We start from the raw sequence: 72,089 nt of genomic DNA, 5'->3' as shown, positions 1-72,089 counted from the left end.
AGACTGACTTCAACACACTCGTCCTGACTCTAGCCTGTACCAGCACTTTATATTAAATATCATCATTTTTTATATATTATGTTAATATCATTTATGTCGTAAAACCAATATACATAATATGATTTTAATGCTAGAAATAAACTACAAGAGCAAGACTTTTAATCACTATTGTAGACATCTATGTTATACACATACAATGTTGTCATTTTTATTGTTTACAAATATATTCTGTTCGGTTCCACTATGATTTTTTTGAAAACACTTAAACAATTCTCAATATTGACTAACTGCTTATTAGCATGCATATTACTAGCATATTGACTGTTTATTAGTACTTATAAAGCAGATATTAATGCCTTATGCTACATGATCATATTTTAGATCCCATAACCCGACCCAATACCTACACTTAACAACTACTTTACTAATAATTAATCTGCTGTAATTAGGAGTTTGTTGAAACAAAGGTCATAGTTAATAGTGAGAAATGGACCTTGAAATATAGTGTGACCAAATTTTTTAAACGAAAAATGCAAATGTTTGATATCAAACAGAGCCACAATTTAAAATACCTTCTTGAAGTCTTTTCCCTAAATACTTAACTGTATTGTAAAAAAACTACTCCCTAAATACTTCACTGCACTGTAAAAAAAAAAAAAAAAAAAAAACTACTTGCTCTCTAGAAATAAAATTAACCCCTCCAGCATGGCACAAGGCAGTGGTCTTTCTGAGGGGCTTCTGTTGCTAAGCTTGTCTCAGCAAACATAAATTTCCCTGAGTGTGCTTACCTAAAATGTCAGGGTTAAACAATGATTGAGCGATGAAGTCGAACAGGGGGGATTCAGGAGTGTGGGGACTGATGGGACGTGAACCGGCCTGTACCCCCCATGCTACTCCGGCCTGATCCCAAACCCCAAGTTTGCAAAGGAGGGGGTCCAGAAACCTCCAGTACATTAGTTGGCACAAGCGAGAAGTCAGGAAGTGTAGGAGACGCCTCCTGCCTGTCCTGAGAGTGTAACCCAAAACCAGTGACACAGCCAATACATGTCATATTCCCTGAGTACACATGAAGAGTTTATTTTTCAACCTAAAACCTGTCTCTCATAATTACTCTGATTTGTTTAAAACCAAACTGAACGGTCCTCGACAAGAGACCACTGTTGAAGCCGAGGGGAAAAACAGATAGGACTACATCCCAAACCAAATTACAGAAATTTTCCTTAATTGATAAAACAATGCCTCAGACTATTAATGCTTCTGACGCCATTAATATGTTAAGTACGGCCAATACAATCAAGTGTTCAGGTAGGTACAAACACATTTAAGATGGTGGATGAAGAATTCCCGTAAAGCAGCAAGCCCCATAATCCCGACCACAGCGAGAGCGAGATTCCTTCTCGGAGCCGGAGGCTGTTTGGAGCTCATCCAGGTGTGGTTCCTGGCCTAAATAACCCAAGTCAGTGGATGAGCGCTGTTAAATCCCAAATACTGCCAGCTCTGAGTAAATATCTCAGCAAGCTCTGAGCAGTTCAGCGAAGGAACCACAAATATTACTTCCATTCTTAAAACTGGGTAATGTCCCAGTGCTGTGGTGAACCGTATTGTAGGAAACATTTTTAAACTGGTACAACTGCAAGGTTTAAATTGGCTATAAAAGATCATTCACTTTCTCTCTCTCTCTCTCTCTCTCTCTGGAACAACACCAAATTCAGTTTTCTGCTAAAGTGTAATCTAGCAAAATACAGTGATGCTATGGTCAAAAAGGAACTTAAAGTGCCCCCGTCATGGATTTTGGAAAATTAATTTCCATGCAGTGTGTAACACAGTTCTAAAAGAATGAAAAAATACTGTAAAGTTTTAAATCTGAAAGTGCTCCATGTGTATAGTTATTGTCTCTCAAAAGAAAGAGTAGACTCATCATTGATATAAACAGCTTGAAAGGAGTTGTTTTAAAATGAATCCCAAGCATTTCATGTTGATGTCAACATGAAACATTAGCATACTGCCCACACACTTGTTGATCTTTTAACATTGGTCTGAATGAAAATGCTAATTAACTCTTTCACTAGGTGCCGCTTTTGGAGCAGTAAAATAGCGTTTTCCCTGTTAACGCTGTAAACAAAGCAGCACTGTGCTCACAAACACTGCTTTATCAGGCATTACAGGCTCATGATGAAACGACAATGAGACCAATCACCGCAGATTAACGTCACGCAAAGGAGGGGTTTAGAAATATGAATCGTTTAGTCTTTGAACAAGTAAGGTAAAAATAAATTCATATTATAAGACAATGAAAGTGTTTTTGACCTTACATGCATGTCAACCTGTTGTTGGGGACTCCCAAAAAATCCCAAAACCAAAATATGAAATGTTCATTTCCCATCATAGGGACACTGTGATAGGTAATTATCAACAGTAACAGCTGCTCAGCTTCAGTTTTTACCACATTTGAGGAAACGCTTGCTGTATAAATGATCGCCGTGATTTTGCCAAGACATCTTTTGATGATCCTGGATCAACATTATTATCCAAAAGTATAGATTTAACCCAATCCCTACCCCTAAACCTAAGCCTACCCATCATTTATTCCTAAAATCAGAGGAAATGATAGCTGATTAACAAGGGTGTAGATGCACCTAACCCTAATTGTAAGCCTAAAACACATATTTCCTGAAAAGTGATTGGTTGATTCGGAATGTTGTTCCAGGATCAACAAGGATGTGGATCCAGGAATATGTTGTACTTGGTGAAATCACACTCACCATATATAAACATATCAGACAGATTCAAATCCATCGCTTGAGTCCAAGCCAACAATAGCGACACTTATGAATGAATAAACTGTGATAAAGAGTCCGACGTTATAATAACAATAACATACACGTGTGTGTAGAGCTTCTCATGCTCAACCGCACAGAACAGAATGAAAATACGATGTCTGTGCCTTTAAAGTTTTGAAAGCATCGCTAACAGCAACTTGGTGGGGGGGGGGGGGGGGGGGGCAAACATTTTTCAGTGTTTGTTCTGTGTAAAAACCCTGCGGTATTAGGGTGCACTAATCTTTAAAAGGTTAATTTATTCATAGAGATTTTGACAGAGATGTATGGGCCAGCCAACATCTCAGGCACCTCTTCCCACAGGGAGACGTCTAACATGAGGACTGGGGGAGGGAGGAAGAGAAAGAGAGAGAAAGAGAGATGGATATAGAAAGCGGGAGGCAAAGGGAAAGTGGGCAGGGAACATACTCTAAACACACAGACATAATTACCTCATCGGTGAAGGCAATGACTTTTAACCTCACAAACCTTCTCCCATTTCATCGTAAGAAAATATAGTGTGCATTTACAGTAAGTAAAATTTGAGCATATTTATCCCAAGCAAAAGCTGTTTCCTGACAAATTTATCTTAAATAAATCTCACTGGTATTTAGACTTCATCCAAGTACATGCGCTGATTTAAGGGTTATGAAAAAAATATGGTGCATGTCACGTCTCGACTCAAATTTCAATCCGCTAAACACACTGAGCGGGTTATGGCGTGCATATCTCCATATAAAGCACTCAGTTTAAACTAAATGATGCAGAAAGGATATAGCAAACAGGAGGTCCCTGGATTTTTTATTGATTTTCTGAAATGATTTTCTGAAAATAAACAAAGCTGTGCATTGCTGGTCCAAGTAAAAATGAAAAGAAAACTCTGGTAACAGTGTGCATAAAGCTGCTCGAGAGATGATGGAGGGTGCATGAAATAAACATTTGTGGCACTTCGTATACAACTGTCACCGGAGGGTTTCACATTCAGTATATAAATTGTAGCCGTCAGACATTTAGGCTAGAATTCACAAATGCTTGACCAACATGTTAACTGTCTGACTGAACATACTTACACTCTTTCATTTATTTACCTGGCTGCTCACTAACTTCAGTGGTAATTACTTACTTTCAAATTTATCAAAAAAGTAAGCTTGCCATAAACATGTTGGCAGTTTTAGGCCAGAATCTGAATATGCATACTTCCCTAGTACTATATAGTATGTGGAAAGCATTATGTGAAATTGTTAGTATGTCCATTCACGAACCGCTATTGGAAAAATACCTGGTTGATCTGCTTCTTCGAAACTCGGAAAGTGTCAGAAAGTGACACAAATTATTCCAATAATTCTTGTGAAAAGGAAGCGTGCTTAATTGTTATTGACTGTACACTTGTACATGTACTTTTAAGTTTTTTTTTTTTTTTTTTTTAACTGCATAATATAATATAATTTAACAGATAATATTTCTGAAAAATAAATATTTATGTTTCTTAGCACACTTTAAGTACACCTTTAAAAAAAGTGCACACTGTAATAATGTCAAATAAATGTTGTCATATTTCAATATTCCACTAACAAAACTAACAAAAAAAAAATGATGTGTTTACTAACATACTAAATCACATGTAAAGTATTTGATTATAATTTTAACTGTATGTGTTATTCAATATTACAATTATTATATTATATTATAAATATAATATATTTAAAAAATATTACATTGCAACTTCATCATTACAAATGTGTAATTACAAAACAATTTAACTGCATGACACATTTAATTGGAAAATACATTAATGCATATCTTATTTACTATATTTTAAAACTACATATAATTAAGTTTACATTAATTATGAAATTACAAATAAAGTTGTATGTAAGCCCTACTTAAGTGTACCAAAAACCACTCTAAAGTTCAACCAATTGAATTAAATATACATTTAATCTACAAGACCACTGCCACTGAATTTAAAATAAAACGCAATTAAGTGTCTGAATCAATTACATTCGAAAATTTTAAGTTTACTTTTAAGTTTAATTACTATAGAAAATCTCAAGATAGCATGGTGGTTGTAGAATATTCATAAATCATAAAAATGTATTTATAAATCACACATGAACACTACAAATATACTATAGGCCGATATACTGTACTACATATACTACACTCTAATAATACAAAGCTGGTTAAAACCAGCAAACTTCTTTAAGAGTGCAAAATTGTATCAAACACTTGCAATGTGTTACTAAGCATTCTTGTCTGTGTTTGCCTACTTGGATAGAGTGTGTTTGGCAAGTACACTTAACATTCTCTGTATTGATATGGCTGTGTTAGTAAACTGCCATGTATCTCCACAGAACAACTTTGTGAAGTCAAATCTTTGGTGAAGACTTGAGTCTTGAAATGTCAAAATTCCCCCATGTTCTTCAGTCCTACGAAATGTATTTAAGAAGTAAGACCATTAAAGTGGAGGGCTCATTCAGTGAACCTTTTCAACGTGCCTCCTAAATTTTTAATTACCAATGAAGCATCATAATGGGTTCTTAGATTTTTCCATTTGCAGAAGTCATAACTGGCTCGCCAATGGGGACTCACTAAGCCCACCTGTTGGGCCAATGCCAGGATGTGTGGGTAATAACCGAGTCATTAGCAAAACAGAGCTACTTGCAGCCATCTGTGCCCAAGTGGAGCCAGATAGAAGAAGAAACCTAATGTACACCCATTCAGAACCCATTGAATGGAAGCATATCTACTCAATGTCAGTGACACAGCTCTGATTAAGTCATAGCTAATGTTGTAGAAATAACATTAGCATGTGGTCTCTGGCAAGCCATTTTATTCATCATGTGTGACAAAATGCATTTCTTACAGACTGCTCTATGACGTTACATAAACATGTAAGCCACCTTGCTTTTCACTGGGTTTTAAGTAATGACTTGAGGCAACTTGGCAGGATTATTGGTTCAGACACTGGATGATTGGTACTGAATGTCTGGTCTGGAAAATACATGTTGAATCCATTTTAGTTTTTGAAAGTCTGCTTTGACTGATAAGATTGGCATGGAAAGTTTGAAATCATGCTAGTGCCATCTTCTATTACAGCTAAGCCTTAACAGTTGAAGTTACCTCTACCCAGTAGAGTATCTGGGCTGCCATTGTTCCATCCCCTCATTGAGGCTATTTATGTTGCATCAGTTGAAATCCAAATCCCCAAAAATACATCCAGCCTAGCTTGGTGCATGAATGTAGTACATTATCTTCTATTAGCATCAGTGCTGGGAAATATTATTTTTAAAAGTAATGCATTACAATATAGTTAATTTACTTTTCCTTTGCTTATATATATATATATATATATATATATATATATATATATATATATATATATATATATATATATATATATTATGGCAAGCCGTTCAGGAAATAATTGTATTTATAATATGAAGTCTGAATATATGGAATGAAAGTCTGAATATATGGAATGAAAGTCTGAATATATATGGAATGAAAGTCTGAATATATAAAACGAATGTCTGAATATATGGAATGAATGTCTGAAAATATATATAGAATGAAAGTCTAAATATATATAAAATGAATTTCTGAATATATATGGAATGAAAGTCTGAATATATAGAATGAAAATCTGAAAGTCTGAATACAAATAGAATTAATGTCTGAATATATAAAACGAATTTCTGAATATATATGCAATAAAAGTCTGAATATATCAAACAAATGTCTGAATATATAGAATGAAAGTTTGAATGAAAGTCTGAATATATAGAATGAAAGTTTGAATATATATAGAATTAAATTCTGAATATATAGAATGAAAGTTTGAATATATATAGAATGAAAGTCTGAATATATAGAATGAAAGTCTGGATATATATATAGAATGAAAGTCTGAATATATAAAACAAATGTCTGAATATATGGAAAGTCTGAATATATATAATGAAAGATTGAACATATATAGAATGAAAGTCTGAATTTATGGAATGAAAGTCTGAATATACATAGAATGAAAGTCTGAATATATAAAACAAATTTCTTAATATATATAGAATGAAAGTCAGAAAATATATAAAACAAATGTCTGAATATAAGGAAAGTCTGAATATATATAGAATGAAAGTTGGAATATATATAGAATGAAAGTCTGAATATATGATATTCTGAAAATCATTGCAAAAGCGAAAGCAATGAGCGAGTCCGCACAAAATTTAGTAGTAGCAATTTTAAGTAGCTATCATCTAATTAACACCCTAGCGAACGCTTGTACAGGCCACAATACTGGCAACCGTACTCAACATCGTTCTACTGATAAAGAAATGTATTCGCTATTTCAGGGGCGAAGATTGTAGATAAATTTATTCCTCTGTAGAACGATGTTGAGTACGGTTGCCAGTATTTTGGCCTGTACACGCATTGGCCAGGGTGTTAATTAGATGATCGTTACTTAAAATTGCTGCTACTAAATTTCATGTGGACTCAATCATTGCTTTTGCTTTTGCATTGATTTTCAGACATTCGTTTTATATATTCAGACTTTCATGCTATATATATTCAGACTTTCATTCCATATATTCAGACTTTCATTCAATATATTCAGACTTTCATTCAATATATTCAGACTTTCATTCCATATATTCAGACTTTCATTCCATATATTCAGACTTTCATTCCATATATTCAGACTTTCATTCTATATATTCAGACTTTCATTCCATATATAAAGACTTTCATTCCATATATATTCAGATATTTGTTTTATATATTCAGACTTTCATTCTACATATTCAGACTTCATATTATAAATATAATTATTTCCTGAGTGGCTTGCCATAATATATATATATATATATATATATATATATATATATATATATATATATATATATATATATATATATATATATATAGTACAGACCAAAAGTTTGGACACACCTTCTCATTCAAAGAGTTTTCTTTATTTTGTCACGCTGTCTAGTCTCCCTGGGTGTCCACTAGTGGGCTCACTTCCCCTTAGGCACTTCACCATAGGCACTAGAATTCCTCTAGTCTGGGCTGTCTTCACAGTAATTGCACTCATGGTAATTAACAGGTGCATTCACTTTATTGTCATTAGCCTCCCTATAAATACTAGTCTTTCCCTGTTGTTTGTATGGAGTCCTTACCCTTCGTGTGTCCAGCCAAGATTCTCCCTGTCTGCTCGTCCTCCGAGTCATCTCGCATTCCGAGTTCCCTTTTCCTGTCCCTTGCTTTGTTTGTTTTGTTTGGACTGTCTTTTTGGTTTTGACCTTGGCTGTATTCGACTACGATTTGGATTACCATATATTAAAATACCTGCAATTGGATCTCTCGCTCTCCCTGTGTCTCTCTGGGTACACAAATCGTCACAAAAGGACTTCATCCAAACAGACATCCAGCGGTATGTCTATTCATATTTCCTCCCCAGTCACCGAGCGGGTGAGGAATGGGTTCGAGGGTACTCGCCTGGTCGTGTTTCGTGGGACCGGGAAGGTCACTCAGGAGTGAATGGTCGAGAGGAGGTCTGGCATCACTCTCCGATATGACCCCCCGTCGACCCTGAGTTCGGAGGGGAGCCGCCGTCTCTCCATTGTGGACGGAGAGGGGAAAGGAGGCGCAAGGCTGCCGAGCCAGCGCCGCTGCACAAAATGGCCACCAGTCCAATGCCGCTGCACCAGATAGCCACCAGCCCAGCGCCGCTGCGCAGAATAACCGCCAACCCAGCACCATTACACAGGATGGCCACCAACCCACCTCCATGGGGCAAGATGGATGCCAGCCCAGCGCCACAGCACAAGATGACCGCTAGCCACAGAATGGCCGTTGGCCCAGCACCACTGCCCATGATGGCTGCAGGTCCAGCGACACTGCACAAGATGGCCGTCAGCCCAGCACTACGAGGCAAGATTGACGCCAGCACAGCACCACAGCACAAAGTGGTCACCAGTTCAGCGCCATGGTGCAAGATGGCCGCCAGCTCAGCGCCAATGCCTAAGACGTTTTTGGATTATTTCTCCATGCTGTCAAAGATCCTAGAGATTCCCAGGAGTGTTCACGTGACGTCTGCTGAGCCAGAGACTGTTCACATCACATTTGCTGAACCAGCACCACAGTACAAGATGGCCACCAACCCAGCGCCACTCCACAAGATGGCCGCCAGCCCAGGGCCACTGCAGAGGATGGCAGCTACAGTGGGCTACAGACCCTCCAGAGTCGAGTCATGTTCCAGTTGATACTCCAGAATCAAGTCAGATTCCTGTTGACCTTCCAGGGTCGAGTCAGATTCCCGTTGACCCTTCAGAGTTGAGTCAGGTTCTGGTTGACCTTCCAGAGTTGAGTCATATCCCCGTTGACCCTCCAAAGTTGAGTCAAGTTTCCGTTGACCCACCAGAGTCGAGTCATGTTCCAGTTGATCCTCCAGAATCAAGTCATAATCCTGCTGACCTTCCAGAGTCGAGTCAGGTGCTTATGGACCCTCCAGAGTCAGGGTTAGTCATCGTTGACCTTCTAGAGTCAGGGTTAGTCACCGTTGACCTTCCAGAGTCAGGGCTAGTTCCTGTTGACCTTCCAGAGTCGAGTCAGGTGCCCGTTGAATTTCCAGAGTTGAGTCAAGTTCCGGTTGACCCTCCTAAGTCGAGTCAGATGCTCGTGGACACTCCAGAGTCTAGTCAGGTGCTAATGGACCCTCCAGAGTCAGGGTTAGTCACCATCAACCTTCCAGAGTCAGGGCTATTCACCATCGACTTTCCAGAGTCAGAACTAGTCACCATTGACCTTCCAGAGTCAGGGCTAGTTACCATGGACCTTACAGAGTCAAGTCACTGGTGATCTTCAAGGACAGAGTCAAGTCACTGGTGATCTTCAAGGACAGAGTCAAGTCACTGGTGATCTTCAAGGACAGAGTCAAGTCATGAACAAAGGCAATTCACCACTGATCTTCATGAACAAAGGCAAGTCACCATTGATCTTCATGAACAAATACAAGTCACTAATGATCTTCATGAACAAATGCAAGTCACCAATAATCTTCATGAGCAGAGTCAATTCCGCACCGATCTTCTGGAATCCAGTATAAACACCATGGGATTACCAGAGTCTCGTCACTTCTCTGTGGAAATACCAGAGCCTCCCCACATCTCTGCTGAACTATCAGAGCCTATCCTCGCCTCTGCGGAACTTCCATAGACTCGTCATGTCTCAGCCAAACTCTCTGAGCACCCGACTGTTCCTGTTGTGGCCACGGAGGCTACCCTTAACATGTTCATGTTCTATGTTTCCGACTTGCCCAACCAGACTTGTCCTCCTGTTGGTCCAGCCGCACGGATTTGGTGGTCTTCTGCTCCGCCCTGGGGTCAATCTGCTTCGACCACAAGGATGTGTTCCGTCCTGGGGGGTGTCCGTCCTCACCACACAGTTGTGGTGGTCTTCTGCTCCGCCCTGGGGGGTGTCAGTCTTGACCACACGGTTGTGGTGGTCTTCTGCTCCGCCCTGGGGGGTGTCTGGTTCGGCCGCACGGTTGTGGTGGTCTTCTGCTCTGCCCTGGGGGGCTTCCGCCCTGACCACACGATTGTGGTGGTCTTCTGCTCCACCCTGGGGGGTGTCCATCCCGACCACATGGTTATGGTGGTTTTCCGCTCCGCCCTGGTGGGCGTCACGTGATGTCCTACTTGGACTTGTGTTTTTGTGTTTATTTTTTGTTGTTCTTCTGTCTGTGTCTTTCTTTCTGTTACCTCCTATGGACCTGGCTCTCCGACCCTCCCCCTGATCCTCCGCCGGTCCACCTCCCTGCTGGGTTTCTTGTCTGTGTCTTTCATTCTGTTTCCCTCTAAGGACCTGGCCCTCCGTCCCTCCCCCGGATCCTCCGCCGGTTCACCACCCTCCTGGACTCCTTGTTTTGTGTTGCACTTCTCTTGTCTCTGTTTTCCCATTTTATCGATCATCTTGTTTCTGTTTCCCATTCGCCTGGTCCTCTTGTCTCTGTTTTCCACATTTTACCTGGCCTTCTGTCCCTCCCCCTAGTCCTCCGCCGCTCCACCTCCCTCCTGGTCTCTTTGTGTTTTTGTTTTTCCCTTGGGTTCAGGTGGAGCATCTGGCAGCTGCTCCATAAAGGAGGGGGTAATGTCACACTGTCTAGTCTCTGTTAGACAGCGTGACACCAGGTGCAGTCACTTTATTGTCATTAGACTCCCTATAAATACTAGTCTTTCCCTGTTGTTTGTATGGACTCCTTACTCTTCGTGTGTCCAGCTTTCTCGTCCCCCAAGATTCTCCCTGTCTGCTCGTGTTCCGAGTCATCTCGCATTCCGAGTCTCCTTTTCCTTTCCCTTCCTTTGTTTGTTTTGTTTGGACTGTCTTTTTGGTTTTGTAGTATTCGACTACGATTTGGATTACCATATATTAAAATACCTGCAATTGGATCTCTCTCTCTCCCTGTGTCTCTCTGGGTACACAAATCATCACATATTTTCATGACTATAAAAATTGTAGATTCACACTGAAGGCATCAAAACTATGAATTAACACATGTGGAATTATATATGGAATTACACATACACATAACAAATACACATAACAAAAAAATGTGAAACAACTGAAAATATGTCATATTCTAGGTTCTTCAAAGTAGCCACCTTTTGCTTTGATTACTGCTTTGCACACTCTTGGCATTCTCTTGATGAGCTTCAAGAAGTAGTCACCTGAAATACTCTTCCAACAGTTTTGAAGGAGTTCCCCGAGAGATGCTTAGCACTTGTTGGCCCTTTTGCCTTCTGTCTGCGGTCCAGCTCACCCCTAAACCATCTCGATTGGGTTCAGGTCCGGTGACTGTGGAGGCCAGGTCATCTGGCGCAGCACCCCATCACTCTCCTTTTTGGTCAAATAGCCCTTGATGCCCTCAGTGTGACTCTACAATTTTCAAAGTCATGAAAATAAAGAAAACTCTTTGAATGAGAAGGTGTGTCCAAACTTGGTCTGTACTGTATATATATATTGAATTTGTTTTTGTGCAAGTGAGATGAGTAAATGCATGCTGACATTTAGTCTAGATCTAGTTTAGTAGATTTACTAGATTTACTAGTTTACTAGATTTAGTGTATCTGTAGCTCGACTGGTAGAGCATTGCATTAGCAAGCAAGCTAGCGCAAGGTTGGGGGTTTGATTCCCCGGGAACACATGATAGGTAAAAATTGATAGCCTGAATGCACTGTAAGTTGCTTTGGATAAGAGTGTCTGCTAAATGCATAAATTTAATTTTTAATTTAATTTCAATTTAATCTACAGTAACATCATGTTCACACGGCACACACAACTCCTGATTTCTCTCTACATGTGTATTGAAAAAGCTTTTACCAGTTACTTGAAAAGAAATCTGATTACATAACTTGCGTTACTTGTAATGCATTTACCCCTAACACTGGTTAGCAACAGTTGGACGTGACCCCACGCTCACCCCAGCCAGGGTTCCTCCAGCCAGGGATGCTTCATGCTCTCCTCATGCCGAATCTTTCACCAAGCACCTCTCTGTCACTTGCCCTGGGCACATCTAATTGAAAGCGATCTCGAGGCCTAGCAAAGTTCCGTTTCTTTGCTAATCCTCCGCTGGGGGAAACTCACATGGTCCCAATTATATACCGGCCTCTCTCTTTCTCCTCACTAGGCTTTTCTCTTCAACTGGCCTTTGCGGGAGTTTATGTTATTAACTACGCACTGCACAGTTCCTGCCTGTCACGGGGCCTGGAGATGTTATCGCCGATGCTCTGCGTATATGGTTACCTTTAAAATATTCCATAAATTAGATTGGGATTGGCAATTTTGGAATATGGAAGAGGAGACAAGGCAAAGGAGGGGGGGACCGGCTTCTCTGTAAAGAATAGGACTAGAGGATCTACTGGTGTTTGTTTTGGACAGACAGACATTAGAGGTATGTCACTGACAAGCTGAAAGGTAATCCTTGGAAAAAAAGGGGGAAAAAAAGAAGAAGAATTTGGGAAGTGCTTAAGGGACTCTTAAGGGAGTTTCTTCTAATAGTCAAGACGAGACAAACCATTCTTATTTGTACAGAAGTTCCAATAGTCCACTTCTGGATGAGAGAAAGCAATGTGAATGTTTTTTTTTTTTTTTTTTTTTTTTTTTAACTTAACTTTTCTTAGTAATTAGTAGGTTTTCTCAGCTTTTTTTCAAAATATTACTTTTTCATGAAACGTACCCAAATTCGAGTGTTGATAAATTTAGTAAATTTTCGTCAAAATGATCAAAAATGCTCGCACTTCTTTTTTGGCTGGCAACTTTTAAAAAACACTGGCGGGGAAAGACTTAACAGATTCCAATAATCCAGAGGTCTTTAACTGTGGTTTCCCATTGCTGCATATTTTGAATGTCTTTCTTAGTTGACTCACGTGTTTCAACTCAGAGCCAAATCAGATCTGTCAAATAGTGAAAGTGTGACATATAACGTGCAGTGATAGCCACTGTGTTAGCATATCGCTAAGCTAACAACATAATTCTTTACAAGGACACCTAAACACTGGGTTAAACAGATGACTTTAAATTAGATATTTATATTTGCTATTTCTCTCAACCTGTCCACCATTTTTAAATGGTGTTTTACTGAGCTTCTCATAATACATTCTGGGATTTGCCTTCTCCACAAACCATATATCTAATGTTGACCTATAGTCTTTGTCTAAAATGTATTTCAGTATAGGCTTTTGAACAGGTTTTGACTAAAATGTTCTACTGCTACTTTGTACCTTCAGGCCTGTGTGTGTGTGTGTGTGTGTGTGTGTGTGTGTGTTTGTGTTTGTGTGTGTGTGTGTGTGTGTGTGTGTGTGTGTATGAGTCTATGTAAAATATCTATTCTTTATAGTTTATACTGTACCAAAGAAATAAAAATACCTGGGTCCTCTGAATGATCCTAATGTGAGCATACAACAATTACTGCAATGTTCCTATAAATTATATATAAAACGTCCATAAGCACAAAAAAAAAAAAAAAAAATAGTAAAATCGCTAAATTTATCCCACTATATAAATCGCAGTTCAATAAATACCTTTGTCACATTTGTTTCATAATTGCATCTAGGGTCATATCAGGTGTCTTACGATCAGCATTTTCCTTTTTTATATGATTCTCTTTCTTAGGGTTATCTCCTGTTCAACCCATTAGATTTTTAATTTCTTATGTACACACACTTACATATGTGTCCTGTACTGTAAAAAGTGGTATGCTCTTAGAAATAAAGCTGCTTTGTCAGTGGTTCCTTGAAGAACCTGTAAAATTCATGGAATCTTTCCATCCCACAAAAGATTCATGGTGGGAAAAGGTTCTTTAGGTTAATCAAATAATCTTTATACTAAGAAAAATAGGCTTCTGTTTAAAACTTTTCACTGAAAGGTTCTTTGGGGAATTCTAAAATGCACTGTGAAAACCCCCTTTTGAAACCTCTATTTTTAAGAGTATAACCTGCAGTTATTGGCTTGAAGAGCTATTTTACCTAACTTTAACCCATAAAAACATAGGTTTGATGTAAATAGTTTTGTGCAGTGATGTTTAATAATAATCTTGACTTGAATAAAACCAGTTATTTTAGAAGTTGGGATGCATTGTTTATTTCTGAGGTTTCTCTTTTATTTGCTCAGTGTATATGCAGCTTCAGCGTCTTCATCCTGCATTTAAGGACAAAGGGGAGCCCCTGTTAATGATTTTTAATTGGCTAAAATGACACCAAATGGTACTTTAAAAGATTGGAAAGGTTGATATACAGGACTTCTAATGTCTAGCCTTAGCACCCTGCTAAAATCAATTAGTTCACAATTCATTATGAATGTCATAAAAGTTCATACTGTACGCTAAAATTGTACGCAACAGCCTCTTCACTTCTTCACTTTTTTTTTGATCCCACTTTAGTTTGAGGAACAATTTTAGCTATTAACTAACTATTAACTATGACTTGCCTCAATAAACTCCTAATTTGATGCTTTTTTATTTAGTTATTAAGATAGTTTGGTATGAAGTGGATTTAGGGATCTTAAATATGGTCATGCTGAATAATGCATTAGTATGCGCTTTATAAACACTAATAAACAGCCAATATGCCAGCAAAATGCTTGCTAATAAGCAACTAGTTCAAAGTGAGAACTGGTATTTCCACTTGTATTTCTACAACTGAAATTGAAAGAGCAGCATCACTAACTCAAACTTTTTCTTCTCCTTTGAAATGCTAATGCCAACCTTGCATTCTATTGAATACAGGAAACACCAGTCTACGTACAGCATCGCTATCCACAAAGCAACTCATTATTTTGTATGTCTGAACAGACAAAGCCCAGCGTCAGCCACGTCAGATCAGTGGCTTCAGGAAAGGAAAACCTGATTATTCGTAACTTAATACAAACATGCACCAGTTGCTTAGAAACCCAAACATGGCTGGCCGGCCCAGAGGTCAGAGGTTCAGCCAATGGCTCGGGGCGAGCAGTGTTACCTGTTTGACTGTATCTCCATGCATGGCTAACAGGCGCGCGCTAGCTCTGTTTTTAACGAGGGGCCCCTGCCTCCCACTGCGGCATGCTTTTTAATTGTGTGTCTTGAAAGCCAGCAACTTTTAAGAAAGCATGCAATTGCACATTGTGTAATCTTATAAGTGGGGAAATTATGTCTGCACTTAGAGGCATCTTTAAATGAAAGCAGTAAAATGTATTCATTCTGAAACCCTTCTCTAAGTTCTGGGCTTGGCTGTGGAGCAACAGCTGGCATAAGATGCAGATGCACTTGGTCACCCCTTTGCTTCCTGCATCTAGTTAAGAAAACAAACATTTCAAATGCTTTTTTTCATGTAATGCAAATATGCATTCAATGCATGAAATACACCATAAACAAACAAGTACTGCAGAGACTGAATGTAGTATCTGCACAGACAGAAGTGTGGTAAATATGTCCAATCTGAAACCATTGCAAAATTGCCCAATATATATATATATATATATATGCATACAGGTGCATTTCAGTAAATTAAAATGTCATGGACATGTTAATTTATTTCAGTAATTCAAATTGTAAAACTTGTGTATTAAATAAATTCAATGCACACAGACTGAAGTAGTTTAAGTCTTTGGTTCTTTTAATTGTGATGATTTTGGCTCACGTTTAACAAAAACCCACTAATTCACTATCTCAACAAATTAGAATATGTGTGTAGAATATGTAGCCTATATAAAAATTATATAACATATATTAGAGTTTATTAGCCTATTAAGGATGCTTTTAATGCAGGGGTACACTTCTTTTTCACCAGGTCTATTAGGCTATACTTTTCTGTAAAATAGTCAGCATTCGGGAAAGAAAAAAAAAAAACTTTTTATGTTAACTGTAGTTAGCAAAACGCAGCAAATTGTGAGGCTGTCAAAGCTCAAAGTGATCTGTTCAGCGCCTGAAATCTCCATAAACCCCTGCTCCGCTTTCCTGCAGCCGTCTCAGAGCGGGTCTGCTCTTCATTTCAGCTTCCTAAAACTAATGAAAATGTGCAATGTCCAACACCAGTGTGGCATGACTCGGTCTCCAGTCGCGCAACAGCTTCGCAATGCGATGTAAATCGTGTCCTACACTTCGCAGCATGTGGTTTCGATTCCAGAATGTTTTATTGCCGAACAATGTTTCTGCATGTATAAAGAGCATGTCCCTCGGTGCCAAGTGCCCCCTCAGCTCATGCATGTCTCCGGCTGGCGCATTGTTCTGGCATTGACCAGTCACTGCACTGCTGTCTGTCTGTCTGTCCTGTCTGCATGCTTATCTTCAGTGGCACGCTTTTAATAGACATTAGTCTGTCTGCACCAGGTTGTGGCTGTAAAATCAAACCGCAATGACCAGGCTGCACTTAAATGATAGCCAAGATGTGAGATCAAAGAGGGACATTGCAGCAAGCCAACCCGAGCACTGTGAGCTCTTCAGGAACACGACTAGCAGATAAAACACAACGAAACAAGCAAACGAGGGCTATTACACACATCGGGTTAATGGAAATACCTCAGACAGCAACGTTCCACCCCCTTGTAAAAGCTTAAATATTTCTGTGGAAACTGATATTATTGAATAAAACCCCTTCGAATCGTATTGAGACCACAGACAGACATAATCACGACCACAGTTTCGGCTGTTGGCTGAATAATGGAGGAGGAACATTTCTATTAGCTAGGCTATAGCCTATGCAGTCCAACTTAGTTCATTTTAATAGATGATTTAGAAATCGATTGAATACTGCCCATTTCGTATCCAGCTATAAATAAAGCTTGGGTTTGATCCTTTTTTATAATTCTGCAGTTAAATAAACTCCCACAGTGGTTTTGAAACATATTCCTCTATGAATTCATGTCAGAGTAAGGTTTCTAGGTCAATAGTAAGAGGGGGACACATGAAGAGGAATGGGACAAAACTTTTTCAAACTGAGGAAACATGGTCACAATGATTGTTAATCTCTCTGTTTGTAATAAACCAAACTAAATCATATTTATGACACATTAGGATTTATACAAGTAGCTACCATGGAAGAAGATCATTTGAAAGTTGAGGTTGGCTACTTAAATTAGCGAACCAGACAAAACAAAAGAAGAAGAAGAAGAAGAAGAAGAAGAAGTAGCCTAATGATAATACTGTAGGCTATATAAATTATAATAAATGCAATACATGAAAATGTGGGAAAGGTACTGTATATATTACAGTTCATAGGCATATATAATGAGTGTTACAGTAAATTTACAGTATAAAATTACAGTAAAAACTGTAAAATTGTGACTTGTTATTGTAATTTAAAATAACTGTTTGTAATATAATAAAATGTAATTTATTCCTGTGATCATAGCTGAGTTTTCAGCATCATTCCTCCAGTCATCAGTGTCACAGTTCTTCAGAAATCAGTAAAATATAATGATTTGCTCGAGAAACTCATATTTGGTGAAAACTGTGATCGCATTCCTTTCATAATTCTTTGAATATAAAGGTAAAAAGATCTGTTATTTTATTTACTAAGTTATTTATTGCATCCTTGCTGAATAAATGTAAAATCTTGCTGGCCCTAATCTTTTAAACAGTATTTATGCTGTGCATGATTTATTCATGATGTTACTGCCAGAACATTGCTATGTTGTTACCAGTGTGCTTGTGGGTGATTGTTTGGTGCATCTTTTCACTTCCATCAGTGGTTTCATCAATGAAAATCTGTAAAAATAAAGAATAAAAAATAAAAAAATAATTAAGCAAACGTTATTAATTAGCATACTTATTATTAGTGTTATTTAGAGTTATGTAAGAAGCAGACTATACCTACAAAAGTTTGTGATCTTTTTGATTATCATTGTGAATAATCACTGGAAAGTGTTGGAGTTCGATGACATTGATCTGTGTGTTATCTGACTCTGAAAAAATAAACAGTCATGAAAGTGTCTTTAAGTTCACTTACACTCTTAAAAATAAAGGCAATGCCATTGAAGAACCATTTTTTTTTTGGTTCCACAAAGAACCATTCAGTCAAAGGTTCTTTAAAGAACCACCTCTTTCTTACCTTGTTGTAATCGAAAGAACATTATTTCCCCATAAAGAACCTTGTGGATCAGAAAGGTTCTTCAGATGTTAAAGGTTCTTTATAGATCCATTTAGACAAAAAGGGCTCTTCTATGACACCGTGAAGCACTTTTATTTTTAAGAGTGACCTTTTATTTAATTAATATTTTATTATCAGTTTATAAAAACTTAAAGAGTTAAAGTAGGCTTCTCTCAATACTGTTAAGTGCACTTCTTTTTCACAAGGGCAGAAATCTACTGGTCTGCTGCAGAAGTGCAGTTCAATGTCTAAAGCTGCTGGTTTGTTAGTGCTATTGCAATGTAGGGGGAAACACAACTCGGTGGATTGTGCCTTTAACCAGTGCGAACCAGGAGTATCTTGTATTATATCAGTCACAAGAGTGACTTCTGTTGTGAAGTGTGATGCTCTGTCGCCCTCTTTTGGTAAAACAGCTCAGAGACATAAACATGAAGAGACGAGACTCGACTCTTTATTTGACAGTCTATTCACAGTCTATTCACAGTCTATTCAGTGAAGTTTCATATATATATATATATATATATATATATATATATATATATATATATATATATATATATATATATATATATATATATATCCTATAAAACCTACATTTGAATAAGTTATTATTAGTTTTAGTAGTAGTAATATAGTAATAACCTTTAGTAGTCACATAATAATACTACATTTTACTGCGATTCGTGAAAAGAAAATAGGACTTCAAAATCAAAAGTTAAATCACAAAAAAATAAATAAATACATTTCGTCCTTTTCTGAAAGACTCTAGAACTAAAGAAAAAGAGCACAATGTTGTTTTAGGCAGAGAGGGGCTGGACTTTTATGTACCCTTGGTAGCCAAAAACATGATTGAGCTGCTAATTTAGCAGTTATGGGCCTTTTCCCCATGACGCTAATGATAATTAACATGCAAATGAGCTCAGGGATGTGAGGAGGGGGCAGCAGAGCTCTGTTCATTAAGGCCTTAATTACTGTGTGAAAACTGAAGCATCAGGGTTATAAATGGAGGTTTTTCATGTAATGGCTCAGATAATAATTAGGGCTTGAATGGGGGCCTTATTTTGGACAACTAGCTCCAAAGTTTGGCTTTACTCACCAAACAAAGTCTTGTGGAACTTTTTTTAAAAAGTGTGTAATAAATAATTATTGTGTCCAAAGGAACTAAATAATACTAATAGACACTGAGTACCCCAAATCTCTCTCTCTCCCTCTCTCTCTCTCTCTCTCTCTCTCTCTCTCTCTCTCTCTCTCTCTCTCTCTCTCTCTCTCTCTCTCCAGAAATGTGTTTAAATTGCCTAGCTCTCTAAAATAATTTGATTAATTAAACAACAAATTGAAACTTTTGGCCTCTGCATATTAATGTCCAACTTAAAGGACCTTTAATTAGTTTCCTTTAATTAAGCAATGCATTAAAATGTATTGTGCCTGTCAGAAAGCGAAGTCATTTTACCATTGTCATATTATATGATCGTGGATTTTAATTTAATAATATGCATCAACCGTAACCAGCAAATCTGCTATATTCATAGATAAACAACATCCCAAATGTCTGTATATATTTTATGTAAATGTAAGAAAGTTAAGGGAGAATCATGAAAAACATTTTAAAGGGTACTCACACTTACAGACTCCATGATTTCAATGATACATTCCGAATTTTATACATGTATTTGTTTGTGTTTATTTATTTTTAATATATATATATATATATATATATATATATATATATATATATATATATATATATATATATATATATATATATATATATATATCAAATGAAAGTCTTGCCAAATAGTTAAGCATAACTAGAAAAACTATCAAACTTGTTTTAAACTTACAATTAAACATACCATACTGATACAAAAAAATAAATCCATCCATCCATCCAACATCTTCCGCTAATCCGGGGCTGGGTCGCGGGGGCAACAGTCTAAACAGAGACGCCCAGACCTCTCCCTAGCCACTTCCTCTCCCTAGCCACTTCTTCCAGCTCTTCCGGGGGGATCCCGAGGCGTTCCCAGGCCAGCCGGGAGACATAGTCCCTCCAGCGTGTCCTAGGTCTTCCCCGGGGCCTCCTCCCAGTGAGACGTGTCTGGAACACCTCCCTGGGAAGGCGTCCAGGAGGCATCCGAAATAGATGCCCGAGCCACCTCAGCTGGCTCCTCTCGATGTGGAGGAGCAACGGCTCTACTCTGAGCTCCTCCCGAGTGACCTAGCTTCTCACCCTATCTCTAAGGGAGCGCCCAGCCGCCCGACGGAGAAAGCTCATTTCGGCCGCCTGTATCCGGGATATTGTCCTTTCGGTCATGACCCACAGCTCATGACCATAGGTGAGAGTAGGAATGTAGATTGACCGGTAAATCGAGAGCTTTGCCTCACAGCTCAGTTCCTTCTTCATGACGACAGGCCGGTAAATCGATCGGTACGTGCTCCTCCAAGTCCCCAGCCACTGCTTCCTCAACGGAACACAAGTCGGTGGGATTGAGGAGATCCTCGAAGTATTCCTTCCACCGCCCAACGATATCCCCAGTTGAGGTCAACAGATGCCCATCTCCACTGTAAACGGTGTTGGTAGGGCACTGCTTCCCTCTCCTGAGGCGTCAAACAGTTTGCCAGAATCTCTTTGAGGCCAACCGATAGTCTTTCTCCATGGCCTCAACGAACTCCTCCCAGGCCCGATTTTTTTGCCTCCATGACTACCCGGGCTGCAGTCCGTTTGGCCTGCCAGTACCTGTCAGCTGCCTCAAGAGTCCCACAAGCCATCCAGGCCTGATAGGACTCCTTCTTCAGCTTGACAGCATCCCTTACTTCCGGTGTCCACCACCGGGTTCAGGGATTGCCGCCTCAACAGGCACCGGAGACCTTAGGGCCACAGCTCCGAGCAGCCGCAGAGACAATGGAGGTGGAGAACATGGTCCATTCAGACTCAATATCTCCAGACTCCCTCGGGATCCGGTTGAAGCTCTTCCGGAGGTGGGAGTTGAAGATCTCTCTGACAGGGGGCTCGGCCAAACGTTCCCAACAGACCCTCACAGTACGTTTGGGTCTGCCCAGTCTGTCCAGCTTCCTCCCCCGCCATCGGATCCAACTCACCACCATGTGGTGATCAGTTGACAGCTCCGCCCCTCTCTTCACCCGAGTGTTCAAGACATATGGCCGAAGGTCTAATGACACGACCACAAAGACGATCATCGACCTCCGGCCTAGGGTGTCCTGGTATCACGTGCACTGATGGACACCCTTATGCTTGAACATATTGTTCATTATGGACAAACCGTGGTTAGCACAGAAATCCAATAACAGAACACCGCTCGGGTTCAGGTCAGGGGGGCCGTTCCTCCCAATCACGCCCCTCCAGGTGTCACTGTCACTGCCCACGTGAGCGTTGAAGTCCCCCAGTAGAATGACAGAGTCTCCAGTCGGAGCACTTTCCAGCACCCCTCCCAGAGACTCCAAGAGGGCCGGGTAGTCCGCACTGCCGTTCGGCCCGTAGGCACAAACGACAGTGACAGGCTACTTCCCCGCCAACGAGGTGACATTCCACGTCCCTAAAGCCAGATTCCGTGTCCAGAGATCGGGTCGTCGGGGGTCTCGCCTACGACTGTCGCCCGATCCACTATGCACCAGCCCCTTACGCTCCCTCCTGCAGGTGGTGAGCCCACAGGAGGGCTGCCCCACGTCACTCCTTCGGGCTGAGCCCGGCCGGACCCCATGGGGGAAGGCCCGGCCACCAGGCTCTCGCATACGAGCCCCAACCCCGGGCCTGGCTCCAGGGTGGGGCCCCGGCTGTGCCATGCCGGGCGACATCACGGTCCTTGATTTAAATGTTAACATAAGTGGTTTGTGAACTGTTCTTTGTCTGGCCCATCACCAAGGACCTGTTTGCCTTGGGAGACCCTACCAGGCGCATATAGCCCCAGACAACATAGCTCCCAGGATCATTCGGGTACTCAAACCTTTCCACCATGATAAGGTGACAGTTCAAGGAGAGGAAAAATAAATAAATAAATAAAATCCATTCGATTTTTTGATATCAACATCATAAAATGCATTACACGTTACATTAGTAAGTTGATCCTGAAATTCCCATAAATATCTAGTTTTTCCAGCAGTGTGGGATTCTCGACTTGCAAAAATAAATAAATAAAGTAAAGTGAATATAGCTTTGCTCCAAGTAATCACAAACTGCAACAATTAATTTCTTGTATGCGCATGTGCTATTAAAAGGATGACACAGAAACTCATGCTTTTTAAGCATCATTTTAGAAAGAACTAACATTTAGCATATCCTTCACAGAGACAAATCGAGCCATCGTTTCTTTTTCCACAGTCTTACTTTATTATTTCATCCAACAGTAATAAATTACAACGGTTTGCATGCTCATCTATATACATTACTGTCAACAGGTCACTTTCGCCTTCTGGAAATGAATGCATTACAGCAGCAAAATATAAAGTGCACATCACAAGAGCTTCTCCTGATGATGTTCTTCAACGCTTGGCACACATCATAATCCGAAGAAAACCGGTTAGGATACACTAGACCACACGTTCACAGGAACAAACAGCTTAGTAGTGCATCCCACAGATTTTCAGTCTGATCTCTCAGATGTGCATGGCAGTAGTGGAAGAAATGGACAATGTAGCTATATGCATAAATATGGCTAAATATTAATTTAGTAGTAAAACAGTGCAGCTATGGGTGAAACGTTTGAAAGGCACTAGAAGATATTGCTGATTTCATTCAAGACTTTAATGTTGCCAGATCAAGATTTTGGGAACAGGGTGACCTAAATATCATTATTTATTTTTGCTGAGATCACTTCACACTGAGTGGAATGGAAATGAACATAGAGTCGTGACAAAGACCGAAGAGGAAACCCGTACAGAAGCACACCGTCAGATTCATCACAAGGCACATGAAGCCCATTTAGAAGACATCCATCTCACTTGCTCAACTTGCGGTGACGTGCTTACACATCTCGAATATAACACAGTCTACAAAGAGGCCAAGCTGTTAACATGACCTCTTCACTCGAGAATAAATAATACAATACAAACAATGTGTACAAAACAAAGTGGCACGTCACTGCACTCTCAAATGCATCCTGATAGAAAAAAAAGAGAAATATGCTGAGCAATATTTGGTCTGCTGATATAAAGGGTTGAAAGCATGGCTAGGTGTCCAGAAGGACCTCTATCGGCCCTGGTGAACGTACTGCTGGGTAAACATGTTGAGTTCACTGAACAGCCAGCCAGCTTTATTACTGGGGAAGAAATCACAATGAAAAGAACATCAGACATATATACAAAATTAATTTACGGTGCTTTATTTTTGAAAGGTCAGAGCGGCAGACTAGTTTCTCCCCTGCTAACTGGAGTTGAACTCACTAGGCACAAGAAATGTTTAAATTGTGTGTCTAATTTAAACTACAGAGCCAACGAGTGTTGCATTTCCACAAATCAGCTCTGAAAGTTAAGGATTTCTCTCTAGTTTTTTCTAGTCCAAAACACACATGTAGGTATATATTGATATTTACAATTATGTATATGTGATCCTGGAGCACAAAACCAGACTTGGGTCGCTGGGGTATATTTGTAGCAATAGCCAAAAAAAAAAAGAAAAACATTGTATTTTCTTTTATGCCAAAAATCATTAGGAGATTAAGTAAAGACCATGCTCCATGAAGATAATTTGTAAATTACCTACTGTAAATATATAAAACCAAAATTTTTGATTAGTAATATGCATTGTTAAGAATTCATTTGGACAAATTCAAAGGTGATATTCTCAGTATTTTTTTTTTTTATCCCCTCAGATTTCAGATATTCATATAGTTGTATCTCAGACAAATATTGTCTGATCCTAATAAACCATATATCAATGTATACCAATGTATAAATCGCAATTTTCGAAAAATTCTGGTTTTGTGGTCCGGGGTCACATACACTGATGCATTTATAAATAATTTCCAGTAAAACCTGTTATGACAACATATCTTGATAATTGTAACCAAAATGTGCATTGTTTTGAAATGGTTCTGAAAAAGTGGTTTGGTGGTTTGCGGTAACTTGAAATAAGTCTCTTATGTTCACCAAAGATGCATTTATTTGATCAAAAAATACAAATGCATGTATGCAATTTTAATACAGTTACAAATTAATTTATTCCTGTGATGACAACGCTGAATTTTCAGAATCGTTACTCCCGATTCTATGGATTTTGTGATGATTATAAAGTTCAGATAAATTTATTGCATCCTTTCTGAATAAAAATGTTCATTCCTTTTAAAAATCTTCCTGAACCTAAACCTATAAACTATAGTGTTTATGTTGTCTAATCCTGAATAAGACATCATATAAACAAAAGTCGACAGCAAACACACAGCAAATGCATGATCACATGATGTGACATCACAGACTCTCACCTGAGCAGCTTGGCTTTACTCTGCTGTTCAGATCCCGTATTTCATCGTCCAGCTGCTGTCTGGTGACGTCCACCTGCTGACAGAGCTGAGAGAAAGTGCCGACCAGCTCCCTGGGACAAACATTCATAGGGAAACAGGCTGGATTCAACAATGACTGAAAAACAATAATACAGAAAATAAATCTCTCATAACATATACTTCATGTATTTAATTTCTCCAATAGAGGACAGTAGTGGTGTTCAGGGCCACTAGTCTGCATAATTTGATGTCTAAATGACACAACAGCATTACATTTGCATCGAGATCCAGATCAACTCCGATCTGGTTTATACTGAGACTCAAACTTACTGCTGAACCTGATGGCTGCAGTTGGATCCCGTGTAGCTGACGATGAGCTGTAGTTTCTCACTGGCGTACTCCACAAACTGTCTTTTAAATGCTTTCTTTGGCCCTTGTGGTCCAGGTGAGTCTCTCATAAACGAACACTAGCCCGTAGAGACCCACAGAGAGAGCGATGAGCCTCCAGCCCACCGCCTTCCAGATCTGAGACACAAACATTACATCCGTCTGATATTCCCACAGTCACTGTGACTGAAGTCATTAGACCAGGAGATACTGGCGAGGAAATGAAGACAGATTGTGCATTATATTTTGTAGTGCATCAGAGATTATGATCTTACCACTCCACCGAAGACTATAATGCCCATTGATGTCCGAGAGGTGAGTGATGCCAGTCCGGTTACCATTGAAACCATAAGCTCTTCCTGGGTCATGGACCCCTGAGGGAAAGGAGGCATACAGGTGCTGACCGGAGTGATGGCCAGAGGCCTGGGAACCTGACCACATGAAACACACACTTGATGAGTATGTGTGAAGTGAATCAAAGTAAACTTTATGAATCAAACTAGTTGAAAATCAAACAACTGCAAGAGTAATATCAACTATAATACAAAAGCGTGCACATGTGAATATGTGTGTATATTTAAATGTCATTGATTTAAACCTGTTTGATACATGAATGAATGGCCAACCAAACAGCTGAGGTCTCTCAAAACCCAAACCAGCTCTCTGTCAAGAGTAGGCTGATAATCAGCTTCGATACATATACATGTTCTACTAGGCCTACATGTTTGCTTCTTTATCTTATGCTGGTTCGAGTGGCACACACACATTTGTTCAGTGAAGTTCACAGAAAGAATGTTCTGTGTGTAATGAAAATGGTTACTAAATGTTTGTCATGAAATCCCTCTGCTTGTATGATGAATGTGTTTTTAGAAGTTATTAACTTTATATTTCAGAACACTGAATAATAATATTTTTACATGCTCTGTTCTCTTTTTATCATACTTTTCCAGACTGTGCAGTAACCTGTGAGCCAGGATAAATTGTGTTATTTTACATAAACCTCTAAAATTACTATGCGGTAACGAATGTGTGAAGTAAATGAGTGTAAACTCTATGAATGAAATGAGCGCAAATTAAATATGTGCTGCAGTTAGCTTTCTTCGTGCATTTCCTGGAAATGACTTTAATCAATTTCCATATTTCCAAACTACACAGGAGCCCTCACTGATTTAATTAGAAGATATTTAAATATGTATTTATTGGATCAGAAAAGGTCCCCGAGCTGGGACTCGCCCCGCGTTTTTTCAATCGCTAACAAGCGCTTAACCATACTTCAGATACTTTTTCTAAACTCTTAACACAAACTAACACCTACAAAACACAACTGGCCAAATGGATAATTTTCTTCTCAAAAACACATTTTGTTAAATATATACTAAATCTTTATTTCAAAATGAACCCATCTTTCGCTGCACACACCAACTTTACCAAAACACTGGAAATCGGACTCAAAATTAAATTATTCTGTCAAAGAATAACACTTGTTTTCACCTCAAAAGGTACATGCAGTCAATCAATGTACACCAGGTTTCAAAATACTGGCTATTGTTGATATTACAAAAACTGCATAGACTTTTCAATCTCAGTTTTGCAGGTATTTGCATGCAAAACATGCAATTCACTGTTTTACACTAAATTTCTTGGTTAGGAACTGTATGTCCAAATGTACAGTAATGTTCACATTCAAAAGCATTCCAGTAAAAAGCTATTTTTTTTCCATTACTGTTTACTGCAGGAGGTACATTAGAAACACAGTATGATAGAACAGAAAATGTTTGACAGTATTGCTTACAGTGAACAAAATATCCATGAAACATATAAGAGCATTCTGAACAAAACAATACAACAACAACAACAGCAAAAAGCCCAGATAAGGGGGGGGGGGTAAAATAAAAACAATTTTTCACTGCTCCTCTCACTGCTCCTGCTCCTATCACTGCCCCTGCTCCTCTCACTGCCCCTGCTCCTCTCACTGCTCCTCTCACTGCTCCTGCTCCTCTCACTGCTCCTCTCACTGCTCCTGCTCCTCTCACTGCTCCTCTCACTGCCCCTGCTCCTCTCATTGCTCCTCTCACTGCTCCTGCTCCTATCACTGCTCCTCTCACTGCCCCTGCTCCTCTCACTGCTCCTCTCACTGCCCCTGCTCCTCTCACTGCTCCGCTCACTGCTCCTGCTCCTCTCACTGCTCCTGCTCCTCTCACTGCCCCTGCTCCTCTCACTGCTCCTCTCACTGCCCCTGCTCCTCTCACTGCTCCGCTCACTGCTCCTGCTCCTCTCACTGCTCCTGCACCTCTCACTGCCCCTGCTCCTCTCACTGCTCCTCTCACTGCCCCTGCTCCTCTCACTGCTCCTGCACCTCTCACTGTTCCTGCTCCTCTCACTGCTCCTGCTCCTCTCTCTGCTCCTCTCACTGCTCCTCTCACTGCTCCTGCTCCCCTCACTGCTCCTGCTCCTCTCACTGCTCCTGCTCCTCTCACTGCTCCTGCTCCTCTCACTGCTCCTCTCACTGCTCTTGCACCTCTCTCTGCTCCTCTCTCTGCTCCTCTCACTGCTCCTCTCTCTGCTCCTCTCACTGCTCCTCTCACTGCTCCTGCTCCCCTCACTGCTCCTGCTCCTCTCACTGCTCCTCTCACTGCTCCTGCTCCTCTCACTGCTCCTGCTCCTCTCACTGCTCCTCTCACTGCTCCTGCTCCTATCACTGCTCCTCTCACTGCCCCTGCTCCTCTCACTGCTCCTCTCACTGCCCCTGCTCCTCTCACTGCTCCTGCTCCTCTCACTGCCCCTGCTCCTCTCACTGCTCCCCTCACTGCCCCTGCTCCTCTCACTGCTCCTCTCACTGCTCCTGCTCCTCTCACTGCTCCTCTCACTGCACCTGCTCCTCTCACTGCTCCTCTCACTGCTCCTGCTCCTCTCACTGCTCCTGCTCCTCTCACTGCTCCTGCTCCTCTCACTGCTCCTGCTCCTCTCACTGCTCCTCTCACTGATCCTGCTCCTCTCACTGCTCCTGCTCCTCTCACTGCTCCTCTCACTGCTCCTGCTCCTCTCACTGCTCCTGCTCCTCTCACTGCTCCTCTCACTGCTCCTGCTCCTCTCACTGCTCCTGCTCCTCTCACTGCTCCTGCACCTCTCACTGCTCCTGCTCCTCTCACTGCTCCTCTCACTGCTCCTGCTCCTCTCACTGCTCCTGCTCCTCTCACTGCTCCTCTCACTGCTCCTGCTCCTCTCACTGCACCTGCTCCTCTCACTGCTCCTCTCACTGCTCCTGCACCTCTCACTGCATCTCTCACTGCTCCTGCTCCTCTCACTGCTCCTCTCACTGCTCCTGCACCTCTCACTGCATCTCTCACTGCTCCTGCTCCTCTCACTGCTCCTCTCACTTCACCTGCTCCTCTCACTGCTCCTGCTCCTCAAAAAACAAAAAGGTTCTATCTACAGAAGTCTATGGAACACAAAAACTTTGAAGCTCAATATCTCAAAACAACTGAGAACGCAGATAGAACCTTATAATTCCAAGGGGACGGTTTCCAAAAATATCACTCTTCAAAGTCCTCCTTTTATTGTATAAGTGTCAATGTAATAGAAAAAAATAACCCCTGCCATTGAGTCTAAGCCAGATTGGAATCAGTTGTGGTTGGCCCAATTTACACAACATAAATCAGCTAAGATAAACGTTTTTTTTTAACTGATATAGTCGCAGAAGCAGAGGTTTTTATACTGTATCTAAGGTTTGGAACATTGTTTTTGCTATTGTGGGATGTTGTGTGTTAACATTTGTAAATACTACAAAAACGATCCATAATTTTGTGGGGAGGCATAGCTTATCTGTTCAGAAAATGTAAGCATTGTGGAAATGTGTTCAATGACTCCATATTGTCAAAACGACATGAAATGTGTGAATGGTATGGCCACAATAGACAGATCCTGTGCTAATTGTGTTTAGAGTTTTGAAAATGTGACCACTGCTTGGAAAAATGCTTGTTAGCGACTGAAAAAAACTGTAAAATGTGTGCATAATCGCATTCAATAAATAGTCTAAATAAGTTGTTCAGATGAACAAAGCCTAACATTGTTCGGGAGGCAGACACACTCTTGCAGTTTAAATCTAGATTAAAGACCCATCTCTTTAACCTGGCATACACATAACATACTAATATGCTTTTAATATCCAAATCCGTTAAAGGATTTTTAGGCTGCATTAATTAGGTAAACTGGAACCGGAACACTTCACATAACACCGTACTTTCTACATCATTAGAAGAATGGCATCTACGCTAATATTTGTCTGTTTCTCTCTTGTTCCGAGGTCACCGTGGCCACCAGATCCAGTCTGTGTCCAGATCAGAGGGTCACTGCAGTCACCCGGATCCAGTACGTATCCAGACCAGATGGTGGATCAGCACCTAGAAAGGACCTCTACTGCCCTGAAAGACAGCGGAGACCAGGACAACTAGAGCCCCAGATACAGATCCCCTGTAAAGACCTTGTCTCAGAGGAGCACCAGGACAAGACCACAGGAAACAGATGATTCTTCTGCACAATCTGACTTTGCTGCAGCCTGGAATTGAACTACTGGTTCCGTCTGGTCAGAGGAGAACTGGCCCCCCAACTGAGCCTGGTTTCTCCCAAGGTTTTTTTCTCCATTCTGTCACCGATGGAGTTTCGGTTCCTTGCCGCTGTCGCCTCTGGCTTGCTTAGTTGGGGTCACTTCATCTACAGCGATATCATTGACTTGATTGCAAATTAAAACAGACACTATTTCAACTGAACAGAGATGACATAACTGAATTCAATGATGAACTGCCTTTAACTATCATTTTGCATTATTGAGACACTGTTTTCCAAATGAATGTTGTTCAGTGCTTTGGCGCAATGCATTTTGTTTAAAGCACTATATAAATAAAGGTGATTGATTGATTGATGTGATGACTGGTGTTTTCAGCAACTGCAGTCTCACTATACGAGGACATTTTTTAAACTTTTGCGCTTGACAGAAATACATACAGTAGGAGAGGGGAAAATAGTTTTACTTCACTATTGCATTTATGTTCTTCACAATTTTGATTTTTTTTTTTTTTTTTTTATTATTGTTGAATAAATACTTATTCATATTACATTGTTTATTGAGTACATTTTAAAGTTCCCCTATTATGGCTAGTGTAAGGTTTATGTTTTGGTTTGACACTATGACAATGCATGTAAGGTCAAAAAAACACTTTCATTGTCTTATAATATGCATTTATTTTTACCTATTTGCTCAAAGACTCCCAAACGATTCGTTTAACGATTCATTTTGCTCCTTTGCGTGACGCTAATCTGTGGTGATTGGCTGGTTTCATTTTCGTTTCATCCTGAGCCTGTAATGCCTGATAAAGCAGTGTTTGTGAGCACAGTGCTGCTCTGTTTACAGCGTTACTGGGGAAACCGCTATTTTACTGCTCCAAAAGTGGCACCTAGTGGCAAAGAGTGAATCTGCATCTTCATTCAGACTGACGTGAAAAGACCAACAAGTGGGCGGCCAGTATGCTGATGCTTCATGTTGATATCAACATGAAACGGCTTGGGATTCGTTTAAAAAACTTTTTCTTTTGAGAGACAATAACTATACACACGGTTCAATTTCAGATTTAAAATTGTCAGGATGTTTTCATTCACTTAGAGCTGCGTTACACACTGCATGAAAACTAATTTTCAAAAATCCATAATAGGAATATCATTTTATGTCTTCCATGTTTCACAGCACTCAGTTTTTCAGCACTACTTTCACGTAGAACATAGAAGCCTTCTAGCCCACTGAAGAAATATGCATGATTGTTGGCCTTACAGAACCAGGATTGGACACCCGGATTTAGATGGACAAATCTGAACATTATTACCAAACAGAAGTCTGCAATTAACACGTGAAACCTGGTCATTGTAGCCCATGAGAGCGTGGCGTGTGTTTTTGGGACCCAGGAAGCGGTTGACCAGCATGGTCCAGCCCAGGGAGAAGTGGAAGCCGATGTCCTCCTGGAAGTCGCTGCAGAGTTTGTCACAGTTGAGGTCGTAGCTGAGGGCGAAGCACTGTCTGGGCACCATCATATCCAAATGCTCTCGAATCCCGATGGGCAGCAGGGGCTTCAGGCCCTCTGGAACGATCAGAAGTGCTTTAACCTGCTGCTGATACTGGTGTGAGCTGTATGAAAACTCACCGTTTGAGAGGGATACTGACCAATCATCTCAGTCTGTGTGTTTTTCAGCGCTGCAGTTATCACACAGGAGCATCTCTCAGACATATTCCTGCCAAGACCATCCTCTATGTGCTTATGCAGCTCCTGAAACCAATCATTTCAATCATCAAAATGACATAACAGAAAATACATTTCTCCATCATGTAATAGAGCACCAAAGATTAAAGGTGATTGAAGGAAGACCAATTTAAGTCCAACTCACGTGCTTATATACTTTAAGCACCACTTGTGAAGGATGCAAGTCCATGTGGAAGTCGTCCACTAGCACAGCCAGTCTCCGGATCTCCTCTGCCATGGCGTTAGACACCTACACATAGTGACGAACGGGATGAAACATGGAAACACCTTCAATTGAAAATTAAAGTTACTAAAGACTCCAAATCCACAATAAACAGGTTTTGCACAATACCCATTACCTAACTAATGCCTTGAAATTATGACATTATGTGTTTCCATTTAATATAGAAACGACTCTATTGTCTTCTTGCATCATTGACAAACTATTTTCCTGTTTGACAATGTAAAGCTGCTTTGACACAACCAGTGCCGAATAAAGCACTATACAAATAAAGGTGACTTGACTTGCATGTGTTCAACTGTATGTCCACACTAAGAGCTCAAATCGTACCTGATGTATACTGGGGGGTATTCCAGAAAGCTTGGTTAACTTACCATTTGATAAACTATAACCTCTGGGTTGATTTACCCCAAACAGGCATACCATGAGTATGTCGGTTCCAAAACACCTGAGAAGAGTTAGCTTAATCAACCTCTGACTGGTTACCCAGAGTTAATGCGCGTGCACGGTGCATGTATAAAGACATTTTCAATGGATCGCCGATTTCACGAGTCACCATGGAAACTCAAAGCGAAAAAAAGAGAGCCGCGTATTTCACAGAGGCGGAGTTGGAAGTTTTAATGCATGCTTATGAGGAGTTTAAGCCAATAATATTAAAAAGAAGCAATACAGCTGCATCGGCTAAAGCAAGAGAGTTGGCTTGGAAAAAAATAACGGACAGAGTAAATGCGTGAGTGTATTAAATTACAAATTTGGTATTGGCTCCCGTTTTATTGAAATGCAAAATAATGAAGTATGACTTATACATACTTTTGAATATGTTAAATCACTATGGAAGCATTTACTTTTCCTGCCATTTTATTTCTTTAGCTTGAAATAATAATGTATATTTCTTATTTAATAAGGTGTAATCCTTCTGGAGCCACAAGAACTTTAAGCCAAGTCAAAATGAAACACAAAAACATTCTGCAAAAAGGTAATATTTGATTACACAATTACTGAACTATTATTATAACAGGATTTAGTATATTCATTCTGTCATGCAGCTAACAGAAAAAAGACTGAAGCCCGTCTAACTGGCGGGGGGCCACCACCACCTCCCCTCACCCCATCTGAGGAGCTGGCTCTGTCCCTTAATAAAGGGCGACCAGTGGTTGCTGGCATTCCAGGGGGCAGTTCATCACACATACTATGCACCACAAGTGATGGTGAAAAAAGGGTGAAATGTAAGTTTACCTCTATGATTTGTTTTCATTTTTTATCCTGATAAATTACTATCTCTGTCACTTAAAGGCTTTTTGAACAAGATTAATTTATGTAGGCTTATTTTATTTAACTGCATATGATGTATTATTTTCTTTGATAATATTGAGAATTTAACGGGTTGTGTGTTCTTATAGATACTGATGGACGGATTGTATTATTGGACTCTCCAGAAAGAACACAGTCTGTCACAGTTGTAAGTGATTTGTTGTCAGGTACTTTTAGGTTTTTTTTTTTTTTTTTTTTTGCCAAATAATGTATACTTGAATATTTGTCTTGTAGGATGAAGATGATGATGACGATGAAGAGACCACATCTGCTGTGACAGAAGTGGACAATGCTGGTAGATCCACTGAGGTATGATGCATACCATTATGATGTATGGCCCCTTTTTGCATTAGAGTAACAAACTGTCATTGTCCTTTCATAGTACATACCTAGGGATTTGCCCACAGATGAGGGTCCTTCAGCCTCAGCACACAATCTAAGCAGGGTAAGAATTTGTGTCCATGTGTCCATATTTTAATTTTATTGTCTGACCAAACGATCTCATTTATTACATTTTTCCACCTTAGTTGCCAGCAAAGGAGCTGTATAAGGTCCATCTTCAAAAACAAATAAGAAAAAGTGACATGGAGATGGACCTTATACAGCTTCAAATGGAAGAGAAAAGGCTCCTCATTAAAAAAGCAGCACTTGAAATAGAATTACTTGAGAATCGCCTTAAGGTGAGAACTTGTCTGAATATTAATCTGTTGCATGTTAAAAGTGGTCTGTATGTCTCTATCTATCTATCTATCTATCTAGCTATCTATCTATCTGTATGTATGTATGTATGTATGTATGTATGTGTAAAGCAATATAAAAAAAAAAACATTTTAATGAATTTTACTTTTATTGTTTTTCAGGAAATGAAGAAATAAACTGCCTGGCAGACCAGTGCAAAAAAAACTAATAAAAGTAATTTTGACAAATCCTGTCTCTCAAAAGTCTTCCGTCTCTGTTGGCCTCTAAAATCTGTCGGTGTTCCTCTGGGCCATCTTCCTCAATACAAGGAGGTTGGCTCTCTCCTCTTATAGTGGCAATATTGTGAAGCACAACACAAGCCACAATAATGTCGCATGCCCTCTCTGGACTAACCCGGAGCCCACGCAGACACTGAAACCGAGATTTGAGGATCCCTATAGTCATCTCCACCTTGGCCCGTGTTCGGCTGTGAGCCAGGTTAAACCGTGTCTGTGGTCCAGGCTCAGGTTCAGGGTAGGGTGTCATTAAATAGGGCAGACAAGGGTATCCTCTGTCCCCCAGCAAGTAACCATTGTACTGTCCTGTAATGATTGAAGTGTACAACACAAATATAGTAAAACGAAAAAACAAAAATTGTATAAAGCAAATCATACCCTGCTGAAATGTCTGGCATAATGATGACTCGCGGAAAATTCTGGCATCATGCACAGATCCTGGCCATTTTGCCTCGACATTGGTGATGATTTGGGTTGCCTCACATATTACCTATAGTTAGTGGAAAAAGTAATGACTTTGATGATTTTAAGAAGGGGAAAAAATTAAGTTGTTACCTGCACATTGATACTATGAATAGATTTCCTATTAACATAGTCTCCCTCATTTATTGATGGAGCTTTAATAGGAATGTGAGTGCCATCAATGCACCCAATTACATTTGGAAACCCTGAAACAGAAAGTTTTGGAAGTATGAAGTGTGTGCATAAGGAATACATGTATAGATATTAACAATATGACTAAATATTAAATATGCGTCATATATTTTACTACAAAGGACAAACCTGCCACTCTGTGGAATTCGTCTTTAATAACAAGCAGAGGTTTATGGCCAGGGAACTGTACAAACGTGGGTAACAACTGTTTAAGTGCCAGACACACTGTACGAACGGCTCTACACACAGTTGCCTTTCCCACATGCTCTGAATCGCCCACACTGTACAAAAAATGGCCAGACGCAAAAAACCTAAGTGCTATGCACAGAATGTTTTCTGTGCTAAGCGCAGAGCCGCGGTTTGTCACATTTGCGATATGCGGTTTTAAAAGACGTGTTAAATAAACTAATGAATCTTTTGAAAAACGATAACGCTCTTTTAAATATTCATTAGGGTAAGCAAACACATCAATACGCGGTCTTATAACCCTCTCCCGATGAAAAAAACCTCGTATAATTTGTGCTTCAACGTCCACAGGATCCTCGTCAAAAGGGCACGCCATGCTCACCAACCTTCTGAAACGAAGTTACACTGAAACATAACCTGCTCTCGAGCAGGTTATCTTCAGAGAGTCAGTTGCTATGGTTACATACATACCCAGAAAGTGACCTCTGTTTTTGGAACCGAACGTTGAGGTTATCCACGAACTTACCCTTATACATACCCAGGTATGTCACATAACCTGCTTTTTGGAATACCCCCCAGGTGATGTTAGTTAACTTACTAACGTGCTGAAAACAGCCTCACCTGCTTCTCCACCTCCTCTGTGATCTTCTTGATTTTGCTCTTGCAGTCCAGAGTGAGCAGATCCAGCTGTTTATCGATGAACTCCAGCCTGTCTTCCATCTCCTCTTTCACCTCTAAACTATGAATCCTGAACAGGAACACACACAAAAATTCATCACTCTAAATATTAATTTCAGTCAATGCACAGAAAGCTATCCTTCAAATGAATCATTTTAATAAAGCTGATCTAAGACTGGTTCCTGATCACTGTATCCTAACCACATGTGAAGTAAGAAGCAGCAGCAACTCTGTTTTGTGGGTCGTCTGGTTTATGTGCAGTCATGCTGGTATGAAGGTAAAACAGTAGCAAAACCCGAGAGCTTGTTGATTTAACCGTGAGAACATGTAATTTTAATATTCGTAACTTTAGGTTGAAATTTACACTCACAGCTCTGATGTGAAAAGCTGAATCTTTTGATTTGAACACACAGATAATAACAAAAACAAAACACTGTGTTTTGATTTCGAACTGGCAGATTATTGTGTAAAATGACAGGATGTTATCTTCTTTAATCTCCGGAAAATCATGAAAAATTACTGTTTATTTTATATTGGTCAAATATGTTGTGGATATTATCCCTAATATCAAAATTTGACTCTTTCTATCTCCTCCTCTGTCTGTAACAGCACAGCATCATTTCAATGTCACCAGAGGATCAGTGTTTAATGTGATGATTGCCGCTCAGAAAAGCAGGCGTCTTTGCACTCACATGTGCTCTTGAGCTGCAACGTGCACAGAGTCCATCATAAGACGCAGAGCTTCAGAAATCTGCTTGGCCCTCATCGTGTGCTGCTCAAACTTAGTCTTGACTGCTGACTGCGAGATACACTCCTGTAAGGACATACGTATCTGAGTCAGACAACACGCTTAAACCAACGACAGTCTCGAACCCTCAAAACGCCTTTCAAAGTTCTGAAACTCAAACATTCGCGCTTGAAAACCTTCAGCCAGAGCACCACCTGAAATCCCAAAAAAAAAAAAGTGATAGGAAGCTTAGAATTTTCATCTCACTGGCTCTTTAAGATGCTATAATGCAAGGTTTCCCAAATGATAAAAAATGTAACATTAAATCGATTCTAATATTAAAATGACTAAATTCGGACTGCACAATTAATCAAAATAAATGTGAAATTGTGATATAGCTTAGTACAATAATCACTGTAGAGTGCTGAGTTTAATGTGAATTTGGTAGCACTGTGTGCTAGAATCACTTTATTTGCACACTCTCATAAATTTTCTACATTTCTGTTGACAGAAGTTCACAGCATTCCTCCAATATTCCACCCATTTAGTGTAATAAAAGCTTGATTTTGAAATATCAAAGATAATTAAGTTGTAAAAAGTGCATGAATTTAAAAGTAAACATTTGAAAGTAAAATATATATATTAGTATAATAAGTGTAAAATATAGAGTAAAATAAAAATTGGAATATAATATTCACTTTTTTGATTTTACAGTACAATTGTCTTAACTTTTTATATCTAAAACTTAAAAATAATAAAAGTATAACAATAACTATTATTATTATCATCATCATATTTTTTTAATTTGGGGAATTGTATCAAATTTGAAATGGTTTATAAAAACAAGCGCCTGAAGAACCTCGTTAGCAGAGATGAAGAAGATCCGGTCGCTGGCCTGAGCGCGATCCACCACCCGCAGCTCATCCACTAAAAAACTAGTGCAGCGCTCCATGTGCTGCCGTCTCACCTGACAAACAGACAAGACTCATGATCCACCTGCTAAACACCACTTTTTTATTTATTTTTTTATTATTTTTTATTGGCATCTACGCTAATATTTGTCTGTTTCTCTCTTATTCCGAGGTCACCGTAGCCACCAGATCCAGTCTGTATCCAGATCAGAGAGTCACTGCAGTCACCCGGATCCAGTACGTATCCAGACCAGATGGTGGATCAGCACCTAGAAAGGACCTCTACAGCCCTGAAAGACAGCGGAGACCAAGACAACTATAGCCCCAGATACAGATCCCCTGTAAAGACCTTGTCTCAGAGGACCACCAGGACAAGACCACAGGAAACAGATGATTCTTCTGCACAATCTGACTTTGCTGCAGCCTGGAATTGAACTACTGGTTTCGTCTGGTCAGAGGAGAACTGGCCTGGTTTCTCCCAAGGTTTTTTTCTCCATTCTGTCACCGATGGAGTTTCGGTTCCTTGCCGCTGTCGCCTCTAGCTTGCTTAGTTGGGGTCACTTCATCTACAGCGATATCATTGACTTGATTGCAAATAAATGCACATACACTATTTAACTGAACAGAGATGAAATTACTGAATTCAATGATGAACTGCCTTTAACTATCATTTTGCATTATTGACACACTGTTTTCCTAATGAATGTTGTTCAGTTGCTTTGACGCAATGTATTTTGTTTAAAGCGCTATATAAATAAAGGTGATTGATTGATTGATTGATTATTAGGGTTTTTTTATTATTCAAATTTGTTTGTAAAACTGACAAAAACGACTCTTAAACCTTCACTTCATCCCACATTTTGTAAAAATCATGCTTACAGTATTAGGTTTAAGTATCAGTGATGCTAATTGTTTCAAATGCATCTCAGGGTGGTGAGACTCAGTGTGTGTGTGTGTGTGTGTGTGTGTGTGTGTGTGTGTGTGTGTGTGTGTGTGTCTGTGTGTGTGTGTGGCACACCTCTTCCATGTACTCGGGCTCGCTGGCGGAGGCGTCCCAGCGGTTGTTCAGGATGAAGATATTAGGGCTGGAGAGGCGCTCGTTCACTTTGTGAAAGAATGACTTTTCCTTTAAGAGGGTAGAGGAGAGGCATGCTTTGATTCACTGACACCAGTGAGGTCACAGGACGATCGTGCACTCACCTCACAAGATAATCGTGCTAAACAAGATTAAATGTATGTATGACAAGTCAAATGTATCAAGATTTATACACAAACGTTAAAACATGAAATCATAATGCTGTAATATAGAGCAAATTCTATGTAAGCTTTTTTTTTCACAAATTGAAGTTCATTTTAAACTCACTGTTTGCATTAAAGTGGACTCTGAATTGGCCACCAGCACAAAAACGTCAGCATCAAGGCAGAATTTGTCAATCCAACTGTCCAACTCTGTTGTGACGTCAGTGCCAGGGCTTGAAAAGGAAGATGTTAGAAGTTTCCAAATGAAAAATATAACTAATATGGCTTCAAATGCAGTAAGCTTATAAAGCCATTACAATGGTATCCTTATATAATTTTAATTTTAAAAACGGCACTAGCAAGCAAAATATCAATATGATGTATAAAAATTATAATAAAAAAATATGCAAGTGAAAGTTTAATCTGTGCAGAATTAATAGATCTGTAAAGCAGGCAACGTATTGAATGCAATGGTGCTGTACTATTGATTTTTCCTAATAGTGCGGTCAGTGTGTCTCGAGTGTGTGTTCACCTGTCCACAAGCACCAGTTCATCCCGCAGCAGCGCACACTTCACTTTAGGCCACATGACACACACCAGACTGCCTGCGTCCAAATCCTCATCCTGGTGTAAGGCATGGGCCAACTGGTTCACTGTCTGCCAGCACGCACGCACACGCACACACACACACACACACACACACACTAGCATTTAAGTACTTAAACCTGACTATTTTAAAAGTAAATTACTCGAAGGACTCTTATCATGAAAAACATTACTTTATGTTTTTAGAATCAGAGTTAAAAATAATAACAGTAATATTAATAATGACAGCAATAATAATAACTTTTGATGGTATTAGTTGTATATTATAATTAATATTGTAGTTCAAACTGCAATGTATGACAAAGAATTCACAACACTTTGTCAATTTTGGCCATGTTGTGCAGCCCTACATTTAAACAAAGAAATATATACATAAGCATGTATGTATATGTATATATATATGAAGTGAAGTGAAGTGAAGTGACATTCAGCCAAGTATGGTGACCCATACTCAGAATTTGTGCTCTGCATTTAACCCATCCGAAATGCACACACACAGAGCAGTGAACACACACACACACACACACACACACACACACTGTGAGCACACACCCGGAGCAGTGGGCAGCCATTTATGCTGCGGCGCCCGGGCAGCAGTTGGGGGTTCGATGCCTTGTTCAAGGGCACCTAAGTCGTGGTATTGAAGGTGGACAGAGAGCTGTTCATGCACTCCCCCCACCCACAATTCCGTCCGGCCCGAGACTAGAACCCACAACCCTTCGATTGGGAGTCCAACCCTCTAACCATTAGGCCACGACTTCCCACAATGTGTATATATATACACATTGCATGACAATAAAAAATAAACAAATTATATACACACACACATTTTTTATTTTTTATTTTCATGCAATGTGACCATTAACTTCCATCAGAGAAGTGTCATCAAGCAAAAGTGCCATTATATTATTGAAAAATATATATTTTTAAAATTTCAATTCAATTAAATATTTTGTCTAAGGGCTTTGGCTTAGAAAGTTTGGGAACCCCTGAGTTACACAAGACATAAAAACAATGAATACAATCTTTGCACTCATGCTGTGAGAGACAATAGGTATGCATTATACCTGCCAAAGAAGACCACCTTCATGTGTCCACCTGCTCCTCTGTAGTAACAGGATCCAGTTCCTCATCGCTGTAGGTCTCTGTCAAGAAAACAGACCAGTTCAGATACACTTGATGGTTCAATACTTCACCAACAACATTTGCAACTTCAAAATGCATTGATAGTCAAAAGTAAAGGCTGCTGCCATGACTGCATCAATCTCATTGATTAGCACGCCATTGCTTTTCAGTTGCTAAGGTGTTTTGGGGGAATGTTAGATGATTGCTTATTGGTCCGAATCAAAAGAGCCAACACTCGAGTCTCTGTGATAACTATTCACTAAACATACTTAAGAGTAAAACTCTTCTTAACTGCTGTTTTATATTCATGTAACATCGTAAAGTTAGAAAAACCTCCAACTTAAATTTAACTCAAATTAAAAATGTAATGTACCTCCCATCCAATAATCATTAATAACCATACTGTTCAAACACTTTTGACTGGTAGTGTATGCAACTATTTTAATGCAGTCTTTAGAAATTGTACAGTTTTATTGTCTGTGAAGTAATAACCCTATGTTAAATCACTAAAATTGTCTATGCCACATCAAATTGTTGAGGAGAAGTGCATAATTACTTAATAACTGCCTGCGAGCTTCTCCTCCTGTCTGTACGGTAATGCGACAGAGAGTTGCGTGGTTATGACGCAATCGTTAGCCTATTTTTACAAAAACTGTTTCTACGGGGCCATAATGTAACATTGAAGGTAATGGAGCCCTTTATACATTGTTGTGTATCTTTAGAAATAAATAATTTTAATCTTTAAACGCCTCAGATGTAAAGTTATTTACAAAATGAATGGGAGTCAATGGGAATGCTTCCTTGCCGCCTGGATTCCATAAATTAAGTAGCCTTGTAATTTGATTCAGTTCCATTTTATAATACTCATAATCAGACTAGTTACTTGTTTATGGATACTATAATTGCATATTATTCACACAATAACAATACATTCTTTCAGAATTTATTGTTTCTCCCTAATTCCTCTTTTTTCAACTTTTAAATGTCCCTTTCTAAAATACCTACTGCTTACATACATTCAATTCAATTCAAGTTTATTTGTATAGCGCTTTTTACAATACAAATCGTTACAAAGCAACTTTACAGAAAATTATGTTTCTACAATATTTAGTAATAGCTTATAAGTGGTGACTGTCGGTTTGTGCACGTATGACAGGATTTAAAAAAATAATAATAATACAAGATGTAGTCAGCCAGACGATGAACATTATTAATATTATTAAATAATTATTATATGATGCAGTCACACTTGTAGGAATACTTGTTAGTTCCGTTTGTTGATACATTCAAAAAGTCTTCCAGTTTTGATGAAGACACGGCATTTGACCACTGGATGTACGAAAGGTTTAAGAAGTGTTTCAACACTGTATCACCTGATGAACACCATTTTTATTTGAATTATAACTCAGTAGGTTATTTAACCATATATTTCTATGTCTTTTGAAGGCTTTTGTCTTTCAAACACATTAAAATGCACAAATACAAACTTGATATATTTATTTTTTTCCTTACTGTTTTCAAACAGCAGCATCAATTGTTTGAGGGGCATCTATAAAGAACACTTCTCAATAAACCTGTGAATGTCAAAGCAAGGACAGATGCTTTATTGAAACACATCCACATCATCTGTATGGAAAAATCCCTTTCAATACATGACAATAAATAAACAAGTGAAATATCATTGCATATAAGTCACATTTTGCATAGTGATCCTTCAAACAGCATTCGACATTCATCAACTGTTATCAAAAGATGCTTTTGTGTAACAAAACATATGGAAAGAAAAAAAAAAAAATATATATATATATATACACACTGGCATTTTCACAATGAAAGGTACTGTGTTAATGTGCACTCATTGATTATTTGCTTATCCTACAGTCTTCTGAATTCAAAGCAAATCTTAGTTTCCAGTAAGAAGTAGTTCAAGGGTCCACAAATGAGACAGAGATGTATCGGACCCCCTGTACAGTGGGCAGCCCCTCGTGGTAGTGTGTGAGGCGTCCGGGGTGCAGGAGCGTCCAGCCCCTCCTCGGAGCTGTCACGGAGCAGTTGTACCTTAGGAACCGGCAGCCACCGCCCTGAACAGACAATCACTGATCGTTACAGTCAGCTCTTGGTCTGTCAAACCGCTTCACAACAGCAGAAACATATTTAAAGCTATGAGCTTCACTTTACAAGCATGAAGAAGGCATGGAAGCCCATTTCTATCACTGGATAAAAAAAAATTAAAGAGGGAATTGTGATCTTTTTCCCCTCACATTTCTGGATTTTTCCTTGGTGTACTTCTCACAAATCTGACTCTTTTCTGTATTTTGTCTTACAGTTGGTCGAGAAAAAAAAGTCAGAAAAAAGTCATAATTTCATTTAATTTCGGTTTAAATCTCGCAATTATGACTATTTCACAGAGTTGTGAGTTTATGTCTCACAATTCTGACGCTATAACTCACAGCCGCAAGTTAAAATTTTGAGAAAACACAATTCTGAAAAAAAAGCAAAATTGTGAGATAAAAAGTCAAAACTACATTTTTTATTTATTCAGTGGCAGAAACAGGCTTCCACAAAAAGGAGATTATTAAGATGCATAGAGAAAAATTATGTGCAATAATAATTTACATAAAAAAAATAATAATAATAAAAAATAAAAACCCTGAAAGGCCTTCAAAACAAAAGAAGACCTTCTCATGTTCCAACACTTGAAATATTTGTAGCTTTCAGGAGAGCTGCAGGTCACGACATGCTGCGGTGTTACGACATGAACATTTTACAGACCAACAGTTTGCATACGTCACATTTACAATCTGAAGTATCTATATATTCATAATACCATAGATCAGGTTCTCTATATATACATTGCATTAAACTACACTGAAAAAATATATATATATACTTTGGCCAATTATTATTATTTTTTTAAATACTCAAATTTGTTACAGCCAAATTTATTAGTTTTTATTAATGAATGTTGGTCAATATAATGATTTTGTGGCTTTTTACAACTTAATCTCTCTATATACAAAAGCTAGAAACACCAGAAAAAATACTAACACCTACAATCATTTCTGCACTCAGTAAAGCAAGCCAGTATGTTCTGCACATACTATAAATACTATAAAATACTAAGCAAATTTGTCTCTTTTAATTATTTCTATGGGAAATGTTATTTGCTTTAAGGCCAATGAAAAAAACTTTAACAAACCACATTGATTCAAAAAAATTTTTCGATTAGAACAATATAAAAATGCACTTTAAATAAGACACTTTTTTAATGTAACAAACAAGCATTTAACAAAAAGAAAACGACGTATACAGAGGCATGTTTTCACTCACCTGATAGTCAATCCCCACTTGATTGAGTGCAATATTGATGGTGAAAGTAGAGGCATCGTGATGTGGTTTTAATGCGGGTTGTTCATCAGGTTTATATCTGACTACAAACGCCAGATCAAACTGAGCCTGCGGGAGACAAACACCAGTCTTCAGCATCACAGAAATCCTTCAGAAATCACTCTGATATGATGATTTGCTGCTTATGTATTATGTATCAGTTAATATTGGTGTTCAATTATTTATAATGGTTCTTATCATTCTCAATACTGATAATGTGAGCTTAATATTTTTGAGGAAACCATGACACATTTGTTTATGATTAGTTTCTGAATAGAAAGTTTAGAAGAACAGCATATCTTTGAAAAGCATTAGAAATGTCTTTACTGTAACTAACTTTTCCTTCACTTATCACTTCTTCAAAGTCAGGAGAACGAAGTAAGGCTTACCCTTGTGTAGTACCCTGGATACATTTTCTCAGTGACCGGCGCTATATAATCCAAAAGAAACTTGTGCCATTCTTTATCGTATCCCACCTGATTCATGTGGATATCAATAGTGGGGACATTTTCATATCCACCTTGGATCCTTTTGTCCTAGAAGCAAAAGAAATCGTCATAATCATGCTCAAATAAATTGCAAGATAAGGGATGAAACAGAAAAAACAACATACCACGTTTCCACCTCCTGACCACTGGCCAAAGTGCTCCATCTCTTCAATGAGATGTCTGCAGGCCACGTCAGTGAAAATAGGGAACCAGTACACATCAGGACACGGCTACACACAGAAATACAAGGAAGTTTTACATTGTAATGTCTTTACCAAAGACTCAAAAGCATTTCTTGTGCTTGCCATCATTCCTTCTTAGGTTTGGCGATGTAAACAAACCCCTAAACCTAAGTGATAACAAATAAAACAATGAAAAATACCATTAAAGGAGAGACTGGAGTCATTTCTAAGAGATTGGGGATGCTCTCTTTTTACTTAGACCTGGATGCAATCATCTAAAAACCACACAGTACACACATGTAGCAAAATATGCTTGAAACAACAGATCGCCGCTGTAACCTCACAGAAGCACCTGAGTCAACACTTTACATTACAGCAGCGAGTTTTCACCTGATGCTCACCTTTTATGAAAACAGTGATATAGTGAAATAATATTATAATTTAGCACAACAGTTTTCTAGTGTCATATATTTACAGACAGAGTGAATTCAGTGTCACATGATCCTTCAGAAATCATTCTAATATGATTATTTGCTGCTCGAGAAACTTTTTTTTTTTTTTCATTATTATTATCAATGTTGAAAACAGTTCTGCTTAATATACTTTTGTGGAAACTATGATCATTTGATGAGTAGAAAGTTCACATTTGAATTTTGAAAACTATTTTGTAACACCATAAAAGTCTTTACTGTCACTTCTGACAAACTTAAAGCTGCAGTAGGTAACTTTTGTAAAAATATATTTTTTACATATTTGTTAAACCTGTCATTACGTCCTGACGGTAGAATATGAGACAGATAATCTGTGAAAAAATCAAGCTCCTCTGGCTCCTCCCAGTGGTCCTATTGCCTTTTGCAGAAATTCATCCGTTCCCGGTAAGAAACAACCAATCAGAGGTCCGGTCCGTAACTTTGTTTGTGTTCAAAATGTAGAAAAATGTATATAATAAGCGAGTACACCATGAATCCATTTTCCAAACCGTGTTTTTAGCTTGTCCTGAATCACTAGGGTACACCTATAATAAGTGTTTATATTCTGACTATTTTAGATTGCTTCGGGGGTACCGCGGTGGAGTAACCCAGTACCTTTGTGATTCTTCATAGACATAAACAGAGAGAAGTAGATCCGGCTACGATGTTCTTCCGCAAGACGCAAGCAGTTCTGTTTATTAACCGCTAGAGCATCAGAAGTTCCCTACCGCAGCTTTAATGCTTAATACTATAATCGTATACAGTAGTATTACAAACCAACTATAATATTCAGAAAACCCTGCTATTATAATGATTTTGGTCAATACTCACCATTTCTATAAGATCATCTCTCAAAACTTTGGAATAATTCTCATGAATGTATCTTTCCTCCCATTCCTGATCCAGAGAAACAAATGAAAGAACAATAAGGCAAAAACAAACAGTAAACTAACAATAAAGCATGAATGACTTCAGTTAAATATCGCTGTGATTTTCTCTTACCGCAGGATTTTCAAAGATCTGCCAGAGATCATTGTTCAAGTGGGTTGTCTGGTAATTTTCAGTCGATAAAACGCGACCGAAAGTGTGCATATTTGTTACGAACATGAAGACACCCTAGGAAATTAAAAATATATCAATCAGCAAGATATAAGATGTTGGTTTAATGTGTTTTATTTCTTCTGGTAATCTGCGTGGAATGTCTGACCTTGTTTCGAACTTTGGAGCAGAAGGCCATATCCGGGTCAAGTGTTTCAGATTCAAACAGGTCAGGATCTTTGAGATCAGTCCTCAGTGTATCGGCTTTTATCAGGAATATGTTAGAGACGTATGGCACATTCCACAAACCCCTGTGGAGACACCGGAGAACGGTCACATGATTGCCATTTGCCCCAGTTTGAGGCATTTCAAAGACTGCTTCATATTTTTAGAGCAGTGAAACAAACTCAACTCTCTCTCAAATCTCTGTGGATTCTCAGTGATTTCACAGGACAAATGAAGTGAACCGAACACCAACTTACACGCGGTGTCCTTGAGCTATGTCCACGTAATCCTCTGACCTGGCGTAGTACCCGTCGGCGCTGAGCGCACCCCAGAAGTTTGTCCACAGACGCCCGGGTTTAGTCATCATTGGTGCAATGAAAGGCCTGTGAGGTTCATAAAAACTGATTAGGCATCATTATCAGGCATCGAAAAGATCAATATCAGGAAAGTGATACGCACATTCAGAGTCACATGATCCTTCAGAAATCATCTGAATTCGTATGATGAAGGTTCGTATTATTATCAATGCTGAAAACATGAGGCAACCATGTTATATTTTTCTCTGAATAGAATGTTTAAAAGAACAGCATTTATTTGAAGTAGAAATATTTTGTAGCTTTATAAAATGTCTTTTGATCAATTAAATGCATCCTTGCTCAAGTATTTTTTTATCTTAAAAATGTTTACTATAATAAAAAATAATCATATCTGAAGGATTTCTGAAGGATCATGTGACACTGTAAACTGGAGTAATGATGCCGAAATAAAAAAAACACCCATTAGAACTAGACTAAAAAATTTGATCAACTTTACAACTCGGATACTAAGCATTTTGATGAATAATTCATGTAAATAAGCCCTTTATTAAAACACAAGCTCGACATTTCTGCTTTTAAATCCTCCACAGGTTTGCATGGCAAGTACATTATTTTGCGTGCTGCTTATAAACAGATGCTATTTCACTTGTTCAAAACCTGAAATATTCATTTAAAGCCACCAGTCACAATACTAACTCAACAGAGGACATGAACTCTACAGAGACAACATATTTGCCTTCATTTGTCAAGTACTTTCATCTTTACTTACTTATTGAGCTCAATTAAGATTCTAAGCGTGTTTTCGTTCTTTAAAACCACGTCCACGTCTATGCTGAAGAAGTATACACAGTCAATGTCGTCACGACACATATCGCTGCAAACAAAACGGAAAAAAGAAATTAATGGAATATTTAAAGCAGAGAGGAACCATTTGTACAATGACAAACTATGTTCACCGGTTTTCATATGCTGTTTGATATGGACGTTGAAGTATTAAAATTGACTACTGTATTTAAAAAGCCAACTCACAAGCCAATATCACGAGAGGTCACAGGATCTATGTCCTCCTCTGGTCCAATCAGCTTCACACCCTGGTATTCAGACTCGTGATGCTCTAGAAATGTGCGCACGTGTGGCTCGTGATGGGATTCCTGCAAAAGACATGAATCAAAAGGATTGTCCTTCGCGGTATATACTGAACATAAAATACATCTATGAAGAATGACAGTAATGAACATCACGATTCATTAATATACACAAGGTCCATGTGAAAATCTGCTGTTCAACTACATTCAATCTGATCTGATCCGCCTTTAACAATGAAGACCCCACTAATGAAGAGAATATCATATGATACTCAGCAGGACAGGCGTATCAGATCTTATTCACATGCTCTATATAATTAGATCAAGTTTAGGGTAATGCATATTGTGTGTTGTTTTTACAATCACAGATGGATTTAAATTTACAAACGTAGTATTCGTTGTTCTCAACTGGCGGCAAAAAGACGACAAACGTGATTCCCTTCGTGTTCTGCTTCACACTTGACGCTCAAGAAGAGCCTGTTGTGATAAAGTAAACCTGGCGCCATTATTAACTGTTCTTATAATTGTTTTGGAAGCTTAAGCTCATGATTATGGTGTGGCTTTTGACACATGCTTGAGATGTTCAGCCAATCACAACGCACTGGGTCAGCTGGCCAATCAGAGCACGCTACGCTTTTCGAAGGAGGGGCTTTGTAGAAGACCACAGGAAACAGATGATTCTTCTGCACAATCTGACTTTGCTGCAGCCTGGAATTGAACTACTGGTTTCGTCTGGTCAGAGGAGAACTGACCCCCCAACTGAGCCTGGTTTCTCCCAAGGTTTTTTCTCCATTCTGTCACCGATGGAGTTTCGGTTCCTTGCCGCTGTCACCTCTGGCTTGCTTAGTTGGGGACACTTCATTACCAGCGATATCGTTGACTTGATTGCACAGGTACTATTTAAAAACTGAACTGAGCTGGATGATGACATCACATAATTCAATGATGAACTGCCTTAAACAGAAGATTTTGGGTTTACTACTGTAAAGTGCTTTGACACAATCTATATAAATAAAGGTGACTTGACATTTCAGAGACTTTAAGACTTTACGTGCATACAGGGTCTGCAATAATGAACAGTACGTGAAAAATAATGTGTTTTTTGAACATTACAGCATGCTAACATATTCTATTACACACAATGCACAAAACAATGAGCTTTGAAAATACTGTAGCATCATATGACCTCTTTAACATTTGAAAATGCATTATCAAACATCAACTAACATTTGTTTTTGTTAATGTTAGTTAGTGAATTGTTTGTTTATTCATGTTAAAAATGTATTAGTAAAGTTGAAATCACCATAGACTAACATTAATAAATGCTGTACAAGTATTGTTAGTACATGTTAACTGATGTAGTTAAGCAATGTTAACAATGAAACCTTATTGCAAAGTGTTACAGCTTAACTGTTAAAAATGCATATTATATATACAGTTATGAATCTGAGCATAATGTTTTACCTGATTATAGATGAATAACCGGAGCCGGTTTTTGGGGTATTTGAGGTTAAGCAAGCGTTCAAAGAACACAGTGACAAAGGGTGTGGGCTGTTGGATGAAGATCCCGATGACCACCAGAGGATATTCACTCTCCTGCAGACAAAACACAGCCAATAGATTCATAAGCCAAACTATTATTTAGCTGAAGCTTCATTAAAATTTAAATGTATATGTTTAGGTTGGAGGTGTCTGTGAATACTTATGGTATAAACAGTGGAAATGTGCAGTTATTAGACTTTTATTCTTGTAAATTAATGTAGTCACATTCATAAAGTTCTATATTAATTTGTGTATTATTTATAAAACATATATCTAATTTTATAATTTTAACATGTTTATTGGTTTATTGCAATGCATTGTATGTGTACATTTAACACTGAATTGAATTTCATCATTTTCTTTTTAATTTTAGATGTATTTGTATTTATTTCTTTAGATAATATTTATTATGTCTGAATCAGCCTGACTAAAGTAGGTAACACTATATATCTTGTTATCATGAATATTTAAACATAGATGTATGGAGCCTTGCACATGCCATGCAGAAGAAAATAGATATTGAGGCCATAAATTAAAATGAGGCCACATTTTTCCACTTGTTTTTGATAAACAACCTTGCTCAAGTTGCACTGTTAGTTTGGTTACTAATTAATAAGTCATGGGAACTAATTCTTCATTTGTTTATATAATATCTTGCTTTTTCCCTCTTCTTGCTCTGTAAAAGTGGATTTGACTAAATATATTTAATAAAACAATCTAAACAATAACTCTAAACCCCGCAATTCCTGATGGTAAAAATAAACACTGATAGTAAAAATAGTAAACGTAAGGCCCACCTGGAGTCCAGAGAGAGGTCGCAGATCCTCGTTACAGATGGTGCAGCCAGTCTCAAACGTCCACAGATTTGGGATATAGTTCCCTAGGTAGTTTATCTGAAGCTGGAAGAAACCGGTCTTATTTACTTATTTATTTATTAAACTGAACAAGACAGACAGCTATAGAAAAGATCTTACTTTTACATTACAGTCATTTGGATCAAAAAACTTTTTTTTACTTTGGTGGGTCCATTGCCATGGATAATAACAGGTAGAGTGTCGTAAAGCACATTTCTGGCTCGCACGCGTCCATCTTCAAACTTCAGCATGACTTCATCTGTTCATGCAAAAAAAGAAAAAGTATATATATAAAATATATATAACAACCAACAATTTTGACTGAGAGGAACACAATCTATGACTAGGAGTGTATGGATGTAACAATTCTGTAAGGTAATGTGGTGGGAGTTCATGTAGTGCTTTAAAAGTAAGCTTCATAATTTTGAAATCTACTCTTAATTTGACCCAGAGCCAGTGCAGAGATTCACTGGAGTAATATGACTGCCAATCCTAGTCCCGGTTAAGATCCTGGCGGCTGAATTTTGTACATATTGCAACTTATTAAGTGTAGATTTAGAAGCTCCAGCTAAAAGAGCGTTACAATAGTCTAACTGTGAGAAGACAAAGGAATTTATCAGCATTCCCACGACTGTAACATTTATCATAGGACATAATCTTGCAATGTTTAACAGTGCTCTGGACAAAAGAATCAAAAGACATAGTTGCATGAAGTCAAGAGTCATCAAATTTCATCAAGAGTCAGGGACAGACAATCAGCTTTAGAAATTGACAACGGGAGCCAATGAGCATAACTTCAGTTTTACCACAAGACATTCTTATCTATCCATATTTTAATCTCAGTTATGCAGTCAGACAAATAAGCAATGTAAAGGCACTCATGAGGTTTTGATTGTATATAAATCTGCTTGTCGTCTTCATACAAATGGTAATGAAGGCAGTGCGATCTCAAACGGTGGACTAAAGGTGACAAATAAGGAAAGGACCTATAACTGACCCCTGGGGGACGCCAGTTGAGACAGGGCTAGTTTCAGACCTATAACCACCTATAGAAACAAACTGGGAGCTGTCAGTAAAATAAGACCTCAACCACCTTAAGGCAGTCCCAGACGCACCAAACACTCTTTCAAGATGAGTAAGTGACAGACTGTGATCCACAGTATTCAACGCAGCTCTTAGATAAAGAAGAATAATAATAGAAGTTGCACCTGAGTCAACAGCCATCAACAAATCATAGGTTCAAAAATACGCTCAAGAAATTTTGCGAAAAAATGGGAGATTTGAAATAGGACGAAAGTTATTGAAGTTGTCCAGTGCAACATTTTCTTTTTTTTGGTACAGGCGTTACAGCATGCTATCATTAATATTCTGATTTAAATACTACATTATCGTTTAGTTGCAGCTGAATTATATTTGAATGATTTTGTAGTTATAAGGTCAGTTAAATGGCCATAAATATTCACTGGCCCATTCATATTAAAGGAATTCCTCCATAAATGTTTAAATTAAACTCACTTGGGCATCTGTAATGGATACATCTGAACCTCCCACATAAAGCAGTGAGTCAAATCTACAGCTGCCAGCCAACCAGCCAAACTGCCAGCCAAGCAGAACAGCTTTAAACTCAAATACAAGACTTCAGTCCACGTGAAACCAATCAGCATTTCAGATGCTTCAGCAAAGCACTGCATTAGCGATTCTTCATTAAACTCAAAGGTTACAGAAAAACACCCCAGCAGGTATCAGAGAGCGAGAATTGTACTGACGCTGCACTTTGAAGACCATATTAAAGGATGTTTTTCTTCAGAGGGCTGATTCAGGAGAAATTTGCAGAAGCCTTATGTTGGAGCTGTTCTCCAATCAAATCTCTAACAGCTGCATTTCTGTAAAGACACAAAATGAAACACTTACCAAAAGCTCCATGAAGATTCTGGAACAATCTGCACTTGTTGTCCAGAGTTATATTTATGGACTTCTAAAGAGGAAATGACAGGGAGGAAAATGTCACATGGCAGTGTAAACACATTTAATATGCGTCATTACTGAAAACTGTGAACTTAAATGTCCATTCTGAAAACAGGGCAACATATCTTAAAACAGAGCAATAAAGTTTTAGGAAGCCACGCTGATCATACCAAACAAACTACAGCCAAACACTCACTCTTTTCTCTGGATTGATATATAGTTTGGTGAAAAAGAGTTGGTCACTGTCACTATCTGCTCCTGACCAGTCCGAAAGCATCTGTTTAAGATTGGGTGCATAGCCAATGAAGCCTAGAAAAAAGAAAACATCCAGCGTAAGAATGGAAAAAGCCTAAAACAGACCGAACACATATTAATATCTGGTTTAGGTGTGCAACTGGATGATTTAAACCTATCTTTTAATTATTAGTCATGAAAAGAAGGAAGAGAGTGGATTTTCAGAGAGGCCACAGATTGCACTAAAGACAGTACAGTATTCTCTTATTAAATGCAGGTATGAGAAAACATTGAGTGATTTTTGAGAAAGGAAATTAAAAAAGAAGATGCCTCAAACGTCTTAGTATAACAGTTCAGAGTAAATGGAAATGAGATTCAACCACTGAATTATAAAATAGTTAAAAGTGATTATTTTAGTTTGTGGTATGTTTGGTTATAGCAACTGTATGATGAATTACAAGATATTATTACATGCATTGGTTTGCTTTCATTCTATTCTATGCACCATTGCCTCTAAATACGTTAATCTCCTGTTAAATGAATAATTTCATAATTTCTGAATTTGGGGCTTTGAAATAAACAAAAACCCAAGTAAAACACCTACTGTAATCAACCAAATAAAATATAATTCATTGTATACCCAACAAGATCTAACTGTAATGATTTTTTGTTTCGTTTTGAAGAAATTTTAATAGTATACTGGAGAGGACAATTATTTTTTATTGAAATATTACAGTAATGAGAATGGAAGGAAAGTTTAATTGTCATGAAAATAATGTATTAGTGGTCCTAAGAAGAGCCTCTTTGTATTTAAATATATATATATATATATATATATTATTAATATTGTTATTTATTTTTTTGTGATTAAATATACTATTTACAACAGAACTAACGCACAACATATTATAGTATAGTTCAATGATGATTGTGTGTGTATATACAGTATATATAAAAATACACCTGATACACATTTTTATTCATCATTTTATAGAATAAAAAATATTGCTGTATTTTTTTTGTAAAAAAAAAAAGGGGATATCGATCTCTTGCTCTGACTAAAGAAATGTAAACACCTGCTGCCATATTTATGACTTTCCGACTAGAAAACAAGCTTCACAGGAGAACTTGAATGCACAAATAACTCCAAAATGTCATTGTGAAATGTATGTGTAAATGATTCATAAATTTATTTTGATTCCAAAACTAAACAAAATTGAGCTAATAGAGCTTACACAGTACAGCTAAAGCTCTCCAATGGTAATAATAGAACAAGAGAGAAAGACATGCCTCCTGCTCCAAGGAACCTCTTCCCTTCTCTGACATGAGGATGCTTGTCTTCCAGGTGACGGTCCGGCCAGATGAGTGTCTCGGAAGAAAACACGACTTTGTGCTTGGCCTGCTGAAACTTCTTCAACAGCTCTTTCGGACCAGAAGAAAAGATCACGTCATAGCTGTGGAAAGCCCAAGCATAAACGATCGTTAGTCCATGATCAACACTGATACAGAAACAGTACAGACAAATCATTCCAGGCATAATTATGATGGATGTAACTACCTATCCACAAAGAGAATGACTCTGTTCTCCTCCTGTATGTCCTCCAGAGCAGACTTCAGCAGGCGCACTTTCTGCCCTCCACCTGGAGGAGACATGTAATCTCCACCTTTCCATGTTTCTCCCTTCCCCAGAACCTGAAGAACAGCAGAGGAATGTCAGGCATCCATCTGGATTATAACCTGTGAACTGTGTTATACTGGGAGCATCTAACAAAAATGTCATATTTAACCCTTATAAAAAATAAAATAAAGAAATTAAATTTTCATTAAGAAAAAAAAGTGACAGGATGATGCTAAGTTAATAAAATAAAACAAAAATAAAGGTACAGTAGTAATGATTTATGCTTTATGATTTAAACACCATATGATTATGTTTTTCTGCATTATAACAAGGATGAGAATTATATTTTTGGCATGTTTAGCATACAGGACAATGATGCATCAATCGATGTGTTGTTATAGGGAATAAACACAGTCTTTAAAATATTAAATCTACTATTCTATTTAAAATTGTATTTTGACAATTTAGTGGAAAATTGAATAACTGATGACAAACGAAGCAGAATCCCAGTCATTTTTATTTTTTTTACTATGACTTTTATACAGGCATATGAATAATTAATTGCCCATATTTTACCTGAAGATTAGTCATAATAGTAACACTATGAATTCAAGTTTAATGATTTCACTCAGTTAGCCTATAAGTTTCAATGGACGCGATTAGATGTCTAAAATGTAATACTGAATAATAACCACATTAATTACAGTAAGTATCACATTTAAGAATAATAACACTTCTACAAACATGCCACTTGGGTCCTTCTGTGTCAATTCTGGGGCCCTTTTTACTTTTTACTTAAAACAGACACAAAAATGTTGATATTCAATATAATACGATTTCATAGATTATTATTTTCCAGAGAAACAAAACTAGATTAACCTGAAAACTGCTTCGACTGACTAAATCTCACAAATTACAAATTTCATCAAAGGTGTTTAGATGAGATTTTGAGCCTTCTATTAAAGCGAGAGGGAAAAAAAAAATATCTGGTTTATAACCTGATGACTTTTTCAATAGAAAACCCAAACTTTGAACTTTTTCTGGAAAATGCACATTTAAATCTGGAACCGCTAGTTTTGGAGAGACTGTTTATGATTTATTGGGATTATAACAAAAATGTGGGTGGAATTTTACCATTATATGCTGGTTGTTTTCACACACTGTGGCCACACAACACAACACACTATAAAAGTTATTTTTGCATTCTATGCCACCTTTTACAAACTTATTCACAAACAACAGTGACTGTAGAATAACTGCCTCGCCTTGATGGTGTAATTAAAGTGCTTTGCGGATCTCAAGAAGCGTCTGAAGCCATCAGTCTCCTGCGTGGCTACAGTCAGCACGAGAAGATCTCCTGTAAACACAGATCATCTGCATGAAAACAGAGAAACTTACAGCTCCTCTGTCTGCATACTGGAAGAGCAAGCACATCCTAATGGGAATCCCACATCCACTGGTCTCCAGTGGGGATCAGGATCTCCAGGCACAGCTGGTATACAGAACCTGGCGCAAAATAGCTATGCTGTAAAACTGATATTTTGTTTAGCCGACACTAATGCGTTTTCTATCATACGTAATGCACTGTGCTGCTTTATTTTGTTTTTCTTGCAACGCAGTCTACAAGCATTCCGGGTTACCTTGACCATATCGGGATACGAGAAAATCCGCGATTGTTTTTTTTTTTTTTTTAATTATTATTATTATTGTTTTGTTTTTTACTCTTATTTACAGTTTGGTAAATTTGAGAACTTGTTACATTGTTTTGCTGTGATTTATCGTCATAAACTGATCTAATCTGCTCCCGTTTCTGTGTGGAGAAGGGGTCCACGTCAGCGTGGATCTGGAAAATTTTATCTATGCACGCCAGGTTTGAAAACAATCCCATTTACTGCTCAAGCGTTGACTATGATGAGCTGAAATCATTGCCTTACCCTCGGGGATCGAGCCCTGCTGCTTACAGTCACGCGGAGAAAAGGACGCAAACAAACAGGCTAGAATGACCAGAACTCCTTTCATCTTCGGACCCGTTATTATTTCCCCAGTCCTCCACCTCGACGACTTTCCTGGAGACAAAGTTAGCTGTGCAATCCACAGCCGGCCCACTTCTGCCTTTCTCCACCCCTCGGTTCAGCAGGAGACCCTGTAGCCTCCATAGAGGAGCAGCTCACTGTTGGTTTGTTTTTTAAGTTTTTTAAAACTTACTCTAAAGTTAAAAAGTCTCACAACTCCGTGTTTCAATTAGCCTAGTGGATAAAATTATATGTAAATAATAATAATAGTAATAAAACATAAATAAAAAAAACCTTTTTTAACCTCTAATTAATAGAATTATTATAATTATAAAGAATTATAAAGTTAAAGTTTTGTTTTCAAAAAAAAAAAAAAAACTAAACAACATACAGTTCATTGAACACGTGTTGTCACCATGTGTAGGGTTCATAAATTGTCACAAAGGAATGAAATTAGACAGCTTGTTAAAGGCTTTTTAGCAAAAGGAAATTAAAACTTAGTTTTATATTAATATAGTTACAAAATGTTATATATACATTGATAAACCTTTTAATTATAAACATTTATAACCTTCCAGTTGAAATCTTCGTGTAACTCTTGTTTGTACAGTATAATCTAAATGTATAACTGAGATGTACAGTGATACTAAATAAGACAACAAATTATGTTAGACTAATTATTATTATTATTAATAATAATAGGCCTAATACATGCATAAAATCCATACATTTATATTCATGCATTTAATTTACATCCATCTATGCACTGATCCTTCACAGAGCCAATAGTATGGTTTATTAGGCAACTAGACAGCCGTGGTTTTTTTTTTTTTTCTTGCAGAAATAATTTTCATTTATTAAGCGCATTTATAAAATGTAATAAACAAACAAATAAATAAATACATCGATAATCATATTTTATTAGAATTTATACAAGTTAGGCCTGTCAAAAAATATATGCATTTATTTATGTAGTCCCCGTTATAAACATGTTGGTTACCCAGTATAATTAAATATCTGCACACTTTTTATTTACTTTAAAAAATGATCCTTTATATTTTAAACTGTCATATTTTAAACAAGATTATCATAGTTTGAAAAACAACAAAGGCAGCAGTCATCATAAACAAATCACGAGGTGCCGTAAAGCCGTTTCGAAGATGCCAGGTCAGTCTTATATACTGGTCCAGGATCAGTTTTATCTTCCACTGTTACGTTGCGGTGACGTTGGACGCGCTGCTAGGGCTGGTCCTACAACAGCGATTACAAGCGCTTAGTCCAGCTCGAACTATGACTACGACAGGTCTTCGACACTTCCGCTATTTTTACGGCAGCCAGCTGGTTTCCTTCCACAAGTAGAGATGTCAGCTGGCTGAGAGATGACATGTACACACAGCAAATAAAACTGACGAGCGACGTCGAAACAAACTCTAACAGGAACACGCAAGTACGGGACGCAAACATTACGCCGAGGCGACAAAGTAAACGCGGAAGTGTGAACGCGCCATGCGGGTGAGCCGAAATGTGTCGACTAGCTTGATAACAACAACTGCGTTATAGCGCTGCAATTTATGCAAACTCCTCGCAGCTTCAAGTTGCTGGTTTAACAGATGTTTGGAGTTGTTTTGCACTCATTTAAACGGAAACTCGACACTCAAGTGTTTGCTTCTGTAATGAAAAAGTAGGTTTTTCCAGCACTCTGTCACAGAAGAAATCAATTCAGCCATGTTTTGCGCGTTGCTCTTCAAGTCTAGCTTGATGAGTTAATGCTACTATGCCTGTTAGAGCTGTTTGCCACTCCCAGCTTTTACTGCTGTTAGAAAGTCCTCTAGGTATCGCCCTTGACTGAGGAAAACTGCAGTGTAGTTCATGTATAATCCGCCGAAAACCACGTGGAGCAAGAGACAGATGATGTGGCTTCAGCAGAGGTTAAAAGGTCTGCCAGGTCTGCTCTCGAGCAGCTGGGCCCGCCGTGTCCTGGTGGGATTACTGCTCTTCCTCATTTTCTACTGGTACTTGAGTTCAGATGGGCTCCTGAAGTTTCTCAGCATGTCCAGGGAGTCTGGAGGAGCGGCGGGGGCTTGTCTGCAGACCGATCTTCACAGGTGGGTGCCGTTGGTGGACCGAGGGGAGGGAGTGGTGCTCACCCCCCAAACCAAAGAAACAGTCCCATTTGTGGTTGGTAATGGACATTTCCTGGTGGATGTGGACTCTAATAAACTCTGGGTAGCTTCATCTTCACAGCCTGGATCCGCGCCGGTTCACCAAACAGACTACGGACCGATAGTGCGCCTGCAGATCCCAGGAACACGCTCGGAAGCTCGAGGAATGATGCTGTGGTACAGAAAAGGCTCTGTTCTGTCCTCCCGATGTATCCTGACAGCGTCTTCTCACAATTGCATCATCATCCGAGAGGAGTTTGTTGCGCATCGCAGTCGACCCAATGTTTATCTCCAGAGAATTTACATATCAAACCCTACAGACCGTCCGGTTTCCATCGACCTGGCCACGGAGTCTCCATCGTTTAGGAGCACTGCGGAGAAGATGGAGGAAAAAGAGTTTGTGCTCTCCTCAGGACGGGTGCTCACGGAAAAAAAGGACACCGTGTTGGTGGTGGTGGCCTCAAAGAAGCTGAGCACCAAGATCCAGGTTTCTGCCAAATCGGAATACAAAGAAAACCTGGTGAGCGTGATTCACACCTCGGAGCCCACCGAGGGTGGGAAACTGGACGAAACCCTCGGCAAGCTCAGAGAAGGAGTCAAGAAAGAGATGGTGGATGTCCTCCGAGCCAATGTGGACGAACTGATACAAGAGCACCAGCAAGCATGGGTGGATCTCTTCATATCTGGCAAGTTGATTGAGCACAGTCTGACTTATATACTATTCACTTAAAAAAAAAAAAAAAAAAAAAAAAAAAAAAACTAATAATTCATTGTATGCACCTCAAAAAATTATATGGTACAGTTCTGAATTAAATATAGCTCACCCAAAAGTAAAAAATAAAATAAAATCTGCAATAATTTACTCAACCTCAAGATGTTCCAAACCTGTATGAACGTTTTTTTCTTCTTTTTCTTTTTTTTCTGGTGAGCACACAACTAGATATTTTGAAAGATGTTGGTAATCAAACAGTTGCTGGTAGCCACTGACTTTTTTTCATACTATTGGAAGTCAATGGCAACCAGCAAATGTTTGTCAACCAACATTCTTCAGAATATCTTCTTGTGTGTCCAACAGAGGAGAGAAACTTTTATAGGTTTGGAATATTTATTTTTGGGTGAACTGTACCTTTAATTAATCTTAAGGGTCACATGACAAATAAAATTTTTATATGTATTCAGTGTGCTATGAAAACAAACAGTACATTAGTTTTAACTCAAACCCACCCTTCCAACGCCAGAAGAAAAAAAAAAGAAAAGATTATTAAACACTGGGAACTAAGCAAATACAAGTATTGAGTGTAATGCAAATTGGTCTTCTCTGCCAGCCACTGCACTCTTAAAATTAAACGTTCCAGAAGGAAAGGTGATCAGCAACGAACCGTAGAAGAACCATTTTCAGTGAACAATTGTTAATTTTTTTTTTTTTTTTTTGACATTTAAAACAAACATTTTCCACTATAAAGAACCGTTTGCACGATGGAATGGATGTTAAGGGTTCTTTTGGAACAAAAGATGCAAATAAAGAACCTTTTATTTTCAAGAGTGTGCAAGATATATTCATTTATGCAAACTCTCCATTTGAATGCCATCTGATATGCAATTCACTCTGTATTATATATTGGTTCTATGAAAGCAGGTTTTGCGCATTCGCATTATTCCGAATTATTTCCTTGTTATACTTTCAGACGAATTAAGACACACCCTTCAAAAACTAACGCTAACAGTTCAGAGAAGAGAAAAGTCCCACACTGAGCTACCGCTTACAATATGTCCTTTATATTTATCGACAAAGCAACATTTTATGTGTTATATTCTCATCTATATTCTCTTTTGGCATTCTTTTTCTTTTTAGTATGCTCAAAAACAAGTAAGACTGGCAGCTTAGCACAGCAACTTTCATCAGAACGAGATTTGAGTATACTTAGTTACAAAGCTAGGGACAGATTGCATGTCAAGATAAATTGAGACAAAAAGGCAATACCACTTTGCACAATGACTGTTTGCTTTACTTTAAGGACAGTAATTGGAAAGTAACTTTGAATGGAAAGCAATTTCGCTCATGAATACAAAAAGTCTCCTTGATATTTTAAATGTTCTAGTTTTACGGCTTAAAAAAACTGTTTAGTTTATGAGGATTTAATCAGTAGTGTGTGTGTGTGTAAACATTTCACTCATGCCTTCAAGTGTTTAAAAAGAGGTCAAAGTCCATTGACAAGGTCAGAGACAGTGTAAAAGCGAAATGTTATTTTTAATTCAGTTCATTATTTTGTTGTTAGAAAAACACAGAGACGCCTACAGTATAACGATGTAATGCTTTGTGCATTTGTTCAGTTGCACATACATGAGTTGCATGGGACTGTGCAAATAATATAAGCCAAACTGCAGTCTAAGTGTCTTTGCTGGGGTGTAAAAGGCTTGAATAACATTACTGGATCACTGTACTTAAGTATTATTTTGGGGGGATTTGTACTTTATTTTAACTTGAAAAGTACTCCTTACATTTTTGCATGTTGTTATTTTTTTTTTTCGCACGCACATTAAACGTGGGACACGGAAGTTCAAACATGCAAGAACCAACGTGTGTCTTCACTCATCAAACACACTCAGCTCGGTTTCAGTTGGTAATCAAATATGAGGAAGCACATTGAGCTAGCAAAGTTGCTTTTTCCTATAAATGTCTACCGTTCATTTGTATAGGTTTTTTTTTTTTAAGTAGTTTAATAGTCTCATATACATATATCTGAGAAAAATATTTTTCATATATATACTGAAGTAAAATTTTAAATAATTTTTTTTGTCTTTCACTTAAGAATAATATTTGTGTACTTTTTACTCTTCTGTGATGTCTTTACACATCTTTTTTGATGTCTCTTCACTTCCCAATAGCAGTTCACTGAGCGAAGCGGTCTAAATGTATTTATATCGTCTGTGGAAGGTGTAGGACCATAAAATGTTTGTCCAATCATATTTCTCGGTCCGAGGGCTACGATAGGCCATCCTTACTGCCTATCATTGTATGTATTTGCATATGCGAACAGACATGATCCGTCGTCAGCACGTTCATTGCGCTATTGCACACCGAGTGAAATTTGAAGACATTATTATTGTAATATTACACGCTTTGTACTGAAATGTTTTCTCACCGGTGAATGAGACATGAGCTAATCTGACAGCACTGCATTCAGTCGTCCACCAACGCAGTCACTGGTTAGTCTCTGGTCATGTGATTTAGAGGAGGCGTGTCTTTGGAGAGTGATCTGCAGGAGGGTGGGATCTTATGTTTTCAAATCTAGCTTGCTATTGCTAGTCTCTCTGAAATCGCATATATAATGTGACCCCTTTAAGGTTTCTATTCATGTGTTCACTTGATTTAAGATTTTAAAAGTTAATATTTCATAGTCTTTTGCTGCTTTACAGGTGTGGAAATCAGAAAGATCACAGACGCCCATACTCCGTCCAGTCGCACAGTCAACAACACGCTGTACTACATTCTGTCGACCTCCACAGCGCCCCTCCTGGATCAGAGTCTCACAGCAGAAGAGCACGAACGCCTGGAGTCCAGTCTGAACTACGCTGACCACTGCTTCAGCGGCCACGCCACCATGCACGCCGAGAACCTGTGGCCGGAGCGCCTGTCCAACGTGGCTCAGATCCTGCAGCTGGTGAACCTCTGGAACCTGACCTTCCAGAAAAGAGGATGCAAGGTCCTTGTGGCGGCAGGCACTCACGGTATGATGCAAGGCATGGTCCTGAGTTTCGGCGGTCTGCAGTTCACCGAGAACCACCTCCAGTTCCAGGCCGACCCGGATGTTCTTCACAACAGCTACTCTTTGAGGGGCATCCATTACAATAAAGACCTTATCAACCTGGCCGTGCTGCAGGACACCGAGGGCAAGCCCTTCCTGCACGTGTCCGTCAAGCCTCAGGAGAAACCCGTGAAGCTGTACGCCTGCGAGGCTGGCTGCATGAACGAGCCCGTGGAGCTGACCTCGGAGCTTCGAGGCCACATGTTTCCGGTGATGGTGACCCAGCCCATCACGCCTCTGCTGTACATCTCCACTGATCTCACTCACCTGCAGGACCTGAGACACACGATGCACGTCAAGGCCATCTTGGCTCATGAGGACCACATGGCCAAGCAGTACCCAGGCCTGCCCTTTCTCTTCTGGTTCAGTGTGGCGTCCCTCATCACGCTCTTCCACCTCTTCCTCTTCAAACTCATCTATAATGAGTACTGCGGGCCTGGAGCCAAGCCGCTCTTCAGGAGTAAGGTATAGCCAAAGACATGTGAAGATGAGCCTATTTTTGGGAGGGAATTGTGGTGTGTGTGAATCTCTTCTTTCTCTTTTCCTTTTGCTCTCATTCATATTCTGCCTTGCAAGATATCTTTGGAAGCTAAGTGATGATAATTGGTTTGGGTAACCCATCAAACTTTCAGTCTGCTGTAATTGGAGGCTCTGGCGTGCTGGAAATAGTTGTCTGCAGTTTTCAGTTTGGGTGTTCTTTCTCTATGAACTTCTTGATGAACTGAAAGCACCAGTGCTATAAAGACACTGTTCAGTGAGCTCTGTATTTTCCTTGCGGTCTGACACAATTAGAACTGATTTGTGTCCAAAAAAGTAAGAAAAAATATTTATTTTGTTTGATATGAAATGCTGTTCCACTTTGCAGAATGACCATTGAAGGACAGTTTTTTGAATGTAATTTATCTTGTGACTTTCCCATCTTTTATATGTAGTTTTACAGCTCAAGAAAATCAGTTTAGAGTATTTAATTCAGTTTTTTTGATGGGATCGTAGCAGGTGAGGAGTCAAGTTTTATTTGATCTGAAATTCGTGTGCAAACATTTCACTGGTGCCTTCAAGTCTTCCTTCTTCCAAGTTGGTTTAAGGGGTTTTGTTTCTTTGAAATCTGCTTTCTGCAAAGTTTTTTTTTTCTTTGTTTTAACAATCTTGGGGGCTTCTGTTTCATCTAAATGTGCTTTTTGAACTTTGAATATCTTGTTGTTGGTTTGGTGAGGTGAAATTTCAATTTCAATTTGAATCCAACATGAAGTCATATATGTGAGTGCTGATGGGGGTTTTCTTCTGGTGACATTGTTGAGAGCAGTTCATGTAAACTGATAAGTCATCAAAAACAAGTTCATTTCACCACAAAATTACATTTTAAATAAAAAAAAAGCCTTTTTAAAGACCATTGGGAGCCCTTTACCTATATATATATATATATATATATATATATATATATATATATATATATATATATATATATACTGTGCTGATTTTAATTTTATATAATTATAAATATTTAATTTAACTATTTCACAAAAAGGCTTAATTTTAAGTGTTCTTATTTTTTTTTATTTTCTTTTTTTTTATATATATGTATGTCCCCAGACAGGTTATTTTATTTTTTTAATTTATTGTGAGATTCACCAGGTCTGGACTGGTTTAGGTGTTGATAATATGAAAGGTCATGCTGAATGAATCATGTCGTTCCCCTGTTTAGAGCACAAAATGAGAAAAGGCACTACTCGCTTGTTATTAAGCGTGTACCACTCTTGTAATGTTTAAATAGACAAACACAGTTTCACATGATCTGATGTGTATTCATATCACTGCTGCATATTATGCACTGATGCACTGCTACTACTCCATTAGACCTCCGCCATCAGTTATGAATACATAAATTACACAAGCTCACAGAAAATGCAAAAAATTTTTCCTTTCATTATGTTAATGTGAAGAATCTGCATCGTTTGCAGTGTGGGTCTCAGAAGTTCTTTCCCATGTTGGAGTGATCAAAAGCTATCTTTTTTTTCACTTTTGTATTTGTTTGAATTCTGGTGTGTTTTTATTAAATTAACAAATCAAGAGTTAGACAACATGCTGTTTTTGTGACGTTCATTCACAATGATTGTGATTGTTCATTCACATTTACATAATCTGGGGTCAGACAGTAAAGCCTGTTAGTTAGCATTAGTGATCTGAAATGAGTACTTCATATGAGTTGCCTTTTAAATGTGTCTCCTAAGGCGCCTTTACACTAAGTTAAGGCTGCTCTGTGCCTGCTCAAATTTTGTTGCAATGCCCTGCATTGAACCCTCCGTCAGCCCATAATATCACAGCATACAGTACACTTGAAATTGCTGTGGAAATGCACTTATGCCACCTCCTAGCAGCATTAAACAGTCTGTTTAAAGACACCTAAATGCCACTTCAGAAGCACTTCTGTGCCACCTTTGCAGTGTAAATTAGTCACTAGTGTGTGTAACATGCCTACTTATAATTTATTTTGTCCACTATTAAAAAAATACCTTTGTTTTAGCTTTGAAATGGCAGCTCAAATGAGTAAAAACATTTCCCAAAGAGAGTAAGAGTAAACAACATTTTACATTTTTGATTCAACTTAGTCCTAGCTGGAATTCACATATTTGGACACCGATGGCATCAATCCTAATGCCTTCGTTCTGTTAATTTGTCCACACTTTACAATTAGTTTGGACTCCTACTCTGGGCAAACAAGGAAACAGATCCACTGGATGGAGTAGATTCAACAGGTGAAAAATATGAGTGAAATAATAAATGATTGTAATAAATCCTTTCTATTCATATCCCTTTGATATTGTTTGAAATTTACTAAGAAAACGTAACTTCAAATGTTTTCCCCCTGCATCATAAATATGCATATTTACACTTTATTTGTTATTTCAACAGGATGATGTTACTGTCTGAAGCCTAATCCAGTGTGCAAGAACATTAAATAATCCTCTATCTCTGGATGTCCTCTCAGGATTGATTTTAATCACTGGACACGTACCAAACTACTTAATACATGTTTTCCATTTTGCTATGTGTATTTAATTATGAACGTTATCTGAATGAATGTCATCTGATTTTGGTTGAAGATTATTTAAGTTAAAATATGAAGACTCTTTAAAGGTGCCCATCATGTGCAAATTAGTGATCAAATATCAACAATTATGAAGGATTCAAACAATACCTGTATTAATTTATTCTTTTAGCTTATAAACAAACATAATAATACAATCTTAATAGAAACAAAATAAAAAAATGCAGCTCCTAAATACTGATTTTATGTAAAATAAATAAAAAACCTTCTAAGATCACCATTTGTCTTTGATTAATCTCTCGTCATTTTTTTAAAGAAAATAAATATAAATGGCTTGGACTTCATTAGATTGTCGTCCAGCTGATGCTTTTATCCAAAGTGACTTACAGTCTCTTATCAGAGACACAATGGTGTCAGTTGGTGAATGCTTGAATTCACAATCTTTCTGCTAATGAAGGTTATGATAAAGTGAACTGCTGGGCTTCCCCAACCAGTCACAGGCTGCACTGAGTTGCATTGCTCAACAAACTGTCCTCAACGCCTTACCAAACTGGTGTTACACTGGTTTAGAAGGTCGGCCAGTAAGTCTCCCAGAATGATTACAAAAGTGCACAGACATTGCAAAGGTTGTAGGAGTTGTTTTATAGTCTGGAGTTGCTGGAGCTCCAGATAAGATTTTACATGCAAATAAATAAATAAAATCTCTAAGACAGTTAGCACAGGTGTGATGTAGTAAGTAGAAGACCTCACTCCATCTTTGGCAACATTTCCCTCATCATCATCTTAGCCTGTACGAACCAAAATATAATTATTTTACCACTAGAGGGCAATGTGCACTGTTCACCTGTTCGACATCACATTTTAACCTTCCCTTGAGGATGTATTGGACAGGTATGGGTGAACATATGGTTCTCAGCTCCACATGCTTTTATTGTAAATGTTGTTTGTTCATTAAAATAACCTGTCAAGAAATGGACATCGCTCTGTGGACAATGTTTATTCCAACCTTAGTCAACAACAATTGCCACCCTTCCATGACGGATAGGAAAGCCACTTCATACCCCTTACTTCTTTATTTGGCTTCTGCAAGAAAAGAAAACCACATGTAAAAACTGATAATGAATGATTTTTTTTTTTTCATTTACAGTGTTTACTTCTGATTTATCATTCATAAGTAGATAAATCCTTATGAAAATGATAGAAATAGTTCACTTAAAAACTATAAATATGCTTAAAATGGGTTAATAATAATATTAAGAGGCTCAGCAACTGGCTAAGTGTAATAACTTTATTTAGAGATGCCATTATTTCTGACATGGATGTTCAAAAACGTTTAAATTAGCCTGGGGTTTTCACTCTATGTCACTTTGATTGTAAACAATAATAATAATAACATTAACAATGAAGACTGCAAAATATTAATACAATTAAACGTAGTGCCTATATTTAATGTTTCTAGACTATATCTATAAACAGTTGTGTTAACTGGGGGAAGAATCATTTTGCCTACGCTCAGGTACTACGTGAATTATTATGAAAGTGTTTTTAAAGACACTCCATTGTTGTTTCTTATTTACACAATACACATACCATCAAACTGTTGTATAAATGCAATATCATACTTGTAGCAGTGTGATATTGCGCAGTTGTGATTATCTAATGCTGATATACAGCCAGATGCACATGTGTTTCTGTGGCTCAGTTGTAGAGATTTGTGTAAGCTATGTGAAAGTTTGTGGGTTCGATTCCCATTCTGGATAAAAGTAAAATAAAAAAAAATGTGTAGCCTGAATGTACTGTAAGTCACTTTGGATAAAAGCAATATATTATACAATTTGAACATTTAAATTCTTCATTAATCACTCTTTGTGTTTTGTGTTTCATATGGTAATGAATATATTCAGTTGTACAATAAGTTATTCACGTCAATAGTTCTGTCTGTCTGGATTGTAACTCCTGAATGTTTATAATAAAATCGTCTAAACAGCAATACTAACAGAAATTACAACATTTTCAATTCAAAACCCAGACAATGACTTGTTTAGAACAAACATCACTCAAGCAAGGCAAGGTTATGTATTTTTATTTTATTTTATTTTGATAGTTTATTTTATTATTATTATTATTATTATTATTATTATTATTATTATTATTATTATTTAATTAATTGTATTTATTTGGCCTGGTGTGGTATGGTAGTGTTTGCATTAAATATCTTTGTACTTGGGGCCTAATTACACTTGTGACTTTATGTATTTTTGCTGATATGATTGTTATATGACTTGTTAAAACTGTTCCTTTTACACATGGCCACATAAATGTGCCCCCTGCCCACCCCCTCAAAAAAAAAGAATATAAAAAAAATAAAATATGATCTTCAATTCCTGCACTACAAGCAAATTCAACAGGTTTCACATCACTGAAAGCAACAGATATGTGCTGCATTTTATTCATCACACTTTCAAGATCAAAGACATTAATGGAAGAGTGAGCACTGTTGAGACTGAATTATTATTTCTCTTTTCTGTCATATTGACTCTGTAAGCCTGTCCCAATACCCACATTTGTGTGGTTTAGTCACTTGAGAGCGTGCATGTGGCAGGAAGTGTGTTTGCATGACTGTCCCAGCTCTTAAAAAAGCAAATGTTCAGTGGTCTAAACACACACAATACCCACATTATGTTTAATAGTACTTATTTGAGGCCTGTCCTGTTATTCATCATGTTCAGAAAATCACAATCATTTGTCCAGAAATCATGAGATATCGAGGAAACCTTTGCATATTAAGTTCAATTAGCATTAAAACATTTGCAACTGCTTCTTATCACTTAATTAGAAGCATCAAAAATAAATGACATCATACATAAGAACAACTGAGCAGAAATGAATAAGTTATTAAGCACAATGTACAAATTTAACTTATAAGGTTGCTCACTCAGTGTAAACATAAATTATTGTGACAGTTCCTGTTTAGTGTGATATTGCAGTTAAAAGGGAATAAAATGCAAAGAATGGAATAAAAAAAAAAAAAATACAAATAAATTGTTGTGTATTGTTGGTCCACTCTGGTTGAATGTGTTAGATACAATGGGAAAGTGAGAATACACTGGGTATGGAAAGTATTCAGACCCCCCTTAAATTTTATACTCTTTGTTATATTGCAGTCATTTGCTAAAATCATTTAAGTAAAAAAAAAAAAAATCCTCATTAATGTACACACAGCACCCCATATTGACAGAAAAACACAGAATTGTTGACATTTTTGCACATTTATTAAAAAAGAAAACCAGAACCCTTCCTAGAGCTGGCCCTCCGGCCAAACTGAGCTATCGGGGGAGAAGAGCCTTGGTGACAGAGGTAAAGAAGAACCCAAAGATCACTGTGGCTGAGCTCCAGAGATGCAGAGATGCAGTCAGTGGGAGAAAGTCAACCATCACTGCAGCCCTCCACCAGTCGGGGCTTTATGGCAGAGTGGCCCGACGGAAGCCTCTCCTCAGTGCAAGACACATGAAAGCCTCCATGGAGTTTGCTAAAAAACACCTGAAGGATTCTCTTGTCTGATGAGACCAAGACAGAACTTTTTGGTCTTAATTCTAAGCGGCATCACCTGTCCAATACAGTCCCAACAGTGTAGCGTGGTGGTGGCAGCTTCAAGCTGTGGGGTGTTTTTCAGCTGCTGGGACAGGACGACTGGTTGCAATCGAGGGAAAGATGAATGCGGCCAAATACAGGGATATCCTGGACGAAAAACTTCTCCAGAGTGCTCAAGACCTCAGACTGGGCTGAAGGTTCACCTTCCAGCAAGACAAAGACCCTAAACACACAGCTAAAATAACGAAGGAGTGGCTTCCCAACAACTCTGTGACTGTTTTTGAACGGCCCAGCCCGAAGTTCGCAGAGTCTGGACATCCGTCCTTCCGAGTTTGGACTTGCCGAGTTCAACTCAGACGAACGAACTCTCGAGGACAGGAGGAAGCGAGTCCAGTCATTCTACAAATGGAACGGCAGCGTACTTGATAGCGTCACTCAGCATGCATGTTTTACTTGAATTAACTTCTTTTATTTTCAATATATTAAATATATTGGTATTAAAAAACGAATATGTACCTACTCTGATTATTTCACTTTATATTTATAATGAAATTGAATATACTATTAAACAACTGTCTCTTTTATTTAAAAACTATTAATCATATTAATATGTGGTTCAGGTAACATTAATACTGTGATTATATTTACGTCGTTTAAAATAAATAAAATATGTGGAAACAACTGCCTCTTTTCATTAAGAAAAATCTAGCAATAAACCCACTCAGCTACAATTTAAATTAAAAAAAAGCGGGAAAATGGTTGAAAGGTGTAAATCAAAATGGAACAGCTTAGGATTGCCATTGCAATTGCTATTCTTTATCAAGACGCTGAAGAGGGGGCTGCCGAACGGAGGAGACAAATCCTTCAAAGAAAAGCCAGGATGCAGCGGAGGATGGCAAAGAGACGTGCCATATTAGCATGTCTCTCCAGCTTTGTACGTTTTTCTAATTATTATTTCTTAATAAACTGCCCATATACTTATGTGGACTTAGTTAGGTATATCCAAATAAAAAGTAATAATAAAAATGTATTATAATGTATCATATAGGCACCCTATCAACAGCCTACAAAGTACTAACTCACAAAAAGTTATGTGAACTATTGCAGGGATTTCATGAGACTACATTAGATTTTTCAGTGTACCAAATTATCTGACAAGTACAATAGGTCTGACAGTTGATAACATTTAAATTAACTAGCTTACACTTCACACACCTTTTATTTGTCTTTGTGGTGCTCAAATAAGTTGATAGTTTGTTTATCATCTTTATATAGTTAGGTGCACATCATATTGTGCCCTTGTGCTGCGCAGATCACCAATGTACCAGCAGGCTCTGTATCCACCAGCTGGATACTATCTTTTGGGAGATGGTGGATACCCTTGCTTGCAGCATCCTATTGCAATCATGACCCCATACCGCCAGCCTGTCACAAGTAAGAACACTTTTTTCGTCTCAGACAGACAGACACACACACACACGATAAACCAAATTGTTACCGTCATGAATTTGCAATACACTACACATTTTCTACATGATTTTTGATTAACAGGCCAAGTTGAAGCCCGATACAACAGGCATCATGCACAAGCATGGAACATCATCAAGCGCACTTTTGGGATGTTAAAAACTCACTGGCGTGCAATTTTCTTGAAGGCCCTGGAGATCAGGCCACTGTTCGCCCCAAAGGTGATTGGTGCCTGTTGTATCCTCCACAACATCTGTGTGATGGGAGGTGATCTCTTAGAGGAGGAGGAGGAGGAGGAGGAGGAGGAAAGCCAAGGACAAGACAGCGAGGATGGTGAGAATGCAGCAGTGGGTGAAAGGGACCTATCAGGGAACCATCTCCGAGGACGTCTGGCCGCTCAGCTTTCTTCTCCCGTGGAACTGCCTGGGTGTCTAACTGAACATGACTACATCTAGACAGTAAACCTTTCCAGAAGTTGTCATGTTCATTAAAAGAGGAACATAAACAGTTAAAATATTAGCTATGACATTAATTAGAAAGATAGGTATGAATAAATGTGCAAGTAGATGGACCATTATAGACATTGGATATTACATTATTTTATATTATTTGTGTTTTTGTTGTATATATAAAGAATACACTGTTGCTACAACAATGATTTGCCAGGGTTGAAATTGAAACATTCATTTTTTGTTTTTTTTATTCAAATCATTTATATAAAATCATATATCATTTAAATACAACATTAATTTAGAATTTAGAGCCCTCTCTCTCCTCTTCTCTCGCCAGTGCTTCTCTCTCCCTCTCCTCTTCCCTCTCTGCCTGTTCTTTTAGAAACTCAAGAAGAGCCTGGCTGTCTTGTCGCCTCTTTCTTGACTGCTGGCTACTCCTGGCTTCCACAGAAGGGGAAGAAGCTGGTGTGCCAACTGAGCCACCTGTAGTGGCAGTCAGGTTTGATGCAACAACTACGGGCAGAGTAATTGAGTGCTGCCCCAGAAGTGCAGCATCCATTGCAGTGTACCACTGCCAGGTGGCAGCAGTCATACTACCGGCCTCTACCCCTTTTCCTGTGGGTGGGTCCCTAAGCTCCTGAAATATACCAAAATGCTGTCATGTTCTCACCTCACGTTGTTCCACACTTTCAGACATTTTTTTTTTATTTTTGTTCTACACAGAGGAATATATTCTTAAGAATTTTTGTAACCTAACAGTTTGAGGCACCAAAAAATTACAAGTCAGTGGTGCCCCAGAACTGTTAGGTGAAAAATATATATAAAAAAAAAAGATTAAATAAATAAATAGTGTATACAGGTGTGGAACAACTTAAATTTGTGGGTGAATGACAGAATGTTCATTTTGGGGTGAACTATTCTTTTTACAGTCTCAGAGTAAACAATGTAAACAGAGTAAACTACATTTTACAAGATAAAATGTAAGGGCCAATGCATCTATGTTAGGTTTCATATATGACTGGAAAGTCTTTACACACATCTTGGTAAGCCTCTTTCAGTAACAGAAAGTAGAGAAACAGGCAGATTACCTTGTATTTATCTTTTAAGTTATTCCATTTTTTTTTTGCCTGTTTGGCAGTTATGGCCAAACCGGCAAAACAAAACCATAAAGATTTACATGATTCCACTTCAATAACGTATTCATTTTTATGCTCCAAACCTTCAGACATACAGGGAATTATACAAGCACTCAAAATGAATACTCACTCCCATCCACCTTTGGAGGAATTGCACCTCCCAGTGAAAAGCCTTTCGTTGGTCGGCCGCCACTATATCAAGGCCCGAGTTTCCTCAGCAGTCCCTTGATAAAAAATAATGCTTAATTTAAGTTAATGAAAAATAATACAATTATAAAATAATTTGTTAAAACATTTAATTAAAGATGAGCAAACTTTTTGGTTAAAATGACAAGAGCATTCTAAAATAAGGTTTGCATTTGATATAAGTAGACAATGTTAGTTAGGAAACTTTTCCCTCAGGCAAAACGATTGCCCATTAGATATACCCAAAGCACAATATATCAAATGTTTATCCACTACAGAAACAACACAGGCAGCCCCATATTTTACAAAATGTTAAAGGGCCTAGCTACTTTTTAGGAGGACTTGCCAAGGGTTATTTACACCACCGCCGGATTGCCTGGATTTTTCAACTCATAACGAAATCGTCTGAGCAAATTTTCAAATAGTTGCTATAACCTTAAAATTTGACGGTACCGTTGAAGTTTAAACAACATTCTGACATCAAAACTCTTAGAACTACGTTACATTTTGTGATAAAACAACAATAGTATTTCGAAATGTATTACTTACAGTTGTGAGTTTTCTCCTCCGCCATTGATGCTAACCTGGTTCGAACTGAACTGGGTTATGGCCCGT

General features: G+C 38.4%; 3 protein-coding genes and 1 pseudogene across 4 annotated transcripts; 2 read left to right on the top strand and 2 right to left on the bottom strand.

Annotated features, from left to right (window-relative positions):
- Nucleotides 1–22,770: 22,770 nt before the first annotated feature.
- On the bottom strand, nt 22,771–41,854 carry LOC113097229 (mitofusin-2-like; annotated as a pseudogene).
- LOC113097230 (uncharacterized) lies at nt 32,153–34,098 on the top strand. The gene is made up of 8 exons (XM_026262436.1): nt 32,153–32,530; nt 32,706–32,776; nt 32,847–33,026; nt 33,201–33,259; nt 33,346–33,420; nt 33,494–33,556; nt 33,639–33,791; nt 33,972–34,098. The coding sequence occupies exons 1-8, from the start codon at nt 32,313–32,315 to the stop codon at nt 33,984–33,986; spliced, it is 834 nt and encodes a 277-aa protein (XP_026118221.1). The 5' UTR covers nt 32,153–32,312; the 3' UTR covers nt 33,987–34,098.
- On the bottom strand, nt 41,692–55,743 carry LOC113097228 (procollagen-lysine,2-oxoglutarate 5-dioxygenase 1-like). The gene is made up of 19 exons (XM_026262435.1): nt 55,551–55,743; nt 54,882–54,973; nt 53,557–53,690; nt 53,289–53,452; nt 51,961–52,073; nt 51,711–51,774; nt 49,961–50,058; nt 49,743–49,844; nt 48,868–48,999; nt 47,348–47,469; nt 47,088–47,192; nt 46,259–46,384; nt 45,946–46,087; nt 45,741–45,854; nt 45,570–45,635; nt 44,212–44,316; nt 43,988–44,134; nt 43,542–43,667; nt 41,692–42,292 (listed from the first exon to the last, which is right to left on the bottom strand). Exons 1-19 carry the CDS (start codon nt 55,633–55,635, stop codon nt 42,137–42,139), a joined length of 2,193 nt encoding a protein of 730 aa, XP_026118220.1. The 5' UTR covers nt 55,636–55,743; the 3' UTR covers nt 41,692–42,136.
- A 1,025-nt stretch (nt 55,744–56,768) lies between these two features.
- On the top strand, nt 56,769–65,618 carry kiaa2013 (KIAA2013 ortholog). 2 transcript variants are annotated; one of them, XM_026262447.1, is made up of 4 exons: nt 56,769–58,476; nt 61,208–62,061; nt 64,289–64,349; nt 64,507–65,618. In XM_026262447.1, the coding sequence occupies exons 1-4, from the start codon at nt 57,498–57,500 to the stop codon at nt 64,509–64,511; spliced, it is 1,899 nt and encodes a 632-aa protein (XP_026118232.1). In that variant the 5' UTR covers nt 56,769–57,497; the 3' UTR covers nt 64,512–65,618. The 2 variants fall into 2 exon arrangements, with proteins under 2 accessions (XP_026118232.1, XP_026118233.1); XM_026262448.1 differs by lacking the exon at nt 64,289–64,349 and having other exon boundaries at nt 56,770–58,476.
- Nucleotides 65,619–72,089: the final 6,471 nt, after the last annotated feature.

The sequence above is a fragment of the Carassius auratus genome, unplaced genomic scaffold (genome assembly GCF_003368295.1).
Source record: "Carassius auratus strain Wakin unplaced genomic scaffold, ASM336829v1 scaf_tig00216160, whole genome shotgun sequence".
NCBI classification, from domain to species: Eukaryota; Metazoa; Chordata; class Actinopteri; order Cypriniformes; family Cyprinidae; genus Carassius; species Carassius auratus.
This window is presented reverse-complemented; position numbering and strand designations above follow the sequence as displayed.

Coding starts and splice junctions, on each gene's coding strand:
- kiaa2013 (XM_026262447.1), top strand. CDS start 57,498: ATGTATAATCCGCCGAAAACCACGTGGAGCAAGAGACAGATGATGTGG. Junction 58,477..61,207: donor GGTGGATCTCTTCATATCTG/GCAAGTTGATTG, acceptor GCTGCTTTACAG/GTGTGGAAATCAGAAAGATC. Junction 62,062..64,288: donor AGCCGCTCTTCAGGAGTAAG/GTATAGCCAAAG, acceptor CTTTACAATTAG/TTTGGACTCCTACTCTGGGC.
- LOC113097230 (XM_026262436.1), top strand. CDS start 32,313: ATGTATAAAGACATTTTCAATGGATCGCCGATTTCACGAGTCACCATG. Junction 33,027..33,200: donor TGGTGAAAAAAGGGTGAAAT/GTAAGTTTACCT, acceptor GTGTTCTTATAG/ATACTGATGGACGGATTGTA. Junction 33,421..33,493: donor ATGCTGGTAGATCCACTGAG/GTATGATGCATA, acceptor GTCCTTTCATAG/TACATACCTAGGGATTTGCC.
- LOC113097228 (XM_026262435.1), bottom strand. CDS start 55,635: ATGAAAGGAGTTCTGGTCATTCTAGCCTGTTTGTTTGCGTCCTTTTCT. Junction 52,074..53,288: donor GAGGTTCCTTGGAGCAGGAG/GCATGTCTTTCT, acceptor TCTTTTTTCTAG/GCTTCATTGGCTATGCACCC. Junction 44,317..45,569: donor GAGATGATCTTATAGAAATG/GTGAGTATTGAC, acceptor TTCTGTGTGTAG/CCGTGTCCTGATGTGTACTG.